The sequence below is a fragment of the Poromitra crassiceps genome (genome assembly GCF_964638095.1).
Source record: "Poromitra crassiceps genome assembly, chromosome: 1".
Classification (NCBI taxonomy): domain Eukaryota; kingdom Metazoa; phylum Chordata; class Actinopteri; order Beryciformes; family Melamphaidae; genus Poromitra; species Poromitra crassiceps.
This window is the reverse complement of record NC_139623.1, coordinates 99,095,880-99,156,827: the sequence shown is the minus strand read 5'-3', so window position 1 is coordinate 99,156,827 and position 60,948 is coordinate 99,095,880. Positions and strand designations below refer to the sequence as shown.

At 44.4% G+C, this 60,948-nt stretch overlaps 1 protein-coding gene across 2 annotated transcripts; it reads right to left on the bottom strand.

Annotated features, from left to right (window-relative positions):
• Window positions 1-1,368: 1,368 nt before the first annotated feature.
• On the bottom strand, window positions 1,369-57,295 carry LOC310785300 (prelamin-A/C-like). Of its 2 annotated transcripts, none has more exons than XM_083646320.1 (13): window positions 57,183-57,295; window positions 52,701-53,087; window positions 12,851-13,007; window positions 11,688-11,813; window positions 10,881-11,051; window positions 9,497-9,622; window positions 6,995-7,215; window positions 6,127-6,457; window positions 5,262-5,369; window positions 3,981-4,100; window positions 3,790-3,849; window positions 3,171-3,326; window positions 1,369-1,724 (listed from the first exon to the last, which is right to left on the bottom strand). In XM_083646320.1, exons 2-13 carry the CDS (start codon window positions 53,030-53,032, stop codon window positions 1,689-1,691), a joined length of 1,944 nt encoding a protein of 647 aa, XP_083502446.1. In that variant the 5' UTR covers window positions 53,033-53,087; window positions 57,183-57,295; the 3' UTR covers window positions 1,369-1,688. The 2 variants fall into 2 exon arrangements, with proteins under 2 accessions (XP_083502446.1, XP_083502447.1); XM_083646321.1 differs by lacking the exon at window positions 57,183-57,295 and adding an exon at window positions 57,011-57,090.
• Between the last annotated feature and the right edge of the window lie 3,653 nt (window positions 57,296-60,948).

Sequence of the window (60,948 nt, the reverse complement as noted above, 5' to 3'; positions counted from 1 at the left end):
CCTTATGACCAGTTTTTGGGAGCGAGACCAACCAGAGGACAACTGACATCACAAGACTGCAGAGCATGTGAGCAAAGAACCACCAGCGGCAATAATTTGAGACATTTTTCTGTCCTCTAAAGGCACATTAGTGTTACAGGAAACTGTGGGTTTTTAATGTTACTGAAAAACAAAAATCCTGTCAATAGCTGCAGACAGAGCGAATACTATAATATTGACATGATTGAACAAGTTGAGAAATCTTATAAAAAAAATGGCACAAACCTTTCTTGTTGCGACAAAATGTGTCAGTAAAGCCTCCACAGATTAATTAATTAACTAGCTATTCTTGATATTATTTTCCCAAGGTAGAAAACAAATTGTACACTTTCTGTCATCAAGACAAAACATCTTTGGAATTACTATAAAAAAAACAAGGCAACAAGGTTACTTTTAATGTACATCTAGCCAAGACTCTAGCCGAGACTTCCGTGACTCAGTTCACTGGGTACAATCAATATCTTCAGCAAACAACCACCATCCTTTATTCCCGCAGACTTTCAGAAACAAACCATTTCTCTAGTATCAAGCTGGAAATGGCAGGGAAAAAATATTCATCTGAAATAATCCTTTTCTCTGTCTGGACCTGAGGCAATACGATTTGAATCCCAATAGAAAACGTAGTCGTGTTGAACGCACTTTCTTTAAGGCAAAGGTGATAGCTGAGACTAGAAGCGCGCACACACCTGCTGAACACCCTGAGCTTACTTAACCTGACCTTACAGTACTTTTGCTTCCATCCGGTAAGTTTTACACCGGTAGGATTCATTTGCAACATTATATTTTTCCACCAAGAAAACTCGTTTACTTTCTCCATACCATAGAAAAACAGCACAAAACCAAGGCAAATAAATGTATCTATAAATTGTAAACATCATTTGATATATATATATTTTTATATATTTGATTGGCATACTCAAATTGGCATGATTAACAAACCACACGGTGATGAAACCTTCCTACCGTCTGCATGGCTTTACAATGACTTCACACCACTCTACATACAGTACATACATGCAAGCGATGCATGTCATTTCTGCCCACTAATCCATGAGGTCAGGACCGGGGTAAAGCACAGTTGATTGATGGCCTTCAGAAAAGGGTGGGGAGTGTACTCTGCATACCAGGGTATGAGCCCCTCCACCCCCAACCACCTTCTCACCCCAGACTCACTGACCGGGTCCACTAGCTGTGTGTTGACAGCCTGGCCATTAGATATGAAACCCCAGCTCACATCAAAGCAGAAGCACTGGTCAATGGAGCTGTGTCTGTGTGTCTGTACGGTGTGTGTGTGTGTGTGTGTGTGTGTGTGTGTGTGTGTGTGTGTGTGTGTGTGTGTGTGTGTGTGTGTGTGTGGCGCGCGCGTGCGCAGAGCAGAGCAGAATACAGTACAAGCAAAAGCACAGCACACATGCAATTGACATAATTGGAATATACAAACTCCCCAAAAATCGATATAAAGGAAATCCTATGCCCTTTGTCAAACCTCGAAGCACATCTAACCTGCAGATTATTTTGAATACAAAATAAGACAAGACCATATAAAACACAAATGGAAAACAAAAAAAGACGATATCCCAAATGGTAGAAAATCAGTCTCCTCTGCGTGGTGCGGGAGGCTGTGGACTCGGGTGAGGTGGCGTCTGGCTTTACATGATGGAGCAGTTCTCCGGGTTGGTGCGTGCCTGCAGGAGGGAGTGACAAAAGAGTGTTAAAGGAAGACGAGATGACAGGAAGGAGGATGTCAGGACACCTAAACAAACAAGGAAACGGGCTTAATGACGTCTGGTGTTTGGTTATCTGAGCGAGATCTAAATTAAGTAAAGAGACATCTTGACAAAAAAGATAGCCTTGGAAGACAGCGATTTAGAAAGAATGTGTCATTTTAACACATCTGTGTGTCTTCTTTGGGACAACACACACTATGTTGGGACCAGGACCACACACTACTAACCCTAACCCTATTTCTGTATGTTTTAATGTGTGCAAAAAAATCCAAAACCTAACGCACTTCTCAACACAAGATATGTTAATGAAAGTACTCCGCCCCTCCCACACCCCCTCACTCTTTTCTCCCTGATTGTACTTGGCCAATTACCCCTGCTGACCCCCTGGTCAATGCTCCAGCCCCTCTGCCGATCTGGGGAAAGTTGTAGACTAGCACATGCTTTCTCCGATATATGTGCAGTCGCCTGCTGCTTCTTCTCACCTGAGAGCGAGGAGCTTCACCGGCAGGACGTAGCGAGTGGGAGGATCATGCTATTCTCCCCAGGTCCCCTCCCCACTGAACAGGCGCCCCAACAGAGGAGGCACTAGCACAGTGACCAGGACACACCCTTAATCTGGCTTCCCACCCGCAGACACGGCCTAACGCCCGACCAAGCCGGAGGTAACACGGGGGCTCGAACCTGCAACCCTCATGCACTACCCGGGCACCCATGAAAATACATTTTAACACAAACATGTCTTGTTATTCAATTTATATCTTGTATGTGTTGTCATTACATATATGTAATAAGGGCTTCCAACTTCCAATCATGGAAGTTGGAAACCCTCATTACTGTTTTGCGTGCACCTGTGCTTATCCTGCCTTTTCGACACAAAATGGCCACTGTGAAAAGGGCCTATTGTCTTCAGTAAGTAGCCATGTCATAAGCTGGATAATGTCACTCTGCTTCATGTCATGTAACTTCTACCGCCCATATAACATAATATCCCAGTTTGTCTTTTTTGTGTGTGGCCATTTTGCCTTTATTTGATAGGATAGTATGTGCTAGACAGCAAAAGGAAAGCAGGGAGAGAGAAAAGGGGGAGGGCATGCAGGTCGGATTCGAACCCGGGTCAGCTGCGTGAAGGACGCGTTCTACCAGGTAAGTCACCGGGATGCCCCGTTTGTCTTTTATCCAATTTGGCTTCCAATCCCAATATTTTACTTGATTTTTAGTTTACTTATTTTATGTACAGTCAGTATGTGTGTATGTATGTATGTATGTACATTTTATTTCATTTTATGTTAAAGTCTGATTTCATTTTTCATTTTCTGTTTTAAAGTGCTATATAAATAAACATTATTATCATGATCATTATTAATATTTCTATTATAACCCCCTTATAACCACACCCCACATTACCTGTCTGGGCTGGTTGGAGCCAATGATGGAGGAGTGTACCCCCAGGCCCTCGAGCAGCCCGCTGCTGCAGCCGCCCGAGCGGTCTGACGGCTGGCCGCATGAGTCGCAGATCACCGTGCGGCTCCGCAGGTTGTAATCGCTCGTGCTGTGAGCTTCCTGCAGGGGGCGACACGCCACAGCATTAGTTACCTCCCACTGCTGCTCAACTAGGAAACGCTGTAACAGGGAGCTGTGAGATGTGATGTTCCCCATGTGTAATATATGCGGTTTTCCAGTGTGCTATATAATTTAGGGCAGTGGTTCTTAAAGTGGGGTCCAGGGATCCCCAAGGCTCCTTGTGGGAGTTTCCCAGCAAAACAGAGAATACTTTATTTTCACTATAAGTCCATCCATAAGTTACACAATGACAGAACAATAATGTATGACTATTTTGGTCATGGTCTTGTACACTTTCTGTAATAAATCATCGAAAAGGAAAAATTATCAGATCGGGCACCCTGGGACCACATCTTATCAAATGAGGGTCCATGGTCTAATTTGTGTCAATTTAGGGCTCCTTGATGTGAAAAAGTTTGAGAACTACTGATTTAGGGGATGTCTTAACAACAGCGCAACCTACCATGTCATCATCTTCGTCGTCAAGGAATAGAGTGCGTGTGACTTTCCTCATGGCCATTTCCTAGTGATGAGAAAAGTCAGGTTATTGTTAACAACAAACAAAAAGGGAAGATCAGCTCAAAAGAATGCGTGTCTGAAAGTTGGGCAAAGTATTAAGCAGCAAGGTGTGTGTGATGCGCGATGTCGTCACACCTCCCCGTTGGCGTTGATGAGCGTGGTCTGGAGGAGGTCACCGGTGCCCCATGAGTTCTGGGTCTTCCACACCAGGTCAGTGGGTGGGTTGTGGGTTCCACCACCAGTTGAAGACCAGATCTGGGAGGGAGGGAGGGGGAGAGATAGAGAGAGAGAGGAGAGAAAGAAAGAAAAAGAGAAAGAAAGAAAAAGAAATAAAGAATAAACAAACCAGTCTAATAACAAATAAATGGAACACACACACACACAGTACACCGATACCGCTTTTAGACAGACACGGTTCTGGTTCTGGCTCTGGCTCCATTCTGGAGTCTCAGAACCTTGGTGCTTTCTGGCGAACGAGCCCACGTTCAACTTCACACCAGTTTAAGCGGAACCAAAGTGGGAGGATGTTATTCGGTAGTCCTTCAGTTTTTTAAGAGCTCTGTGCATTTGCTGCTCGCGCATGTGTAGTTTAATTTAAAGCCAGCTAGCGCTGTGAATGGATCTGCTGCTCCTGTTTCTCCCTTCTCCCCATCCACCACCTCCTCCCTTCTCCTGTCCAAACACCACCGTTGTTTGGATATTTCCCAGAAAGCTTTGAGGCGGCATAACTTTTTACAAGAAAACCATCAAATCATCAGGCTAAAAAGTTAGATAGAAATAATATTTATTTTTAACACAACATGCAATTCTGGAATATTTGAATAGGCTATTGGACAAAATGAAATGTAAACCCTAGGAGAAACACACATACAGCGATGGGGTGTATATATACCCCTTGCAAATACAATGTGATATAGTGAAGTGGGAAGTTTGACCGTAACACGCCAACAAGACTAGCTTACTTGGCCACTTTTTCAATAAAAACACATTTATTTGGTCTGCCGTTCGAGTGAACCCAGCCTTGGCCATCTCTTCCGCAAGTTCGGCATACAACTTGCTCTTTCTTGTACTGCTTTCTAGCTTTTCTTGAAATTTGGTAGATGCCCAAATCACCACTAAACATTTGGTTTCCTCAGCAGACCACTGCAAATTCTTTTTCTACATGTTGTCGCTGCCTTCTTCTCCTTCCTGCTTGTTTCACAGCCTAGAATAAGACACGCCCACTGATGATGTCACGGTTCGCAAGGAACAAACAACTATTTTTTGGTTCCGCTGACAACCAACTTTTCAGGTTTCGAACCAATTATTTTTTCGGTCTGAACGCGCCGGCCAGTTCAAATTTGGGTTCGGGAACCAGAACCGGCACGGAGCCCTGCCGGTGTGAAAGCCCTAAGACAGAACCCGTGTGTAACTCACAGTGATGGTGCCTCCAGCCTTGAGAGTGAACTTGGGGGGGAACTTGTAGGCGATGGGGCTGCCGGTGCCGACCTGCCTCTTCACCTGCCAGTTGCCTAGCAATTGGTCCTGCATGAGGAGAGAGAGAGAGAGAGAGAGAGAGAGAAGGGGGGAGAGGGAGGGAGAAGGAGAGAGACAGAGAGAGAAGGAACATGGGACAGAGCATGGGTCACTTATTGCAGCGGCAGAATTTTACAGTATCAGATAAATGCATTGTTTTGAGGACTATGGAGACATCTTGTCTCTTCACAGGAAGTGAAGGTGTGATTTATTTTGGTGCGTTTGTTTTTAATGACATCTTTGGTCCTCAGTGTTCATTGCTGTGTTGTTTCTGCACTGTTTTTCCCTGTCACACTGTCAATCAAACAGGGTGTATTGGACACTGTTTGATTGACAGGTGAGGTGATGTGAGGAGACGTCTTTTTAAGTTTGAGTTTCTGTCAATTCTTTCTTCAGCATGGTGGCCATCACTGCTCAAGCTAACTACCCCGTTCTTCTATGTATTGATTTCAAATACAGTGCTGTTGCCTTAAACGCAAATCACATCCGATTTCTTTCCAGGAAGGACCTACCCAGTACCGGGTGTTTAGAACACCAAATGTACAGGCTTTCATGAACTGGCTATATGTTGAATCACTGTAGTGTTACAGTATATCAACCGCTGATACAGAGTAGCATAATTGACATTTATGTTTATGAAAATGTTATGAATTATTGTAACACAGTGAGAAACTGAGCCAATGAGACAACCCAATTCAGACACCCAAGTACAGCCCAGACAAACTATCCTCCCCCCAGCACATGCCCGCCCACACGGCTGCTGTACCTCGTCGGCCTTGTTGCTAAGACGGACGAATTTGCCCTCCTGGTCCACCTCGTCCACGGTGATGCGCCCGCTGGCCGAGGCCTGCTGGGCGACGCGTGTCCTGGTGACCGTGCCCCCGATGCCCCCGATGCCCGCGGCCAGGCTGGACGACTCGCTGCCGTTGTCGTTCAGACGTCGCTTCTTGGCGCTGCCGGTGCCGGAGGAGTTGCGGCTGCTGGAGGCCGCGACGACAGGGGTGGACTGCAGGAGGCGGCTGGTGTGGCTGTGAGCCGAGCCCGAGGTCCGGGTGACGGTGACCCGGGTGGGCGGGGGGCTGGGTGACAGACGCAGCCTGGGGAGAGATGGTGGAAATGGTTTACATTATAGATATGGAGTGGTACATATATTTGGTAAAAGTTTGCTGTTGTACATGTTTTTGGGGCATGGGAGAGAGCGCAGAAAAGATTTACACAGCTAATATATTTATAGAGAGATGAATGTTAAATGTATCTAGGATACATTTTGAGTAGGGCTGGGCTATATCGACCAAAAATCATATCTTGGTATTTTAAGGCTGCTTGTGCTTTCACACAACATACATAATGAGATTTTTGATAAATAATGATCAGTAATGTGGATATAATGAATAAAGTGGGTAAAGGCAAATAATAGAGCTAAAAGAGCTAGAACAGTCTGGTGTTCAGAAAATGACATCACTTTACTGTAATGGAGCCTTTAAAACCAGGAAAAGATAACACTTATAACCATATCACCATACTATATCCAAAATCTGAGACCATATCTAGTCTCATATCACGATATGGATATATTGCCCAGCCCTAATAAGTGCTGCTCTTGGGGTCTATCTGTGGTCTTGCAGCCCCCTCACCTCTCCTCCTCTCCCTCCAGCAGCTTCCTGTAGGCGCTGATCTCCATGTCCAGGGCCAGTTTGATGTCCAGCAGCTCCTGGTACTCGTCCAGCTGCTGCTGCATGCGGGCTCTCATCTCGGCCATCTCCCTCTCTTTCTCCTCCATCCTCCTCCGTGTCAGGTCCCGATCCCTGCTCAGAGACTCCTCCAACTCACGCACCTTGGCCTCCCGCGCCGCCAGCTGACAAGGGAAGACACAAAGGCGATGAGTCAATTAAGACTAACCAATTAAGCAGCCAATACACTGCTCACAGTCCAAATACCGCCAACCCTACCTTAACAACAGTGAGTGCATTTACATGCACGGAATAATCCAATAGCTGGAAATAATCAGGTAACTGGCAATAATCTGATTTACGCGTTTACATGCACTTAAGTAGTGGGAATTCACCTCAAAGTGTGACTTTGACTGACTGCACTGAATAAAATGATGATTCAGCTATGGTAAATGGTAAAATGGTAAATGGCCTGCATTTATATAGCGCTTTTATCCAAAGCGTTTTACAATCAGTAGGTACATTCACCCATTCATACACCGATGGCGGCAGGCTACCATGCAGGGTGCTGGCACACCATCAGGAGCAATTTGGGGTTCAGTATCTTGCTCAAGGACACTTCGACATGCAGACTGGAGGAGGCGGGAATCGAACCAGCGACCTCTTTTATCCAAAGCGATTAGTGGACAACCTGCTCTACCTCCTGAGCTACAGCTGCCCCAACTAGGTGTGTTTATCAGATTTCTCATCTCATAATCCAATAATGGCCTTTATCCAATAAAGCATATGGGTTTATACCGTTTACATGACCACTTAAATAAACAGGTTTATGCTGTTTACATGACCACTTAAACAGGTTTATGCTGTTTACATGACCACTGAAATAAACAGGTTTATGCTGTTTACATGACCACTGAAATAAACAGGTTTATACTGTTTACATAACCACTTAAATACAGGTTTATGCTGTTTACATGACCACTGAAATAAACAGGTTTATGCTGTTTACATGACCACTTAAATACAGGTTTATGCTGTTTACATAACCACTTAAATACAGGTTTATGCTGTTTACATGAACACTTAAATACAGGTTTATGTTGTTTACATGACCACTTAAATAAACAGGTTTATGCTGTTTACATGACCACTTAAATACAGGTTTATGCTGTTTACATGACCACTTAAATAAACAGGTTTATGCTGTTTACATGACCACTTAAATAAACAGGTTTATGCTGTTTACATGACCACTGAAATAAACAGGTTTATGCTGTTTACATGACCACTTAAATAAACAGGTTTATTCTGTTTACATGACCACTTAAATAAACAGGTTTATGCTGTTTACATGACCACTTAAATAAACAGGTTTATGCTGTTTACATGACCACTTAAATAAACAGGTTTATGCTGTTTACATGACCACTGAAATAAACAGGTTTATGCTGTTTACATGACCACTGAAATAAACAGGTTTATGCTGTTTACATGACCACATAAATACAGGTTTATGCTGTTTACATGACCACTTAAATAAACAGGTTTATGCTGTTTACATGACCACTTAAATAAACAGGTTTATGCTGTTTACATGACCACTGAAATAAACAGGTTTATGCTGTTTACATGACCACTTAAATAAACAGGTTTATGCTGTTTACATGACCACTTAAATAAACAGGTTTATGTTGTTTACATGACCACTTAAATAAACAGGTTTATGCTGTTTACATGACCACTTAAATAAACAGGTTTATGCTGTTTACATGACCACTTAAATAAACAGCTAACGATGATCGTTTATTAGTGTGCATGTAAATGCACTCTGATTGGTGTGGTTGCTGGATCCACTGAAGCTTAAAGGAACAGTTCCCCTAAAATTGAAAATTCTATCATCTACTCACCCTCATGCCAGTTGAAACGCAGGTACAGTTTCGCAGGTACAGTTTGTCCATATGACACACAGGGAGGTTTGCTAGCACACCTTCATAGCAGCCTTCTCCAAAACAACTGAAGTCAGTTCTTAAGAAATTCCCAAAATATCTATATTTACACCATAATTTAGTGCAAAACTTAACTACACAGTTCAATTGTTTGGCTGTTTTGCAATTCTAAAGAACTGGTCCCCATTGACTTCAGTTGTTTTGGAGAAGGCTGCTACCAAGTTGTGCTGCAGCCTCCCTGTGTGTCATATGGACTGACAAATTTCACCTGTGTTTCATTTGGCATGAGGGCGAGCAGATGACAGAATTTAAATTTTTGGGTGAATTGTTCCTTTAACATTATCAATAGAGCTTACATGTGGTGGAAAACATTCTAAAACAGTAACATGTTTTGGAGCAAACCTGTCAGTATCAGTCAGCCATATCACAACAAGGTGGTCAGTGAAACCACCATCAGAGAGATAACCCGACTCTGACCGTGTGTGTGTGTGTGTGTGTGTGTGTGTGTGTGTGTGTGTACCTGTTTCTGCAGCTGGGTGAGCTGGGAGGACATGGTCTCCAGTCGAACCCGGGTCTGCTGCAGCTCTTCATGGGCGGCTCCCACCAAGTGGCCATTCCTGTCCGCTGACTGACGGGCGTTCTCCAGCTTGACAGACAGAGACATGGCTGGTCAGCTAGTAGCACAGGCTGCAGCAAGCAGCTGTCTGACAGAGAGCCTGAGTACAACTGAGCGGTCTTATTTGTGAGAGAAATACAGCTTCTCAACTTAAGAGGTGTGCCTAACACCTTGGTCAAGCAGGTTCTACTGTATGGGGCTGAGTGCTGGTGAATAACCAAATGTGACATGAAGAAATTCAGCTCATCCACAATGGCTGCTTGCGAATGATCTGCGGGATATTCTGGCCCAATAAGATATCAAATAAGGAATTCTATATAAAGACTGGCTGCTGAAATGTGATCTCAGAAACTAAGACACATACTACGAATGCCCCCAGAGCAGATCCCCAAAGTGCTCCTCAGATGGACACCACCTGGGAAAAGGAAACGAGGCCGACCTAAGATTACATTACATGACATCATTTAGCAGACGCTTTTATCCAAAGCCACTTACAATTGCACATTTGTCAACAGTAGTGAAATCATCTGTGCAACACAGTCTATGTCAGCGAAGACTTTTTTTCTTTTCTTTTTTAAGGGATAGAGTAGCATTTGTAGAAAGTTGTTTTAAGAAGGTTTTTTTTTTTAGTCTCCACCGAAATATGGGCAGTGACAGAGGTGAGAGAGCTCATTCCACCATTGTGGCATCAGGGATGAGAAGAGTCGGTAGGTGGACTATCCAAATAAGTTACCGTAGTGATAATGTAATGAGTGTAGTTTTGAAGAGTCTTTGACCCGTTTTGTAATCCTTACTGTTAATTTGGAGATGTTAAGCTTTTAATGTGTTTTGACAAATGACAAGTAAACTAAACTGACATAGGATTCCTCAAGGGGCTCCAGCAAACCAGTTTTATTATAACTGTGATTTCCTTCACAAGTAAAGCACAATGACAAAACAAATCTAGTCTTTCTCCACATTCCTCATTAAGATTCCCACAGGACAATGATGCTGTCTATTGGCCTTTTTCACCTGCCACCAAATTCACCTATTTTGTGTATAAAAGGTAGGAAGTAACACAGGTGCAAGCAGAATATTAATGAGGGTTTCCAACTTCCAATCCATTTGGTGATCCAGTGCCGGGGCCCTCCGCACCTGTGTTACTTACTGCATTTTTAACACAAAATGAGTGAAATGGGTGGGAAGTGAAAAAGGCGAATTAAATTCACTTCTCACTACTCAGCTAGACTCACACTAATTGGACTCTAGGCGGCGCCACAGCAGTGTGTTCTACAGGAGCCAGGTGTACCTTGGCGTTGTAGGTCTTCTCAATCTCCTCCTTGTAGATGCGGACCTGCTCCTCATGCTGGCTTCTCAGGTCGGTCAGGGCCTCAGACAGCTTGCTCTCAAAGTCCACCTGCCGCCCGCCGTCTATCTCCACCATGCGAGACTCGTGCCGGCGCTTGGACTCGCGTAGCTCCTGCAGACCCACAGGGAGAGGAAGAACATCATAAGATGAAGTCTTGGATTTGTCTCGGTCTCGTGGCTATTTTCACACAGATTTGTCTCTAAACTACAGAAAAGGGGTAATTTTATTGATGTCTCGTTTACCACAAACCATTTACAGGATTTTAGCTGTAGAAACCAACTATAGTCCATGACCTCCTTTGCATTGATTAGTCAAGTCCTTGCTTAGTTGGATGTTGAAGGGTTTAGTGCAGAGCTCCTGCAGATACATCTACATCTGTTGAGATCCATGTCAGTACTGAGCTCCTGCAGCTAGATCTACATCTGTTTAGATCCATGTCTCCGTTTATAGATCTACATCTGTTTAGATCTATGTCTCTCTGTTTATTAATCTACATCTGTTTAGATCTCTATGTTTATTGCCTATTTCTCTCTTAGGTCTTGTATATAACTTGATTTGCTCTGATCTTGATCTTGACTTGGACTCGGCCACTGTTAGACCTGCTTTTTGTTGTTGTTTTTTGTTTTGTTTTTTGTTTTACTTGATTGCACCTAATCCACTTGGACTCGACTAAGCTGGTCGCATCTAAGAGGCAGCAATGACTGGATAGCTAAATAAATATAGAAGGGTTGAGGTGGAGAGCGGGACCTCATTGTAGATGTTCTTCTGGAACTCCAGTTCCTCCTTCATGGTCTGCAGGCGGTTCTCAGCATCCACTCTCCTCAGCATCTCATCCTGGAGCTGCCTCTTGGTATCGGCTAGGCTGACCTCCAACTGGGAGGGAGGAGGGAGAGAGAGATTGAGAGAGAGAGAGAGATGAAAAGAGAGATGGAGAGAAATGTTCTTAGGCATTTAAGCAAATACATTACAGAATAATAACACCCATGACAGACAAAAACCAAATGCACCTCAGGGCGTAGCATTTTCATTTAACTATGGCAGAGAGACTCTGCTATTGATGTAGGAGAAAAACCTGCAGTTCCCCGGTTTGACCAGTAGGTGGGGCAAGGCTATAACTGTCCACTTCAGTCATAATGGTAGAATTCATTGATAAAACAAACAGCAGATGCTGCAATCCAGTTGTCTGCCTCAGCACTTGTCCTCATTCATAATCAAGTGCCTGGAGTGTTTCTATAAGGTTACTAGTTTCTTTGAGGCATTTCAGTGTGTGCGGCACAGAAGGCACCCACAAATGTCGCTTTCACTCCTGCACTCCTACTCATCATCATCCTTCTGCCACATGAGTGGACAGCATTCCCTGCACTCCTACTACTGTTTGCTTTGGCTAGCGAGCTATGATTTTAAAGATATTCTAGTGTTGCAATAAGTTGTCCCTTAGGATAACAGGAGCAGCTAAATGTCTGAAATGCAAATCTAAATGTTAACCTTACCATATCACTCTTAATTTCTTATGTATCATTTAGAGTGATGTGTCATGGGGAAGATGTCTGCTATCAGCTGAAAGGATCCTGGTTTGAGTAAAGGTACTTGATGTGACTCAATAATATCTAAAAGTAATTTGAGCAGAAGCTTTAAAACAATAATTGTTTTTAAGCTTGTTTTAAAGCCCCACCTATTTCTGCTGTTGGATGAAAACTCTATTTTCAAAATGACAACTTGTCGGACACACAAAAAAGAGCCTTATTTAAATTTTTCAAGGTAGCCTACATGAGCATGCATTTCTGAATTTATAGCACACCACTAAGCACGTTTTGAATGGGGTTTCATAGGCCCTAGGCTACAGTGATGAAACTAACTCTGCCTATATAAATACCATGTTTGCCTTCAATTCAAGTAAAAAATAAATCTACCTTGGCCAGCTGGGCCTTGAGCTCCTTGAGCTCCGCCTCCAGCGTGCGCTTCTCGCCCAGGGCCGTGCTGAGGGAGGCATCTTTAGAGTTGAGCAGGGCCTCCAGGTCCCTCAGCCTGATCAGGGCTGCCTCCAGGTCCGACTCCTTCTTAGTGTTCCTGTGGAGACAAGAGGCGGCAGAGGCCTGCTTAGTTTACTGTTACCATATTGTATGTGACTATTGACTAAAACACATTTCAAGTGGCATGTGCTAACTTTGATAAGCTAAGTTTTAGGTTGCAATGTCTCGCTATGTAAAGTGCTAACTGTGGTTGGCCAAAACCTTTATAAATAATACAATAAAAATACGTCATACTAATTACCTGTAGGAATATATAATGTACACTGCCATACTAGGGGTGGGGGGAAAAATCGATACACCATAGTATCGCGACATTTTGCCTGACGATATTGTATCGATATTTGGACGCCAAGTATCGATATTGATTATTATTTTTTTGCAGGCCATGCCAGGCCACCGGGCATCTGCCCGAAGCGCCCGATGGTGCAGTCCGCGCCTGCAGTGGCGTATTGAGTCCAGAGAAGCTTAATAATGTAGCCTACGTGTGGGGCAAAAACAAAACAAAAAAAAACACTGCATGTTTTACTTCTGGTGAGGTCAAGGAAAAGGTAGGAAAACGAGTTAGGAGTGACAATATATCGAAATATCGCAATATTCAATATACCGCAATACTAGCATATCGCAATATCGCAATACTATCGTATCGTGACTCAAGTATCGTTTTAGTATCATATCGTGGGCATCTGGTGATTCCCACCCCTATGCCATACCAGTCAAACGTTTGGATACATATTTATTTATTTTAAGAAACACATTTCAAGGAGTTAAAGTCCCTGGAAACCAGAAATATTTCTCTATTATTTAGCATTTTGAGTTCATCACATCACAGGACCCTATGTTAATAAGCCACCAGCCAAATTTGAACGATGATGAACGTCGCAAAGTATATAAATTTAGGTTTGACAGTCTGGCAAAAGTCATGAGAATCAATTACTTTTTAGAGTGCATTTTCTCCCGCGGACTGTGTGGGCGTGTCCCGTCTGCAGCAGGGACATTTCTCTCCTCCGAAGCCGTTTTCCCACATGCGTACCGGAAAATTACCTGTAAGTCAATATCGGACATTTCCCTTCACACTTCGGCTCGCGCATGTGGGAATCTATCAGCGAATTTGCCTGTATGTTGGGGGCGGGGGGAGGGGGGAGCTTGTATGTATGTAGAGAAAGCAAATGCACGAAGCGAAATGTGGAAGTAGTTTGCTTTGATGTGCGCGAATGATTAGATGATGCACTTTGAAGAAGTTGGGATCCGTGTCTGAGAGAAATAGTTGCTGGTTCGATGTTTATCCGTTCACCTGCGTTGCGTTGAAGCACTTTTTACAGACTGGCTTCGTTTGATGTGTCCGGGCTTGCCTTGCCTTCGGAAATCAGCACGCCCACACATGAAGCTGACATAGGCTACCGCTCTTATTATCACAAGATCATTTCGCCAGTTTGCTTTAATGGGCGCGAATGATTAGATTATGCCCGCTGGAACATTAAGCAACGTGTGTGGGCTACACCTCGCCCATGAGAAGGACCGACCGCTGTCGCGGAAAATGACTGGACCCGTTTCCCACTTGGTCTCCCTTAAGAGCATACCGCTCTTCTGACTGGCTCGAAACTGGTGAAATGTCCGCCACGACGGGGTCGCGCTTATACCGGCACGACGACTTTCACACATGCAGGCATTAGACCACGTTCCGGGCATTTACCGGTACAAAGCGCATGTGGGAAAACGGCTACAGAGAGAGAGAGAGAGCGCGAGAGAGAGGGGGGGAGGGAAACGGAGAAAGAGAGATCCAGTGCGTGTGTCGAACACACACACACACACGGTGTGTCACACACACCGTCACCACACACACGAGTCACACACACACACGGTGTGTGTGTGTGTGTTCGTTGCTCGGAGAGGGAGAGATGTTGCTGCGACTGCACAGCGCAGTGTGTGTGTGTGTGTACTGTATGTGTGAGTAACCTCGCGTCACCAGGCTGTGTGTCTCTCTCTGTGCTCTCTCTCACACTAGTCCCGAGAGAGAGAGAGAGGAGAGGAGAGGAGAGGAGAGGAGAGAGAGAGAGAGGAGAGGAGAGAGAGAGAGAGCAGCATAGCGCTCGGCACAGAGTGGGAGGCAGACGGACACTGAGGGAGCGCTGTCACTGGGGGCAAAGAACGGACAAAAGGAGAAGGGCAGATTGCGCGCGTGTACAAAGGTTATATAGAGCTTATGACGTCATAAGCTCCTGCATTTTAGCACCTCGCGCTGCTGTCTTCAATGAGGAAGTACCTTGTAGAATCTTGTAGAAAAGTGTCGATTTTAAGGCTTTGGGTTGAAAGTAATGTATAATAATTTCTGAGGCACACAATTACTAACATAAGACCCTAAATAACATAGTTAGAACGTTTTTGTGGATTTTGGTTTCCAGGGACTTTAAGCATAAGCCTTTAGATTAGATTGGCTTTAAGATAATGAAAAAACAGTACATCCAATCAGGTGCGTCCAAACGCTATGGTCCAAACTTCTGACCGCTAGTGTACGTTCCCATTCATTCTGTTTAAACAAGTTGCCACTTGATCAGCAGTGGACAAATGGAAAATGCGGAGGGGATTATAAGCATTTGATTGTCTCTGCCATGATATACTGATAGAAGTAGTGGAGGACACAAATTACAGTGAGTGCAGCAGTTGTACCACACTGTTGATGTGAGCTGAACTGAGGCCAACACATCAACTTACTAGTTTTCAGTAGAAGTGCCCATTGAGATTTCTGTGTGTGTTGAATTAAGAGAATTCACGTTTGTTGTACATGGGCTCGTTTGCGAGGCCTCTCCACGGGAACCAGTTTGGACTACTGGTTTAAAAAAAAACTTGGATCTGCCCATGGAAAAACGATATAGACAGACACAGCAGAAGATGGCTGCGTGTGTGTGTGCGTGTGCGTGTGTGTGTGTGTGTGTGTGTGTGTGTGTGTGTGCGTGTGTGTGTGTGTAGGTGCGTGTGTGTGTCTGTCTGAGTGACTGGTACAGTACTGTAGGAGAGACAGTGAGAGACAGACAGAGACAGAGGGAGATTGGAGAATAGGTGGTTCATGCACAGCCAAAAAGGAAATGGGCTCCCTGTTATTCTATTTGGCCCCTGCGGTCCAGTCTTCATTGTCACTAATAATGGCCATCTGCTCGGGGAGATGGCTTCCAGGCTGCTTACACAGACCTCACAGTTCCCCGGTCACTGGCAGCCTGCTGTAGGAGAGCCAGCTTACGGACAAGCATGCAGCGTGAGCTCCAGATACGCTCTCACCCAGGCAGAGACGCACCCCAACAGAGATAACACACTCCATTTTAGATTTACTGATGATTTGGAGTTAATTCACCGGCAATTAACTCAAACCTGAAAGTACTATTTTCTACTCGGTTTCTCAGAGGCAAAAAGCTTTGGATCTTAAAGCACATCCACTTCTTGACATGTAATGGAGAGACACAATACATACAGTATTGGTGGCAGAGTAGTACTACAGTATTGCAGCATGCTTCATATCAAAGATCAAAAAGCAGAAAAAGAAGAAAAGCAATGATTTATCAGAAATTAATGAGAGTTGTATGTCCAGAAAAGAAAATCTCAATTCAAAACCCTGAAAAAGCATACTGTAATATCCCTGATGCTTTACAGATGTAAAGTCATGCAAACAAAATGACCTTGCATGGAACTGTCTGTACTAGGTAATTATGCTTTCAAAGAAAAGAAAGTCTCTCAAACCTGTCATTTATCAGATTACAAAAGAGACAGCCCCATGTTTAACTGGCTGCTACCAAATAACCCTCATCAAGGCCACCCATCTCCACACACACGTGTGCACACACACACACACACACACACACACACAGTACACACACACAGCACAGGCATGCACATAAATTAAAGATCTCACGCGCACGTAGATGTGCACACACACACAGTTGGTGAATTCATTTCGTGCAGAACAATCTGATCAGATGGGATGTCCCAATTGTTGGATTTCATATATATTGTGTGGAAACTCAATACAATTAGCCCATTTCCCAGACTTAAGACCCCTTAAAGACCATGGTGCAGGTCAAAAACAAATCTGAATTTATATTTTGTGCTCATGATTACAGTGAAAACACTCCAAAAAGACAAAGATTTCCCCCCCACAGGCCCCCAGGGTATAAATATGGAGGAAAAGGTGGCATTTTATAAATGGGCGTGTGACATAACAACAGGAGTGACATCACAAGAGGAAAATGTTTTGCTGGGACTGACACAGGGATGCAAAGTCATGGAGAGTGAAAAAAGGTGACAGATACCAGGGCAGACATAAAACCACTCAGAAATCCTCATATTTTGGGCTGAAAAATGTGACTGTCACGGTGTCACCTAAAGGTGACTAGTTTGCATCCCTGTGACATCACAAGTGTTACTTCCATGAAATGGACCAGTGCCCCCTGCTGGTTACAAAAAATCTAAATGCAGTCTAAATGCAGCTATGTGTGATTGGAAAAAAATCCCCCAAATCCCATTACTATATATACCCCTTCCACATATTAATGCAATGTGGTCTCCAACCTGCACCATGCATTTTAACCCCATTTAAAACACCAGGTGCTGGGGTCAGGGGTCAAAGGTCAAACAGGCTGCTCAACAGATTTTACCAGATTTCTTTCTACTTTTCCTTTTGCAGGAAAGGTTTGCTGAGTGTGTGCCATTTTTCAGCGATACCCTGCTTTGCATTTTTAGTCACACACCTTCATGCCCAGTAGAAGCAGTCTTCCACTGCCTTGCTCAAGGGCAGTTTGACTTGACTGTAGAGTAGCTCAGCAGAAGTTAACAGTCAATGGAGGAATGCTGAGTGGTGCACTGGGAGAGTTGGTGCGGGGGTTCCCAATGCCCATGAATGGTGTTGAGGCAAAAATATTTCTTTCCACTCAGCTTTTTTCCTGTAATGTCTTGACTCTTTACAGGCCAAAGTGCACAAGCACTTTGTTATAAATACATGACCAAACATGCATGCATGCACACACACACACACACACACACACACACACACACACACACACACACACACACACACAACAACACCTGGAAACATTCCTTGAATTCTTGAACTTAGAGACTCCAGCAGGGCAGTTACCCCACACTAACATCTGAGCCATCAATCAGGCAGATTAGTAACTTAGGTAAAATGAAATATGCCTGCTACTGTAACAATGTTGTTTTAACAGCCAGCATTTAACAATATAATGGGGTTTAACCACCTCTGAGACTTGTATAACTGTGGCTGTGATGAAAACTATTTTCCAAGTGTTGAGAGGCTACTGTTGTTATTGTGGAACATTTCAAATTTGCCACAATACTAGCCATTTATGTCATTAACATACATGGACTTGAGTAAATTCAAAAACAAGACTGAGTAAGGAGTGGGAGAGCGGGCCAATGAGCTTTTTATTGAGCTGCCCTGTGAAGTGTGAAAGCATTAGTGTTAGGGGTGGGAATCACCAGATGCCCCACGATACGATATTATCACGATACTTGAGTCATGATACGATAGTATTGCGATGTTGCAATATGCTAGTATTGCGCTATATTGAGTATTGCAATATTGCGATATATTGTGATTTATTACCTTTTTCAACTGCAAATGAGGTCCCAAAGGTAAAAACTTTGTCAACATTGTTTTATCTAATGAGTCAAAGTTTCCAGTCTGTTCATCTCACTTCAATCATTTTTATTGCACCAAAATGGGATTGTCAAGCTGACAGACTGACCAACACTGTCATAAATGTTGCATGCACTTGACATTTTGTATAATAAAATATCACGATACTTGGCATTCGATACGATATATTGCCCACAAAATATTGCGATACTATGCTGTATCGATTTCACCCCCCCACCACTAATTAGTGTGTATACATGTGCATGCGCACACATTTGCAGATTTGTTTACACCCCAACCTACTAGGCTGGGTATTGGCAAGGACCTCACGATACGATACGTATCACGATACGATTGTATCACGATACATTGCGATACAATACATATTGCGATATATTGCAATACTCTACATAATTTACTGAAAATTGAATTTGCTGTGTACCACCCAGGTAGTGTAATAATCATAATTTACTGAACATTTAATTTGCTGTGTACCACCCAGGTAGTGTAATAATATGTACATCACTTTATATTGATAACTTAGTGGACAAATTGAGTCAAAACTACAGAGGGTTGAGTGCGTTACTGAACACACTGAAATAAAAAGTATTCTTATTGTGCCACTGAACACATGGCTGTGCAGAAAATCGATATGGCGATATATCACGATAGTTTTCTGAAATATTGATACAGTATTGCGGAAAAAAAGATCACGATTTATTGCCATATCCATTTTATTGCAAAGCCCTACGACCTACACAGTGCTTGAACCTATACAGCCTATATACCTATTGTCTAGACATGAATATTGTTTGAATGAGACACTGTAGCAGTCCATTTCCCAGGGGAGATGAATGCTTCTACATGTGTGTGGGTGGCTGCTATGACGTGCATTAGGGCTAATGGGCCCAGTGGAACGGCTCCAGCAGTGAATTAATGGATGGAAATGGCTTGTGACATGCTACAATGTAGCAGCCAGCTACATGAACATTTCTCTCCATACAGAAATACAGCAGCATTGAACATAGACGGAGACTATAGCTCCTAACAGAATAGCTTGCAGTGTAAGCCCTGGCAGTGTTGATGCCAAGCCAACCCATTATGTTAAACCGGGACTACAGTAGAAGTAAGTGCCACCCTCTACCCATTTCATTCTGCTAGAATAAACGTAAAAATCAGAGTGACATTTATGGACAGAAGGATGGTGTAGAGTAGACCACCCACCAACCGCCTAGCCCTAGTTCAATCTCTTATCTGCTCCAGGGACCATTTTGTAGCTGACCTCTGACCTCACTGTTGAATGGGGCGAGCAATAAACCAATTTCCCTATGGGGACGGGACCAATAAAGTTATTTTTATTATTAGAAGTAGTCCTATCATAAAATGATCTGCATTGTTGGTTCATATGTGTGTGTGCATAATGATTTGGCAACACACAGTGCTTAGGGGAATACAGTATGCTTCTACACCAGGCAGTACGGTAGAGATCAAACAAGCATGAGCCAGCTCTAGGTTGTTGTGCAGTACATTCACATGCCAAGGAATAGCTCTGTTCAGCGATTCTCTGAGTGAAAACACAGTGCTACCAACGCACTTCAGAGTTAACAGGTAGAGTTTAACAAGGGGATAAAACGCCTGGCAGCAACAGGAACAGATGCATTTCACATTTTCATCAGCAGCAAACCGCTTGGAATACATAAAAGAAGAACTGGGTAGTTAGCATGAGCAGCGATAGCCACCATGGTTGACCAGACTAAGAAAAGGGCGCCACCTACAGACACTCAAATGTCATCAACAGAAAATCGAGGAGAAACGGTGACCAAAGATGTGACCAGTATAAAAAAGAAAAAAACATTTTCACAATTCACACAGATGATCACTTAACTTTAAAGCGATTTCAATTAAAAAAGTTAGTGTGATATGATGGACTGGACTGTACTGTACACAGAGAGATATGATGGACTGGACTGTACACAGAGTGATATGATGGACTGGACTGTACACAGTGTGATATGATGGACTGGACTGTACACAGAGTGATATGATGGACTGGACTGTACACAGTGTGATATGATGGACTGGACTGTACACAGTGTGATATGATGGACTGGACACAGTGTGATATGATGGACTGGACACAGTGTGATATGATGGACTGGACTGTACACAGAGTGATATGATGGACTGGACTGTACACAGTGTGATATGATGGACTGGACACAGTGTGATATGATGGACTGGACTGTACACAGAGTGATATGATGGACTGGACTGTACACAGTGTGATATGATGGACTGGACTGTACAGTGTGATATGACGGACTGGACTGTACACAGAGAGATATGATGGACTGGACTGTACACAGTGTGATATGATGGACTGGACTGTACACAGTGTGATATGATGGACTGGACTGTACACAGAGTGATATGATGGACTGGACTGTACACAGTGTGATATGATGGACTGGACTGTACACAGAGTGATATGACGGACTGGACTGTACACAGAGAGATATGATGGACTGGACTGTACACAGAGAGATATGATGGACTGGACTGTACACAGTGTGATATGACGGACTGGACTGTACACAGAGAGATATGATGGACTGGACACAGTGTGATATGATGGACTGGACTGTACACAGAGAGATATGATGGACTGGACTGTACACAGTGTAATGATGGACTGGACTGTACAGTGTGATATGATGGACTGGACTGTACACAGTGTGATATGACGGACTGGACTGTACACAGTGTGATATGATGGACTGGACTGTACACAGTGTGATATGACGGACTGGACTGTACACAGAGAGATATGATGGACTGGACTGTACACAGTGTAATGATGGACTGGACTGTACACAGAGAGATATGATGGACTGGACTGTACACCAGGGATGGGCAAGTTTGATGATAGAGAGGACCACAAAAAAAATCCTCGCTACCAGAGGGCCAGATTGTGACCGTGCACTTCCACCAGTAGCCTACTGTAACACCATCACTCCCAATTATCCTAACTATAATTTGACTAGCGTCTGTCTGTCTCTCTCTGTCTCTCTCTCTCTGTCCTTCGCGTATCTCTCGAACTGTTGAGTGCAGAGCACTGTTTTTGTGCAATTCGGACGCGAAACACGTTCAATATTAATACATTTGTTTTCAATTCTGCTCCACCCTCCTCACCTACGAAACAATCAAGCACTCCTTCAAGCCCCAGCTGATCTGGGCAGGTTGCTCCATGACAATAAGTGAGTAAAGTAAACGTTGCTGTGGGTAGAGTAAATGTTGAGAGGGAATGGTGAGAATGAGGGGAGGCAGCATCCCTCCTCAGGTTCCAATTGAAAAATGTCTTGCAATACAGTGGAGAGAGGGCAGCATGAAAGGAGCAGAGAATAGTAGAACATGTATTTGTAAGCTGAAGAAGCAGCGTTAATATTAATGTGTCATCAAGTCTGTCATGAATAAATTCAAGGTGAAATAATCGGTAGAGCTCATCAATGCTAGGCCTCAAGAGACACTCTTGCGACAGACCCTAGAGCCCATGTGGGTTTTAGCCTCTTCGCTAGAGCGTCTGCCTCCCATACTGGAGGTTCCGAGTTCGATCCCCAGCTGCCGGGGGACTACACAACGCGGGCTTCAACCATGCACAATCATGTTCCAAAATACTTGTTATTTACATAAATCAGAGCTGCGTGTGTGTGTGTGTGTCCTTGCATGCATGCGTTTGCCTGAGTTTGCCTTTCCAAAGCTGGCATCCACAAACCCCGCCTCCAAAGTACATATGCAACCAGTCACTCAGCAGATACTTTTCAAAGATCACACTTACATTGACAGTACAGTAAAGTGCAGTGTCATGAGAGCAACAGGTATGAGAAGGCTGACAGCAGTTGGAAGAGCAGAGTAGATTGGGGAAACGCAGTAAATAGAGTGGATAAATAGACAGCAGCCAGTTCCATCAAGATAAGGGAAATCTGTTGCATGCGAAACAAGGCTGAAGGAGCTTTTTTGAAGCCTGCAAACTGAGGAAGTTTATATTCTCCAATGATAAAGTGAATTAAAAACAGGAAAATAAGTACAAATTAAGCCTGGATCTTGTTTTTGGAGGGCAGAGCAGTTGTCTTCTTTGACTGTAATGCCTTCATAGTGTAGTCAACAGCATTACTCCCACACACCAATGTCTGCACAAAAAAGCAGCTGCGCTCTAGGCATCACTTCACTCTTTTTGGCTGCGATATCAAAGCTTTTACGGAGCAATTCGAATGAATGGCACATTTTGAGGCACGGAGACAAAATGGGAGCTATTGGACAGAAGAGTGGCAGAGGGCGGTGGGGAAGAGTGAGAGTGCGAGATGGGAATGTGAAAAGAAAGAGAGAAAGAGGAGGAATAATAGAGAGAAGAAATCCGAGGAGGAGGCGGAATGTGTCGGCTCAGCTGCCGGTCTCCAGGATGACTCACAGCTATCTTTGTCCAGCCCGCTGACCAGACATGAAGCCCGCCTCATGGAGAGAGAGAGAGAGAGAGAGAGAGAGAGAGAGAGAGAGAGAGAAACCCACAATCCCCTGTTTTGCTGTACCGTTGCCATGACAACCGAGGCCTTGTCGTCATGCCTGCTGCTTGGATGCCAGTAGTATTTCCACCACGCAGCGGACGGACGGAACAAGGAGTAGACTTTTCTCTGCAGATTTTCAAAATATCTTTCCAAGACTTAAGACTGTGTGGAAAAGCTTTCCCTTTTCTATGCTCCTAAAGGAAATCTATCCATATAATTTCTACTATATGGCAGACGCATCACTCAAGCCACAGTCAAAAAGGGCTTTGTAAAGGGAGATATATTGCTTCAACATGAGCGTTGCTGAGACGTTGTCTAGCTAGTCATACTGAAATGTCAGCTCAGCCAGGAGAGTCCCCAGCCAAAATGAGCAATTGTGTGATTTCACTATGATTTCAATGACTAGAAGTTAAGCCCAAAGAGAGAATGTAGTGCATAGTGGTCATAGTGTTCACTCTCTAGGCAGTTATGGAACTCTGGGCTAAATCATTTGGATAACAAATATCTTCTTCGATGGGGGTCCATTAGACAGTCATACCAGATGGGGATCCCTGACCTATTACGTATATTTGGGGTCCATTATTGAACAGGCTGACCGTCCAATCCCCAGACCCTATGCGGCCCAAGGCAACGGGCAATCCTGAAAGCCTCGCTGCACGAAAGCCTCACCAGCAGCTCCTTGGCCATGGTGAGGCATCGACGCCACTTTCACGTCCCGAGCATAAATTCCTAAGACCTTGGCAACACTGATGCCTAAGTACCCGGCATTTATTCACTATTGGGAGCTAAATCAAAACCTACAATTTAAACACGTTTTGGTAATTTTAGAGCAAATGAATGAATCCTCAACAAAATGAGTGCATAGAAAAGCCAAGGACAAATGCATCACATATTTCAACTACTCTGCAAGGCCTGACAAGAGTAAAAATCTGTGCACAGAATGTTTTTAGTAGCTCATGCTGCCTTACCACACATCTAACCCTAGCTCCTGAGACAAGGGCTGGGCAATAATTCAATTAACGTCTATCATGGGTGCCACGTCTGGGTAGTGTAGTGACTCTACACTGTATAGGTACAGGAATAATAAAATTATCGTCTTTCAGTGGAATAGTCTTTCAGTGGAATCATATGATGATATGAAGATATTTTAATATCGTGACACATTTCTGCTCTAAATCGAATATGACAAGCAAATTTGACTTAAAAACTTGTTTTGTTTGACATCACACCTAACATTACCATTCAGTTAAATCAAATGAGATGAACAATAATTTGATTATTTAACGTGATTTTACGTACATACACTAGGGTATCGGCCCGCTGCGCGTGCTCGCCGCACGCAGCTCGGCCGCTGCACGGCCTTGCCCGCAGCTCGGCTGCTGCGTGGCCTCGCCTGCTCTATTGGCATGCACAGCGCACAATCGCCTGGTGATTTTGGTCAATAATGTCACTGTGATGTAACAGTGACATTACAACATAGTTTAAATCACAGTAGAGTTAAGGCCTGTTTTAGGTAGCCTGGGTAAACCCAGCCCCCAGTGACCTGCTCTCAGGCTCACCCTGCTTACAGTCACAAGGCTAGTGACTGGGAACTGAGAGAGCAGGTCACGTGGGGGCTGGGTTTACCTAGGCTATGTTTTAGGCACAGCGCAGTTAAGGCATCATAGTTATTCAAACTATGATGCCTTAACTGCGCTGTGCCTAAAACAGGCCTTAACTCTACTGTGATTTAAACTATGTTGTGCCCTCTCTATGTGATTAATAGAATCATGCATTCATGACTCAATTCACTGCGTTGTGTCATTGTTCCATGCATTTTTTGGTAACTCAATGCCATTGTTTTTATTATGAAAAGTGTGACCTTGTTATGTGACCTCTTCTTGTTAAATTAGGAAAGACACCTTTTCCATATTTTTTAAATTTCCTTCTGTCTCCTATGTTGACTCTATGTAAAATCATATCATCTGGTGTCTCCTTTAAATGCCTTGTTACATCACTCCCATGGGACTCCACCACATTTAAATGCAGCACCTGTATGTGATTGTTCCCATTACCCTGATGAAGACTCTTTGAGTTGAAACGCGTTGGTATCCCTGCTAGAATAAAGGATTTTTAATATAATTCAGAGTGCCTCGGATGTCTTCTTTTGCTGCTTTCAACACCTGGGGAACTTCCTGCAACCACACTGGACAGCTACCTCTTTTTTATCTTGTATCTATATATGCCCCATCCTGGAAGAGCACCTGATTTTTACTCTGCTAACCTATATTGATGTCTTCTTGACCCAATGCAGCACTCCCATTTGTATCTTTATAATGTCATCAGTGACATCATTATTGACATCATCAGTGATGTCACAATGCCTATGACATCATCAGTGGGACAAAAATTGAAACAGACAAACATTGGCCACTTGCTCCTTTTTATATAAATATATACTAGGCACTCGATTGGGCTCGCTAATCGCCCGTACTGCAACTCGCCAAGCTGGCCCTGCACCTCGCATTCGCAGCTCGGCTACTGTGTGGCCTTGCCTGCCCTATTGGCGCGCGTCTCCCTCAGTCTCTCTCTCCCTCAGTCTCTCTCGTGAGCCTCCTCAGTCTCTCCCGTGATCCTCAGACTGATTACATCACTGATGACATCATCACTTATGACATCACTGATGAGGTCGTCAGTGGGACTGATGTCATCAGTGGTTTATGACATCACTGATAACAGTGGTTTATGGCATCACTGATGATGTCAGTGGGATTTATGACATCACTGATGATGTCATTTATGACATCACAGTGGGACAGAGAAACAAACAGAGCCCTAGCTCCCATTTATATAGGCATTTATGCATATGCCCATTTATATAGGCATCTCGCTCGCCCTGCAATTTGCGTATGAGCTCGGCTGTTGCGTGGCCTCGTCTGCCCTATTGGCGCACACGCTATGTGTCTCCCTCTCTCTCCCTCTCTCTCTCCTTCAGTCTCTCCCTCCCTCAGTCTGACATCATCAGTGATGTCACTGTATGATGATATCACATCACAGTGGGACATGGGACAGACAGAGAAACAGACAGAGCCCCTCCATTATGAAGTGTCAGCACTCAGCAGACTACTAGCCTATCCTGCATTGGCCAATGCAAAATCATATGTTTCTGAGGTGGCACTGGAACATTTGTTTTCTTAATTTTTAAGTTGACTAACATTGTCGTTCATGTCCCTCACTGAGGCTTTCCCAGCCAGCATACAAATCCAAACCAATGTGCCTCGGTCAAAAAACTTTCTTCTCCAATGTTGAGGTTACAGATAAACTGTTGGTGGGGCTGCTATGGTTGCAAACACTTCATCACCTCTTCCATTTCCTGTAGTACTACGCAAAGAATTCTTTTCAGGGGAGGTCCAACAGTTGATTGATCCATATGGTATGTTACTATACACACACACACAAACAGAGTCTGGCAGGCATGTGTGGACATGTGTGGGTGGGGTTCCTCAATGAGTCACTATTGAAACAGAGGAGTGGAAAGAAGGGGGTCCCCCGGTTCCCTATGGATTGTCTCATAAAAACGTTCCCATCTCCAATTATAGCCCAGCTTTCCTACACCCATTTCCACTAGGTTGAGTTTGGCCTTCCATAAAGCTGCTTTACACTGGCAGGAAAAAGTGACTAAGAGGAAGGCTGTGGAATAATGGGGTCTTAATAAACACAGGGGTCCAGGAATAGAGCTGGCACCTATAATAGCAGCCAGGCTACTCACTGTTTCAATGGGCATTCCAATAAAACACCAATGGAACTTAGCATGTTTGACATTATATAAACAGAAGATTGAGCACTCCTTTAGCCTCCCTCGCTGTCTCGCCCGCTGAACTGGCAGTGCTCATTTGTATCGTGGCTCGTTGGTTTGCCCTCGAGGTCTCGCCCGCTTCACGGGCTCACAGACACAGCTCCACCGCTTCATGGGCTCACAGACGCAGCTCCACCGCTTCATGGGCTCAAAGACGCAGCTCACCCGCTTCACAGGCTCAAAGATGCAGCTCGCCCGCTTCACAGGCTCACAGACGCAGCTTGCCCGCTTCACAGGCTCACAGACGCTTCACAGGCTCACAGACGCAGCTTGCCCGCTTCACAGGCTCACGCCCGCTTCACAGGCTCGCAGACGCAGCTCCGCCCGCTTCACAGGCTCGCAGAGGCAGCTCGCCCGCTTCACGGGCTCACAGACGCTTCACAGGCTCGCAGACGCAGCTCCGCCCGCTTCACAGGCTCGCAGACGCAGCTCGCCCGCTTCACAGGCTCACAGACGCTTCACAGGCTCGCAGACGCAGCTCCGCCCGCTTCACAGGCTCACAGACGCAGCTCGCCCGCTTCACAGGCTCACAGACGCTTCACAGGCTCGCAGACGCAGCTCCGCCCGCTTCACAGGCTCGCAGAGGCAGCTCGCCCGCTTCACGGGCTCACAGACGCTTCACAGGCTCGCAGACGCAGCTCGCCCACTTCACAGGCTCACAGACGCAGCTCGCCCGCTTCACAGGCTCACAGACGCTTCACAGGCTCGCAGACGCAGCTCCGCCCGCTTCACAGGCTCACAGACGCTTCACAGGCTCGCAGACGCAGCTCCGCCCGCTTCACAGGCTAGCAGACGCAGCTCCGCCCGCTTCACAGGCTAGCAGACGCAGCTCCGCCCGCTTCACAGGCTAGCAGACGCAGCTCCGCCCGCTTCACAGGCTCACAGACGCTTCACAGGCTCGCAGACGCAGCTCGCCCGCTTCACGGGCTCGCAGACGCAGCTCCGCCCGCTTCACGGGCTCGCAGATGCAGCTCGCCCGCTGCGTGACCTCGCCCGCAGCTATATTAATTGTGCGCCACGGAACTGCCGGCTGCCCTATTATAATAGTAGGATTATCCTACTATGATAGTACTGATCCAAGTAGGTTGTGCAACTCACGTAAAAAGAAAATATTACAGGCACATGACCATTTCCTATGTCTCTTCTGGGATGAAGAACACAATGCTGTTGTTAATGGTGTGTGCGTGATGATAAATCACCAGAAACGAACAACAATGCGCCCTTTGCCAGGGGCGAGCCATACCCATCCACATGTGGCGGATATGGGAACAGAGTTGTGTGTTGTTAATTGTGTGTGTGTGTGTCTGTGTATGGGAACAGAGTTATAGTGTTTCTACTCCTACAGCAGAGCAAATGCTGACCATGGCTAATGGCCTACTTAGGAGACAACCACAGAGGGAGGACAGGAGCCAAACAGTACAATGTCCTCTCATTTCAAAGTGAACGCTCTGGTCAAGTAGTCACAGGAAAACAAACATGTACTTTCCCTTTCATGCCGACTAAAACGTGTCCCCATCCAGCAATATATTTCTAAAAACTCTGTGCCAGACAAACACTGTCAGCCAACCAGGAAAGAAAAAGGTACATGTTTCACCCATTTAGCGCACTGATAAATCCTTTTATCCTGTGTGCGCGTGCGTGTGTGTGTGTGTGTGCGTGTGCGTGTGCGTGTGTGTGTGCGTGCATGTGCGTGTGTGTGTGTGTGTGTGCGCGCGTGCATGTGTGTGTGTGTGTGTGTGTGTGTGCATGTGTGTGTGTCTGCAATACAGCAAAGGCGTGTGAGACACATAACCCTTGTTCCTCCCAGCATGATTAGTTGATGAATCATTGCTGGGTGAGTCAGAAGCCCGGTGCCTGATCTTTGTGAGAGTGTGTTAGCATAAGCGCTAGCTCTCCCTAGTACAGTATTTGATTCGATTATCTGTGGTGATAAAGTCCAGTGCTAGTGCACACAGCTAGCCGTTTTGCCCTTTCATGTGCCCTTTTTACAGTGCCATTAAGGCAACCGCCATGAAAACAGGTAGGCCATAAAGGTATAAAGATAAATATTAAATTGGTAACCATGGTGACCTAGAAGTTACTTTTAACTATACATAATCTACAAACAATCTCGTCCAGAATTGAAAAAACATTCATGCCTAAAATGCCAGATTTAAGGTCATTTGAGTTCAAATTTGTTTTGCTACAAAAATAAACAATCAAATCTGAACCCGCTCTTTTTCATGCATCTCTGGAGTATGCAACCTTATGCAACCTTATGCAACCTAATGCATAACACTGTTGCTTTGAACACACAGGAACAACTTGTTGCCAGAAAAGATTTACTGTGCAGTGAAAGTTGCACCAATGCCTCCAACACAAAGTGCTGCTTTCTGTATTTATTCAATTGGAAATTTAAGTGATTTTTATTTTTGACAGTTTTTGACTCAGTGTCTCAATTTGTTGCCTGCTGCTCAGCTGGGGGAGTGTCCCAAAATTGACTGGTGAATCTTCTTTTTTTATTAACAAAAACAGTCTTACCAGTGCAATATTCAAATATGAACAAGTAGACTGGTGTATCGCCACCTCACTTCTGCTCCATGTGAGTAACAACAGATTGCATTTTGGTCCCTTCCCCTCCAGTGAGACGCACAGCCAGTGCTCTATCCAGCTGCACTGAGTTACAATGAAAGCCTCATGGGCAGATAAGGGGGAGTGGTGCTAACGTTAGCATGAAGCGAAACAAGTCATGTGTTATGAGGGCGGGCTATGGTTAGCATTCATTAGCCTGTACTAGCCTGTGGGGAAATAGGATTTGATGTATGGAGCATTAAAACTGTGGTTGTAGGACAAGCCTGGATGCTGTGCTCTCACAGTTGGCCATAACGGACTGGCATGTAGCAGGCCATAATGGACTGACATGTAGCAGGCCATAATGGACTGACATGTAGCAGGCCATAATGGACTGACATGTAGCAGGCCATAATGGACTGGCGTGCAACACAGTGATACAGGATGGAGGATTGCTGTTTGTAAAAAACGGAAACGGGGCACAGACCAGGGCAAGATAATTTCCAATAATTTACCAATGATTCTTGGCATTTGTCCCCACGCCGCCCATCCAGGATACTGCATCAGGAGGACCATTCAGGTAGTCAGGTAAGTTGTAAAACACTAGCCCTGTTCAGAATCAATCCCTATGACAGAAATAGTGGAGTATTTAGTGTGTTCACCATTTTTTTTTATAGAGTCCGAATTCTCAACTGTTAATTTGATTCACTATTTAGTCCACTATAGTCAAGTTTATTTATATAGCCCTAATTCACAAGCATGTCTCAGAGGGCTTCACAGAAAGTATGCACTATAAAATACCCACAATGCACAGCGATTTCTAGTGAACAGCGAATGTACCCTACATTTTCACCGATATACCACAATGCAATGCGGTCATCTTTACCGAATGAAAAGAAGAAAGTTTTTAAGCAAGATGGCGGGAGCAGGAGAAGTAAAGCGCCTGGCATGGTTTTGCGCAGCCACGACTTGGAGCCTTGCCGCCACCGAGCGGCGACAGCGATACTGTGCATACTCGAACGTAACTAGTCCAAAACACGTTATCGTGTCGTTTACCAACAACTTGCAATCATGTCGGTGGTTGAACATTTTATTGTCCCTCCATTTCAAAACTCATTCCGGTGAGCCTGCAGAAGGCTTTGCTAGATGAGGGACAAGCACGTTAAATGAGGAAATGGCATTTCCTCATTGCTCACAACAAGGAGTCGATGGGGCAGAGTCACATTTTCGAGTAGCTGCACGCCCCCTACGCCGAGCTGCGCCGATAGGACGCCCAGCTGCGGCGACCCCCTCGGCGCAGTCAGCGCCGGCGATTTCGCTCAAGCATAATTTGCGCTTAAGGGCTGCCAGCCCTAATTTAGTTTATAAATGTAAGTAATAGCTGCCTTTTCTGTATTCAACACATTAGTAGCCTAGCTTGTGTATGTTTTTTGTAAAGCCCAGTAAGTGCCATTACGTGATAGTGGGCGCGGATTGCTTGCGTCACATGAATACCCGGCGCATCTTGTGACGCAATGATGTTCAGAAAAAAAATCTGTGTAGTGTCCAAAAGTCATTTGATCGTCCCCCATATAGTTCACTATATGATCAACACTACATGGGGAATAGTGAGTGAACCATATAGTTCACTATATGATCAACACTACATGGGGAATAGTGAGTGAGTGTATGAGTGAACCATATAGTTCACTATATGATCAACACTACATGGGGAATAGTGAGTGAACCATATAGTTCACTATATGATCAACACTACATGGGGAATAGTGAGTGAGTGTATGAGTGAACCATATAGTTCACTATATGATCAACACTACATGGGGAATAGTGAGTGAACCATATAGTTCACTATATGATCAACACTACATGGGGAATAGTGAGTGAGTGTATGAGTGAACCATATAGTTCACTATATGATCAACACTACATGGGGAATAGTGAGTGAACCATATAGTTCACTATATGATCAACACTACATGGGGAATAGTGAGTGAGTGTATGAGTGAACTATATAGTTCACTATATGATCAACACTACATGGGGAATAGTGAGTGAGTGTGTGAGTGAACCATTCCGAACACAGCGACAGAAAGGTATGCAAGAGTGACATTCACACGCTTTCCTGTGATTGTCTGGACTTTCTGGCACTCTTGTTTGACATGAGAAACCCGCCCATCTGGCAACAAGACAAGCTAACAAAAACCATTCCAAGTATCTTCCAAATTCCAGTTGCAACTCGAACAACGTTTGAGTCTGCCTTCCTCCAACGCACCTGCCACACATTCAGGTGTGCAGACTGGAGATTTTCTTTTCAAAACAAATTCTAGTTGCGCCAGAAGAGTCAATGTGGGAATATGCCACCGGTTAAAAGGAAGAATATCTGACATTCACAGAGTCAAAGTGTAAGTAGAACAGTACAGTAAAATACAATACAGACACATTCAAATAGAGCTGGTGGAGGATGAAAATGTTTGTTTGCAGAAACGAACCAGCGTCTCCCATCTTTTCCAGGAATATAACAAAAGATTGCCCAACTGCAACCACATCAGGCTTTTAAAACGTGGCTCCTAATCACACATCCTCAGCTCAAATAAACAAGAACAGTGTTAAGGCAAAACATCTGGGAAGTCTCCCATTGATTGAAAGGGCTGCCATACAAACCCACTGCCCTGTTTGGATTCAATGGAAATGTTCCCAACATCCTGTATTTACCTCACATTATTGGAGAGTAAATTAACATTATGGTATGGACTCAAACTGCTGTTACACAACTAACCAGATGGGAATGGTCGGGGTTACACCCACCTTGCCAATGTGCCGATCTGAACGTCCTTGTTTAGAGTGTGTGTGTGTATTACTGTGGAGTCCCATCATCTTAAAGTGATTTACTGTGTTCGTGAGCAAAGTGACTCATACAGCTTGGCTGGATGCTGGAGAGAACCCTGAACTATGGAAACTCTGATCTATAAACCACACACACACACACACACACACACGGTACAAAGTAAGTTCTGGTCCGCTGAAGTTCTAGCCCGACTCTCTCATTACTCACACAACACTGAGCCCAACAGAGACGGCTCTATGTTGCAGCCATCCAACACTTTTACAGGGTTGCCACATCTGTTTTCCATTGCAGAGTGCTCTGTTATTGTTAAGCCCCAGACAAACTGGCCAACTAGCGGCAACGGCCGACTGTTGCATCGCCTCGCGTTGCCTGTGTCAGGGCCAAAAAGTTGCATTTGAACACACTGCAAAGACTACAGCCGACGGTCAACTAGCACGTACGTTCTGCGCCAGTGTGAGACCTGGACTGCAGACATACAAAACGGATACATGAAACAAAGCAGCATTTGCCTACCATTTTCACACCACTCTCACTCACCACTTAAACCTTTTCATAATTTAGATACTTCTAATGGAGAATATGTCTGATCAAAAGTTGCAAATGGCACTGGCGTTGTCAGCCGTTGCCTGGTCTTTTGCTTGTGGAAGAGGAAGAAAGGGAGATGCAGAAAGCTAAATGGGTGATAACATACAGCGACAGGCTCAAGGGGCTTTCCCGAAGGCGATCGAGACGGTCTGTGTCTCGTCATAGACGCTGGGGTAGCTGGCTGGGGGCGTGGTCAGGGTGGGGTATATACCCTGGCCATTCTATCCATTCAGCATAGTTAGCATTTAGCTGCTAGCCCAGCCCAGGCAGACAATATCGTGGATTTAAGTCCCGCAGTAAATGAGTAAATAAGTAATGTACCTGCTTTAGAATCCCCAATCCTGTAGTGTAGAGCAGCAGCACCGTCCTTTGGTGAGTCAGTCCATTGAGATATGGTTTTTTTTACCCCACTCGCGTGCCAGCTGTAGTAACATTTTGTGGGCGTTTCCACACAGACCGACTGTCTCTATGTCATCGTGAAATTTGTTCATCCATCCATCTTCAACTGCTTATCCAGGATCAGGTCGCAGAGGTAGCAGTTCCAGCACTGCTGGACCAGCAGGGAACCCAAACTTTCCTTTCCCTGACCACATTAGCCAGCTCTGACTGGAGGATCCCGAGGCATTCCCAGGCCAGCGTGGAGATATAACCTCTCCACCTAGCCCTTGGTCTGCCCCGCGGTCTCCTCCCAGCTGGACGTGCATGGAACACCTCGCTAAGGAGGCGACCAGGTGGCATCCTTACCAGATGCCCGAACCACCTCAACTGGCTCCTTTCTTAGCGAAGGAACAGCGGCTCTACGCCCCTTGTACCTGCTATCTTGTTCTTTATCAGATGATATGAAGTTGAAAAATGAGAATGTTTTGTGCATGCCCTCTCTTCTCGTGCACCGTTTCTTCACTTGACCCGCTGACCAGCCAATCGGACTGCGACGCCGATTCAACGAGCCGCCGACAAGGCCAACTAGTGCCAACGGTGCAGGACACGTCGGCCCGGTGTGTCTGAATGGGCTCTAATGCCTCATTTACACCACATATAACAGCACAGTGTGGCTCTACTCTTACTGCCCTTACTCTTCTCGCCCTGATAGACTCTGATTCCACCGCAAGTTTAGTTGCCTCCGTCCACAACTGGTCGTCATAGCGACCACATATCTTCCCTCCGCTGTGTATTCACCTTATGTTCCAACACAGGTGTCAGCCAGTTACTTCCTATTGTGTTTACACTTCCTGTGACAGTACAGTACTAGTGAGCAGGTAAAACAGACTGTTTTGAACAGGAAGTCATAACACAACTGGGTCAAGTGGGCGGGGCTACATAAGGTGAATAACGTTAAGTGAACACACGGACATCTTAACAAACTGTAGATGGAAAATGAATGGCGGATGAAATCCCTTGGTTGTATGTTGAATGCAGGAGAGGACGTGACTTTAGCCGGCGTGACTTTGGTGTTCAGTCAGTAGTCACTGTAGAACAAGTAGCCACAAGACTGGAGCAGCCACACTCCCACTTGGCCTAATGGCACCCATTGACCATATCTGCAGGATACCAGGTCAAAGAGGGACACAGATTTCCAAGAAATACTATAAATTATAGAGCTGCTGTGAATAGACTTGCAAGCACACCATGCTGTGCACAGAGCCCTCAATCAACAGTGTGCTCTTAAGCTATCTTGGTATTAGAGACTGACCGATATATCAATATTGATATGGCCTCATTTGGCCCTCAAACGTCATATCTGTATCGGCTCAAATGTTTGCCGATATGCGGCAATATAAAAAAAAAAAAGTTATACACAAAGCACACGTCGTTGGTGTGGTTTAAACCTAGTGTAACGATTAATCACATAGGAGTTTTACACAAAGCACACGTCGTTGGTGTGGTTTAAACCTAGTGTAACGATTAATCACATAGGAGTTTTACACAAAGCACACGTCGTTGGTGTGGTTTAAACCTAGTGTAACGATTAATCACATAGGCTACTTTGTCCAGCAGAGCGGGCGCCAATAGCTCACGGCCCTTCTGCAGCCTGATCACCCTCATCTCATCAGTCTCAGATATCAGTCCTCTAGTCTGCACTCCCTCAGACAGCAGTTGCAGGCAGCCTGCTGCTTTCCTCCTCCTTGGTCTCTCGCACTCACCAAAGCAGCATCGATCAGCAGAGTTTTTGTCCACATGTCACGGTGTGTGAGGTAAGCTCAAGCTGCTGCTAACTAGTTCATGAAATAAATAACTTAACGTTACTGCGACTGGAAAGTGGAAATGTTAATAAACAATCGCCGGGCGCATCTCATTGCCCCTTTCAGTTTCAACTCAAAAAGTTCCCCCCGTGCCTCTGACTAAACGAGTCGCCTTTTTAATGCTTCACTTCACTAATCACCACAATCGCCAATTTTGTCTCAGTAACACATTACAACATGAGTGACTAGCAGAATGAAGGGCACAGTTCATGTTTTAAGCAACAGCTCAACAAGATTCAAGATTTTTATTGTCACTCCATGGTACAAGTATCACGTGTGAAATTCTTGTGCTGTGGACTCCGTTTACAACATAGTACAAATATAACAAATATAACAGGGCATATGAGTGCAAAAACAACAAGAGACACAACAAGCAATAAGGCAGTATAGTGATAAGACAAGTCAGAGACAGTGGCATATTCACTGCACATAGGTGCACATGTCGTGTGCATACTTTAGACGTGCTTAAACATTTTAAATTCGGCGTATTTGACATACAGGTGCAAATAGCATATTCCTTATTAAACATACAATTAAACTCAGCGTTTTAAATTCGGCGTATTTGACATACAGGTGCAAATAGCATATTCCTTATTAAACATACAATTAAACATTAGACATACGTAATGGTAGCAGCTACAGTACGGTACAGTACGGCTACTACACTATTTGTGTATGTTAAGGAGTCTCGTGGCCTGCGGGAAGAAACTGTTCCTCAAGCGATTTGTGCGTGCTTTCGGAACCCTGTATCTTCTCCCTGAGGGTAACAGGGAGAACAGGCTGTTGTGGGGATGGTTTGTGTCTTTGATGATCTTCAGGGACCTCCTGAGGCACCGCTGTTTATACAGTTCATGCAGATCTGGCAACTCACATCCTGTTACGTGCTGGGCTGCGCGCCTCACTCTCCGTAGCGCCCTGCGGTCCATGGTGGTACAGTTCCCGTACCAGGTGGTGAAGCCGCCAGTCAGCAGGCTTTCAATGGTGCCTCTGTAGAAGTCCCTGTGGATTTCTTTCCTTAGCCCAAATTTCTTCAGGCGCTTGAGTCCGTGTATTCGCTGTTGGGCCTTTTTGACAACAGTGGCGATGTGGCCGGCCCAAGTCAGGTCCTGGTGGATATTGACTCCCAGGTACTTGAAGCTGTCCACCCTTTCCACCACTGTGCCGTTGATGGTGATTGGGGGGTGTGCGCCCCCCCCCCCTCCTGTAGTCTACAATGATCTCCTTGGTCTTGGAGACGTTCAGAGAGAGGTGGTTGTCCTGGCACCATTGTTCCAGGGCCCCCACCTCCTCTCTGTAGGCCGTCTCGTCGCTCCCCGAGATCAGCCCCACGACTGCTGTGTCATCTGCAAACTTCACGATGGTGTTAGAGGTTTGAGTCGCCACGCAGTCGTGGGTGTAGAGGTCGTACCAGAAGGGGCTGGAGACGCACTCCTGGGGCGCTCCTATGCTGATGGTCAGTGGGGAGGAGGTGAGGTTGCCCACCCTCACCACCTGGCGGCGCTCTGTCAGGAAATCCAGGATCCAGTCGCACATTGCTGTGTTAAGTCCCAGGTCCTTGAGCTTGCATACCAGCCTGGAGGGTACTATGGTGTTGAATGCTGAGCTGTAGTCCACGAACAGCATTCTTACGTAGGTGAGAATGCCAACCCATGCCAGTATAATGGTGGATTGAGACTGTATGCATGTTCAGTTTCACGCTGTGTGTGAGACAGCGTGCTGGAATGCAACGCCCCTACCTTTCGTCTCCCTACTCTCGCTTGCTATCCGTGAATATTATTATTTTACAGTCTATGTCCGTGACACACATGTCGGCGTGCCATAGTATCTCATGCAGTCTCCCTGACAGCAGGCTACTCGCTTCTATTTCATAGGCTGCTTCACCTTTTTGGCGAAGTTTGTTACGCCTCAAACAGCATGCAGTGCAACACCACCGCTGTAGTGTTCATTTGGCTGGCTGCAGCGACCATAACATTGCCATTAACGTTACATTAACCGCAAAATATTGGTAAATATGCCATGTTTGATAATCAAGAAAAGTACGTTTCTCATTGACGTTCAATCTATTGAAATATGATAGCCCCTGGAGTAGACAATAGTAGGAGGGAAATACAGCTCGCAGCTGGTTAGCAGTGGTGGAATATAACGTAACGTTACATTTACTCAGCTACTGTTGTGTTCTACTTTACATGTTAGAGGGACATATTCTAGCCTACTTTCTAGTAGGGCTGTGCAATAAAATCGATACGGCAATATATCACGATACTTTTTTCCGCAATACTGTATCGATATTTCAGAAAAATATCGTGATATATCGCCATATCGATTTTTTTCCACACAGCCATGTGTTCAGTGACACAATAAGAATACTTTTAATTTCAGTGCGTTCAGTAAGACACTCAACACTGTAGTTTTGACTCAATTTGTCAACTAAGTTATCAATATAAAGTGATGTACATATTATTACACTACCTGGGTGGTGCACAGCGTTTTGTATTTTTAGCTCTATTTTTTAATTTTCAGTAAATTATGTGTAGAGTATTGCAATATATTGCAATATGCATTGTATCGCAATGTATCGTGATACAATCGTATCGCGACCCATGTATCGTGATACGTATCGTATCGTGAGGTCCTTGCCAATACCCAGCCCTACTTTCTAGTCTACTTCACTGCCTGCATTGCAACTGTAGTTCATTACTTTTCAGATTAATATTTGTTTAGCATGTAAGATATGAGCAGTTAAAATTAACCATTATCTCTACGTTAAAAAAAAGCCATATAAAAAAATGCCCAGCTTACACAAAAGTGTCTTGTTTCCTTTATCACACAGATGGCTGAAAAAAGGAGAATGGTCACTAAAGTCTGGGAGTAGCCTACTTCACCAAAGACAATGACATAGTGACCTGCAATACCTGCAAATCAGAGATACGCCAGGGATGTACCAAATCTAGTCAAAAGAATACAAGCAATATGTTAAAAATTATTTAATAAAGTAATGTGTTTAAGAAAGCAGCTGTCTGTACTGTTACTGTACCTTCAATCCACATAGAAAAAGGTCCGTTTTCATTCCAGCTAAAAAAAATCACTATATCGGCCGCCATATCGGTTATCGGTGATTTTCCTCCTCTCTAAAATCGGTAATCGGTATCGGTCAGAAAAATCCTTATCGGTCGGTCTCTACTTGGTATAATGGGTCAATAAAGTTATAACCCTTCTGTAAATAAGTATAAGTAAGTATAAATAATACTTTGACATTAACACAAATTCGTTTTTTGTCCTCCAGACATTTGTCCCATTGCGGAAAAAAAGAATCCTTCCATTTCCATAAAATTAGTTGTTAGCTTGCCAGCATTGAAACCAAAGGACAGGTCTGACTGTGCCCCATAGCTTCAATAAAGAATGCTAACAAAGCTACAAGCCATTCTAGGGAGACTGAAAGAGAAAACCTGAGGACAAATACAAAAAGTGAACATATCTATATATCTATAATCTAGGCATCAATGAAGCGTCATCACCCTCTCTTATATGCAAAGCATTACACCCGTTTTTTGTGTGTCTTCATTAACAAATTATTCAACATGAAAGTCTCTTAGAACTATGCCGTGACACCATTATGAAAAGCAAAATGATCTCATTCACCTCACTGTTGGGCGACATCCAAAACCAGGCAGTCGTCTGAGAGCTCCGGTCCACCCTGGCACGACTCAATGTGACAGAGACTTGTCTGCTGTCACATAATACATGCTGAGGTCATCATAGAGGAATACAGGGTTTCCCCCGGAGGCAGTCAGGAGAACAGAGGGGAATGTGATCAAACCAAACCACATGGGAAAAGATGCAGCACAATGAAATCTGATGGTGGAGGTTTGCAGCACTGTGCTAACTTTAAATCCATTTTCACAGATTAGCAAGTGCCAATATTCGCCCTCCATTCATCTACAACACATACGAAAGAATAGGTTGAAGTGGCTGTGACATTGTAGTGAATAGTTTGAGGATCAATGCAGGATGGGAGTTTTCTAATGGCTACCACACAGGCGATGCAGTCAATTGTGGAAAAAGTGGTCAGATGTCATCATGACTGCACAAGTGGGTGTTAAAGCATGTGTATACACACTTTCCCAGATACCTTAGATTGTCAAAACCTAAATGATTCCCAGGGTCCAGGGATTTTTTTTATTATTTTTTTCACCTTTATTTATACAGGGGGAGTCTCACTGAGAGCAATGCTCTCTTTTTCAGGAGTGCCCCGTTCACATTCACACACGCATTCACACCTGGAAGCTAGCTGACCAGCACAACCACAGTCTGATCTGCTGGCCACTGATCAGCTCCACTGGAGCAGTTGGGGTTAAGGGCCTTGCTCAAGGGCCCCTCAGTGGTGGTAATGAGGGAGGGGCAAGCACTGCCTTTTCACTTTCCCCAGCCAGATTTATCCTGCCGGGCCCGGGGATTGAACCGACGACCTTCCGTTCACAAGGTTCTCTAACCACTGCCCAATGTTATTTTTTATCCAAGAGTTCTATACTATAATGCTCACATCCGGATTTCATTAAGCATATTTAAGAGCTTTATAATTAGGCTGTTTAAAAAGGGTCATTGAGGGAACGCAAAATGATTAATGGATAATTTACAGTGGAATAAAAGCTGACTAGGAGAGAGTTTAAGCTTACCGCACTTGACCCTTAAGGAAATAGATATTACACAACTTGAATAGACATATTTTCTTTAACCAGTTAATAATCGATAACATTGGCCTAATAATAGCTTGTTACAAGTACGGTAATTACTTCACTAATTAACTAAGAATTTTTACATTTTGGGTGGAAATATTTTTGCCTACTTCAACGTGACGTCACAGGCTATGCCTGTAGCGTAAGTTTCTTCGCGACTGATAGCACATAGAGGTCACGTGGAGGCTGGGTTTACCCAGGCTAGAAAATTTTATGTTTTATGATATTGCCATCACTTTGATTTTGATGCAAAAGGCTGCAGAATTTCTCTTTCTTTTTATACTTTAGGAAAGGAACTGGGTTTCTATCACTTTGACGCAGTGGTCGCATTATTAACAGAATATTGTTTGTCAGTCAGATTCTTTTTAACAATTACAGACACATCTGGAGGCCATCTGTCATTTTAACACAGATAATAATAGATTATGACGGAATTTTTACGACCCTGTCAAAATGACAATAGGAGAAAGTCTAACAACCACTGCTTTGATGGTTTCCTAAACCTTCCTTCCTGATGATTTCTTGCCTAATAATATTTTTTAAATTCTGTCTCTTTGTGCTTCAAACTGATTTCTTATCCAACAGAATGTCATGGCCTCTTGGCACAGCTGCTGATCCAGTGAGTATAGTAGGGTTGTCAAAAGTATCGATGGTATCGATAAAAGTCAATACTAAAAATTTGAAACGGATACAATACTCATTTGCAACAGGTATCGATAGTATCGATAAGTATCAATACTAAAAAAATTAACTGATACAATACTCATTTGCAACTGTATCACTACCAGCAGTGCTTTCTCTTAATGAAAAATTAAACATACCACTGATTTGTCCCTCCCTGTCATTGGTGGGTATCTTTTGCTTCAACAAGTTCAAAGAATTCTGATCTTAATCTGTAATCTGTTGTGTAAAGTAAAAGTTTTTAATGAGTTTTATCAGGCCTAGATTATGGAGAAGCGTGCATCTGTCTGTCCATCTTTCTTTGTTTATTTTTTATGCCTCTTGATGTGTTGTCATCCTGCCGCGTGGTATTGAAAATGGTATCGAGTCGATATTTTCCTGGGTATCGGTATCGAAGTAGAAATTCTAGTATCGTGACATCCCTAGAGTATAGTGAAATACTGCTGGCCATCAGACTGTTATACTGTGAATATAGTGAAATACTGTTTAGACCTTTGGGGGGCTCAGCCCCCAAACAGAATATCCTGGGCCGCAGACCCCCTAGGGGGTTCCGGGGGCATGCCCCCCCGGGAGAAGATTTTGTACATTTTAAAGTAAAAATGAATCAATCTGGTGCACTTTGAGAGCAAAATGAAGAGGCTAAATCTCTGAACAACTACACACATCACATTAATATCCTCTTTACTGTTCTATTGCTTTATAATGATGAAAAAATAATAGTCTCACTATATATATACAGTATATATATACACCGTAAAACTGCCAATAAGGGCAGTTTATTATGCTAAATCGAGTCTGACCCCAGGCGGTTAAAGGAGACCAGGCGGCAATTGGAGTCAGGCGGTTATTTCTTTATTGTACGAAATTGACCCAGGCGATTATTAGTTTTTGCACAGAATTTCTGGTCAGCAAAAACGGAAAGTATCAAATTGCTTATTTAAACCAGTGAGATAGTACTTAGTACACACAAGAGGGTAGGTACAGGCAGTTTTGATTTTTGAACATGCCTAGTATTGTACTGCCAAGTATTGCCTTCATCACCATCATCATCATCCAACTACCAGTACGTTACAGTATCAATTCATTGCTCTCCTCTTAATCCCTCTGCCAAACAGCCATACTGTAGTAATCCAGGGAATATAAAGTCAAATCCAGCAGCAGGAATAAAGAGGGAAGCGCTTGGTTCGGATGCAAGTAAAAACCGAGTGCTTTATTGCACACTCTGCACTCACTCTGACAACACAACATTCATTCCAACTTCCCGGTTTAAATACCGGTAACAACGTCCCCCCTGACGTCACCGCGTCGGCGCGCGGGCCGTCTGGGTAGTGTAGTGAATTAGATTGTCAATCTCCTTAGTGTGCGCAGTCACCACAATACCATATTTTAAACAAGTAACATTAGCCTACCGCTCACACATTCAGTTGTTTGTGTTTCATTAGTCTCGCTGGCCAGCCCATGGCCAGCCTCCTCTCCCTTCCGTGAGTAGGGAGGGGACGCTGACCAGCGAGACTAGTGTTTCATTGGAAAGTCATAGCAACGTCATTGTAGAACGCACGCTAACGTTAGCTACCAAACTAACGCTAACGAAACAGCACTGCAGCACTACTAGACAAACAAGCAGACTTACCAAATACGTAGACGCCAAGACAAGTTTCCAATACATGTCCGAATAAAATATAAAACTGGGGGAGAAAGAGCAGGACTGACTTCCGCCAGACTTCCTCCACAACACACGTCATTACCGTAAGTGACTGAATTCAGTCAACACAAAAACATACCGTAGGCCTAATGGGGGAGAAAAAACATTTATTCTAATAACCGCTCCCGGCTGTTAATGGAAGACCGGCGCTTATGTGCAAAATTGAGTTTGACCCCCTGCAGTTATTGGAGACTCGGCGGCAATTGGGGAGAGGGCCCCTATTAGAAGTTTTACGGTATATATATATTCGGCATACAGGTGGAATGGTAGGTAGTAGAATACTGCTTGCTTAAATACAATGGTGCAATTATACAATTATACAATCCCATGACTGTTTTGGCACCACAGTGTGCAGAAATAGGGAAACAAAAAAGGCAAGAATGATATTTCCCCCCCTGGCATGCAGAACACTGTCTTTAGGACCCTGGAGCTCATATACCCTAGCTGACACATGTCAGACATGGCTGTAAAGCTAAGACTCATGTGGGTCTAATTAGCCCAATTTCATTCAGATAGCTTGATGTGAGAGGTCAAGGGACCCACTTGAGTAGTCATGCCCAGCATTTACATTTGTCTAAAACTTTGCCGACTTTGGAGCTATGTTACACTCGCTTGCCAGCAAGCTAGCATAACATGGCTGGTACCTACGGATTCGTCTGGATGTCTAGTATTTTAGGGGTGGGCTCAGATGATTTGGGGGGGGCTTAAGCCCCCCCAAAAGGGTCTAAAACCACCTATGACTGAGTATAGTGAAATACTGCTGGCCACCAGACTGTTATACTGTGAGTAATGAGTATAGTGAAATACTGCTGGCCACCAGACTGTTATACTGTGAGTATAGTGAAATACTGCTGGCCACCAGACTGTTGTACTGTGAGTATAGTGAAATACTGCTGGCCACCAGACTGTTATAGTGTGAGTATAGTGAAATACTGCTGGCCACCAGACTGTTATTCTGTGAGTATAGTGAAATACTGCTGGCCACCAGACTGTTATTCTGTGAGTATAGTGAAATACTGCTGGCCACCAGACTGTTATTCTGTGAGTATAGTGAAATACTGCTGGCCACCAGACTGTTATTCTGTGAGTATAGTGAAATACTGCTGGCCACCAGACTGTTATTCTGTGAGTATAGTGAAATACTGCTGCCCACCAGACTGTTATAGTGTGAGTATAGTGAAATACTGATGGCCACCAGACTGTTATTCTGTGAGTATAGTGAAATACTGCTGGCCACCAGACTGTTGTACTGTGAGTATAGTGAAATACTGCTGGCCACCAGACTGTTATTCTGTGAGTATAGTGAAATACTGCTGCCCACCAGACTGTTGTACTGTGAGTATAGTGAAATACTGCTGGCCACCAGACTGTTATTCTGTGAGTATAGTGAAATACTGCTGCCCACCAGACTGTTATAGTGTGAGTATAGTGAAATATTGCTGGCCACCAGACTGTTATAGTGTGAGTATAGTGAAATATTGCTGGCCACCTGTTGAATGGAGGCTTACCTATTAAAAAAAAGAGGAAAAAAAGAGCAAAGGCATTTGTAAGGCTGAATCACGTGGAAGTGGGGTGCAGGCTTGCTCTTGTCCATTTTAAGGAGAGACGTTTAAGACAATTTTATCTACACAAAATTAACATTTTGAATGAGTGCTCCTGTTACGCGTTACCTCGGAGATGTGTTTAAATTTTCCATAGGCTAAAATTAGGGATTTACACACTGAAACTATGGTTATCACAAATATGTATACCGTAACTAATAATAGACCACTTGACTTTGTGTGTGATAATGATGCCCCTCTTTTCATTCTCTCCATCATGCTGTCCTTTTTTCTTTCCCCTTTTCCTCACAGGAAGGTTGGCTATACAATGAAAAGCTCCAATCTATTACTGTGCATCTTGTATACAGTATGTGAGGCCTGTTTCCCTTCTACTATAAGTGGCAGTATGTGCTGTGAATATGTTGTCAATATGTCTTTGTTTCAATGCCACTAAGACAGATACATCTGTACATCTGTTGTACTTGGCATATGAAGTCATTCTCCACATATGGTAACAAGTAAAGCTCTACATCTATACATTGGAGGATAATTAGGAAATGTAGTTTATGGGAAAGACACACGAGCAAATGAAATGGCATTGAGGTCGATCATAAACAAGCAAAATAAAGAAAAACTGTTTGTGGACTGTGTACCATTTAAACTGCATTTACAAATGGGCCATATTGTATAAAGGCTATTCCAGGGTGAAACGAAATGGTAAAGGCAAGTATTCTAAATAAAGGAAATAGTTTGTGCTGTATGATAAGTGCACTTCCTGCTGTGTTCTCTTGATAGTTGCGAATGTCATAAGTTTGGATGGCCTCCAAATGACATATCAGCCCATAGTTTTAATTTACGAGGAGTATTGGATCTTTGCTTTGTGAGTTTCATTCTGTGCTCTACGTACCGGGACATGTCGCGCCAAGTTATGTAATTCATTTGTGAAGCACTGTCCAAACGTGAACATCTGGTGAAACTGATTGCAATTGTCTAAAAGCTTTGTCAAGCTGCTGCCACACCCTGAAGCAGTGTGCCAAGGGGTGTGGCACACAAAGCCTGGCTAAAGCTTCTGGCATACTCTTCGCGCACGCGCTGGAGGCGGGGCTCCACGGAGGGCGCGCGCACTCTGCACGGGCCAAAACAGAACATAGTGAGTGCTCCAGAAATGGCGCGATCAGTGAAAGGCAGTCTGAATGAAATTGAATGTAACGTTCCCAATTCTATATATTAAATTCTAAAAAACGACCCTCAACATTTGGGAAGGCTAAGCCACACAACTAGTTTGTTATAATCGAACATTATGCTTTTGAAGGCGACTGTACGACGGTGAGGACTCAATCACAGCAGATATCCGCTGATAGCCTACCACGGATCTCACAGGCACAGGCAGCAAAACCCGACGCGCTGATAGAAAAATCTCCATGGACGCGCCGCGCTGCGCTCAGGCCTCGCCCCCCCGACACGCCCCGTGCGATGACGGAGATAGTGAAGTACAGCATTGGTCACACATAAAAACACAGAAGCATCCAACATAAAGATTATTCACAACAACAACCATACAGGTAACTAATGTAATACAACCTCATGAAATGTGCTACATACCATCCTGCATACACAAATAGCTTTACAGTGGAGCGCTACCTAGAAGCCATTGTTTCAGTTTAGCCTTGAACATGACTGTTAGTAGTCTGTTTAATGCTGTTGGGAACCTTATTCCAATCATGGACCCCCGAGCATCTGAAAGAACTTTTGCCCATCTGACTACTGATCTTTACCAGCGTCCGATTTGCTACGCTAGACCTGGTGTTGTGCCTGTGGGCCTCTCTGGCCTGTGGGAAGTAATTGGGTGCAGTACCATTTACAATTTTATGAACCTGACAGAGTTTTAGCTGTGTCACTCTGGACTCCACTGGTAGCCAGTTTAGCTGTGTAAACTGGTTCCTCCCTATATAATATGTTCTCAGGGCCCAAGATGTAGGACTACTCTAATCAATTTGTTTTGAGAGACCTGGAGCTTTGTCTTCCACAGCTTGGGAAGACTGCTGAACCAGGCTGTGCTCGCATAGTCAAAGTGGTATTGAATTAAGCTGGATGCCACAAATTTCTGACTTTCCCTGTCCAGGAAGTCTGACTTTCTGGCCAGGAACTTAGTTCTAGCGTTCACTTTTACACTTATCATTACAGTATTTATTTATTTATTTAGCCTTTATTTAAACAGGTAAAATCACATTGAGACCGAAGTCTTATTTACAAGTGCGACCTGTTCATACAGCAGCTCATACAACAGTTACACATGTAAAGACAGCAACAGTACAATCAACCGTCAAACCATAATAAGTTAAAAACAACATAAAACATAAAGTGCTGAGGAGGGGGGGCGGAGGGTAGAGACAAAAATGTTGCCTTGAGAGCAGGAGCAGATCGAGGAATCTCTGTCCAAATTACTCAACGATCATTTAAAACTTGCCAGGGGGATCAAACTGGACAGCTTCACTCTGCTGTAGCGTGTTCCAGGTGGAGGGGGATCAAACTGGACAGCTTCAGACTCTGCTGTAGCGTGTTCCAGGTGGAGGGGGATCAAACTGGACAGCTTCAGACTCTGCTGTAGCGTGTTCCAGGCGGAGGGGGATCAGACTGGACAGCTTCAGACTCTGCTGTAGCGTGTTCCAGGTGGAGGGGGATCAGACTGGACAGCTTCAGACTCTGCTGTAGCGTGTTCCAGGTGGAGGGGGATCAGACTGGACAGCTTCAGACTCTGCTGTAGCGTGTTCCAGGTGGAGGGGGATCAGACTGGACAGCTTCAGACTCTGCTGTAGCGTGTTCCAGGCGGAGGGGGATCAGACTGGACAGCTTCAGACGCTGCTGTAGCGTGTTCCAGGTGGAGGGGGATCAGACTGGACAGCTTCAGACTCTGCTGTAGCGTGTTCCAGGTGGAGGGGGATCAAACTGGACAGCTTCAGACTCTGCTGTAGCGTGTTCCAGGCGGAGGGGGATCAGACTGGACAGCTTCAGACTCTGCTGTAGCGTGTTCCAGGTGGAGGGGGATCAAACTGGACAGCTTCAGACTCTGCTGTAGCGTGTTCCAGGTGGAGGGGGATCAGACTGGACAGCTTCAGACTCTGCTGTAGCGTGTTCCAGGCGGAGGGGGATCAAACTGGACAGCTTCAGACTCTGCTGTAGCGTGTTCCAGGCGGAGGGGGATCAAACTGGACAGCTTCAGACTCTGCTGTAGCGTGTTCCAGGCGGAGGGGGATCAGACTGGACAGCTTCAGACTCTGCTGTAGCGTGTTCCAGGTGGAGGGGGATCAAACTGGACAGCTTCAGACTCTGCTGTAGCGTGTTCCAGGTGGAGGGGGATCAGACTGGACAGCTTCAGACTCTGCTGTAGCGTGTTCCAGGTGGAGGGGGATCAAACTGGACAGCTTCAGACTCTGCTGTAGCGTGTTCCAGGTGGAGGGGGATCAAACTGGACAGCTTCAGACTCTGCTGTAGCGTGTTCCAGGCGGAGGAGGATCAGACTGGACAGCTTCAGACTCTGCTGTAGCGTGTTCCAGGTGGAGGGGGATCAAACTGGACAGCTTCAGACTCTGCTGTAGCGTGTTCCAGGCGGAGGAGGATCAGACTGGACAGCTTCAGACTCTGCTGTAGCGTGTTCCAGGTGGAGGAGGATCAGACTGGACAGCTTCAGACTCTGCTGTAGCGTGTTCCAGGCGGAGGAGGATCAGACTGGACAGCTTCAGACTCTGCTGTAGCGTGTTCCAGGTGGAGGAGGATCAGACTGGACAGCTTCAGACTCTGCTGTAGCGTGTTCCAGGTGGAGGAGGATCAGACTGGACAGCTTCAGACTCTGCTGTAGCGTGTTCCAGGTGGAGGAGGATCAGACTGGACAGCTTCAGACTCTGCTGTAGCGTGTTCCAGGCGGAAGGGGCAGAGTAAGAGAATGCCTTTTTTCCACGCTCAGTACGAACTGAGGGGATGGAATAGTATGTCTGCAGCTCAGTTGGGCTCTGGTCAGCAGTCGGGTGCGGGGTTGTTTAAGCAGTGCTGTGTGGTTGTGTGAACTGGGACAAGCATGATTAAATAAATAGTAAATACACTTCCATGTGTTTCTGCAAAATGTTTTTCCAAAAAGCACTCATTAAAAATGTTTATATTATCTATAACTGGGGATGCATGCGAGCACAGGAAACGTTATCTAGCAACAGGAAACTAGCAAGCTAACAGATACTGGCTAGTCACAATTCGCTCGCAATTTCCTCCGCAACACTTTTGAAAGCAGCGTAACTTGTCCATGCTTGTCCATGCATGTTTCACTAACATCGTGGCGTTTTTAGAGATCGTTGGTTCCGTGAATAGCCACAACTATGTGCAGCTGGGGATTTGTCATACCACTGGAGTTGCTTTTATTCATGTGGATTGGTTAGAATATCCATTAGATAAGGGCATGAGCTTCTGAATTCAGATCATCTAGTGTGCCTCTGCAGATTTGGGGTGGGTTTTATAGTCTCATCACAGTGAATAATATCTATTCATGTGTCTGGGTGGAGTGTTGAGGAAGGATTTGGCGAGTGAGTCTTGTAAGTGACACTGAGGAACCAGTTCCCCGACATGGGCTCATGGTTCACAGCCAGCGGCGCAGCTGGAGGTTAGGCTGGGCTCCTGTCCTTCTTCACTGTTAGAGGGAAGATGATTCTACAGGACTTTGACAGTTGTGAACATGAACCTGCTGTCGCTCGGGGCCTGATATTTCACCAATGTTGTTTTCACCAATGTTTTTACGCTTCAGGTTTAGGCTTCCTTTTATACGTTAAAATTCCATCCACACCTGCTGGAGCCAAGTAGTCTTTTACACACAGTTGTAAATTATTTACAAGACAAACAGTGTTTTAGGGAGAGCGGTTGGTATTTGAGCACAACAGCTTGGGGTCTTGCCTCAGGGGGGAAGAGCATGTGTTCCTTGCAGTATTTCTGCATACAAAGACGTCTAAGTGAAGAGACGCATCGTGGCTGTGTGGGCTAAACAGGTGTGTCCAGTCAACAGAGTGCACTGCTGATAGCCACACCTGTTGCTGTGCGTTCTGCGTGTCAAACTTGGGGAGGAATAGACCCTTTTCGCAGCAACCGTTTTGAGGCGGTAAAGCAGGAAGCAAACCAGGTGTAACCAATGCCATGCAATGATGGTTCCATTCCATTTAGGTGTTCCAGTACCAGGGCCCTCTTTAAAGTCCCTGGAAACCAAAATCCACAAAAACGTTCTAACTATGTTATTTAGGGTCTTATGTTAGTAATTTTGTGCCTCCGAAATTATTATACATTACTTTCAACCCAAAGCCTTAAAATCGCCACTTTTCTACAAGATTCTACAAAGTACTTCCTCATTGAAGACAGCAGTGCGCGAGGTGCTAAAACGCAGGAGCTTATGACGTCATAAGCGTCATAAGCCTCTCTCTCCGTTTCCCTCCCCCCTCTCTCTCGCGCTCTCCGAGAGACAGAAATTTCCCTGCTGTAGATGGGACACGCCCACACATTCCGCGGGAGAAAGTACACTCTAAAAAATAATGAAATCTCATGAGTTTTGCCATGGCTGTCAAACCTAAATTTATATACTTTGCGACGTTCATCATCGTTCAAATTCGGCTGGTGGCTTATTAACATAGGATCCTGTGATGTGATGAACTCAAAATGCTAAATAATAAAGAAATATTTCTGGTTTCCAGGGACTTTAATGTAATTGGTTACACTGGCTTTACTTCCTGCTTTACCACCTCAAAATGGTTGCTGTGAAAAGGGCCTATAACCAAGGACACCACGTCAAAATGTTGAATAATAAAAAGTCATCTTATTGTTGTGAGACATGGCTGTCACAGTCCAGGATGTGTTGTGCCGGCGTCTGCTGCCCGGCTTGGGGCGGTTTCAGAATAGCCCTTCAGAGCGTATTAATAAACCTGATCACACAAACTCCTGACTTCCCGTTTCAGAGCGATACAGTAAGTCTACAGTCAGCCCATTCCAGATGCCACGGAGCCATGAAGCCCCTCTGAGTCACCACCCCGTCACACGGCCATGCCAAGACTCCCAGGGCGCCATGGCAACCAAACACTGAGAAAACACGCTGGCTGCGGCGTAACAGACACAGCCGGCACAGGCCGGACTGAGTGAGTTCTCTCCACCACACGTGCGTCAAGTGATCTGCTTACTTTGGCCAGTAAGAGAGCTGTGGGAGCTGTTGCTGTGTTTCTAGCCATGTAGCTGGGGAATTAGAAAGAGCACAATGAAATGGGGAATATTTGGGAAGGGACTACAATTTTGAATAGTGCTATTCTCTCAGCACTTGCATGTTAAAGTACACGGTGCCAAAGTCAACAATCTCAAACACCTGCATAGCAGTGCATGTACTGTATCAAACCTCCACTGTCATACACCACAATGAAGGTGCACGCCCAAACAGAGCTGCAGGATAGGAGTAAATCAGCTTCCCAGACTGACCACACCCTCACCTGCAGCACTTAGCACACATGATAGGCTATGCTTCATAGTTCCAATTCAATGGCAATGTCAGCTTAGTGAAAACACAGTAGTGCCAATTGTGGAAGAGCATTGCTTGTCTGACCTGAGGCTGAGGTGCTCTTTGCCAGGACTCTGACACATTCCTGGGAAGTCGCTACAGCAGGAGGACATTCACCCACATAGATGTAGTCAACACTGAGGCTAACAGTATCAACAAAGTCTGTGTTTCTAAAGAACATGTTGTAAGCTAGCCGGTGAGACTGGCATATTGATAACCCTTCCTCTGGTGAAATACATACATGTGTAAGAAGAAAACACTCACACAGTGAGCAGTTGCCCTAAACTATAAAATCCACAATACTGGAGTCTGTCAGCGAACCACCCCAAACCTAACCACCCCACCCCCAGGGTTGCTTGCACAGCAACAGTCACCTTTGTGTAATATACGACAATGGAGGAGAATATGTCATTAGGCCGGTAACTCTTAACTTGACAGAGCGAGTTATGCGTTTAAAGCTGGATCCGCCCAGGGGTTTACATTTGCATGACTGTACTTACTACCTGGCATGCAGGAATGTGATGTCTTAATGGTCAGGTATGACAAACTACACACTTCAGTCAAAGGAATTTCTGAAGAACCAAAGAATGTTTTACGGTTGGGGGTATGCATTCTAGGCAGAAATTGAAGGTGTTGCACCACTTTGACTGTATTGCAAAACAGGTGTGGACTGTTAAAGAGAACACCACAAAAGGTGAAATTATAGCAATCACTTTCATGTTGTTACACATTGTTTCATGTGTTGTTATGACTGATGTACTGCCTAGAAGATGCTTTGGAACAATGATAAGGGTGAAATGGATACCGAGCTGACAAGCTGAGGAGATGGGTCATGATATGATAAGGGGGACGCAGTAATATAAGAAACCAGTGCAAGAACAAACATGCACTGCTTGATGCATCACAGCAAGTATGAGGATATAATGTCACAAAATATGTCTCATAAAATAAAATGGGTGCTCTGATTTCATCCCCTACGGTGCACTAACCCTTCTGACTTAACTTTGTTCCCCTAATGAACGAAACATTGTTTATGTACTCAGTCATGAAGCAAACATCATTAGCCTAAAATGTGAAAAGCATACAAACAATATTCATGCATTTTAAAAGCTAGGACCACAGGAATTTTCCGAGGTTAATGTAGGATCGCCCGCCAAAAACGTAGGGAATTCCCGCACAAAGGATTGAGGCAAGCAAAGAGATGAATGTTATGTCATCAAGACTGCAACACAAGTTGAAACACTTATGGATAGAGATACTGGTGGAGATACTGAGATGCAAGTGTGACCGCACGAAGGTCCAATTTACGTAAAGTTTAAATTTGATAATGTAAATAATAATGCATAAGAACTGATATATTGCAAACAGAAGAAGATGCAAGAAGACTAACTATGTGCAACCCTTGCCCTTAGACCACATCCAATTCATGGCATCAGCATAGTGTGCCAAAGTCATGCCCTCTTCTGCGTTAGGCATAGAGAAACTGCGGAGCGTGTCACCATTCAGAAACCACACCCAAAACGGGGGGAAACAGAAACCCCCCTCCAATCCTGGTGTTATCCTATGTCGCGTGCATGGTCACGTGTTACACAGAAAGATCGTATATACGGACATTGAACACTCCAACTTACTTCCTTGACAGCTAGATCCACATTTTTCTTCTCGCCAATTCTCAATGGCTTCCTTGTTTTGCTCAGGAGTACAAAAGAACTTTAACTGGCAATTTTTTACATTTGTTGTCTGCACAGCCCACCACACAACAGTTTTTAGCTATGTTTCATTGAAGGAAAATGACGCTGGTGTATGGGAGTGAACGGAGCGATTTCCCCTGTGATGGGCGTGGCCTATTTCATGCAGTGTGTATATACAAAGCAAGGGATTTCATCCGCCATTTACTTTTCCATACATTTTGTAAAATGCTTATACAAATAGGTTTACTTGGTCAAACCAAGCGATTCAGCTATTCAGAATGAGGAGGGACCATAGAACAGTTTACTCAGGCCAAAAATCCGCTATTTTTTAAGTTTTGGTCTTAGTGAAATGTTACATGTTCTCTCCTGATTCTAAATACAGTATAGCTGAATTGCTTGGTTTGATCAAGTAAAACTTTTTTGTAAGCATTGTACGAAACATCTATGGGAAAATAAATGGTGAATGAAATCCCTTGGTTCGTATGCATGACCTGGAAGAGTACCAAAGTCCCTCACATTCTTAGCTCCACCTCCCCGTTCCCCGGCACCCTCCTCCTACCTGGCTTTGAGCTCTTTGTACTCCTCCCTGATCTTGCCCAGCTCCAGCTGGAGGCGCGCCCGCTCCTTTGCCACCTGGTCCAGGGTCTTGCGGGCGTCGGCCAGCTCCGTCTCGTAGGCAGCCTTCATGCCCGACAGCTCGTGGCTGATCTCTGTGTCCGACTCCGTGATGCGCAGCCGCAGGCCGGCATTCTCCACCTCCAGAGAGCGCACCTTGTCGATGTAGACGGCCAGCCGGTCGTTGAGGTTGCACAGGTCCTCCTTCTCCTGCAGCCGGGTGATGCGGGCCGGGGAGAGGGGCGTGCTGGCGCTTTTTTGGCGTGGAGTTTCCATGGTTACTGACAGAGGCGGCTCAGCAAGAGGTGCAGGCAAAGAGGTGAGTCACTGGCTGTGGAGACGGAGGAAGGAGAAAGAGTTGGTTAGAACCGAAGAGGCGGAAGTACCAAAAACTGCAGTTCCTTGAATGGCCACTTGAAGCTGGCTCCAAAAGTGAGTCAATCCCCATTCACCTCCATGTTAAAATGCCTGAATTCACAGCATAAACAAACGTTTACAGGCTGGTTCAAAAAATGGTTTGGATCTCTATGGCTAATATCAGCTCTCATGACAACTCTACGGGGGGTGAATTTTTATATAACTCACCTGTTTAGAGTAAAATATAAGATAAAGAAAATACTGTTTTGAGGGTGATTGACAGGTCACCTGTCCAGTGATTGAGTGGGCGTGTCCGTTGAAGGTGCTGAATGAACTGCAGCTCTCCTTGCTCCAGCACATGGCTAACAACAGACTGCCAGCTTCTTTATGATTGGTTTGCAGAATTTCTTAGTGATCAATTTTGAGTGTAATGAGCCCTAAGGCCCGCCCACTTCAACCCCAACCTCAGAAAACAGCAAAAACAGCAAAATGGCAATATTTAGGATTTGGATTTAAACTAATGTCTACACCTTTTATATGCTTACTATTATGCACATAAGACCCTAAATTACAAACTGCAGTTAGAACGTTTTGTACATTTTGGTTGTCAGGGTCTTTAATGGAGATCTATTGAAAAAGATTACAGTCTTGCTTTGATCCTCGTCTGGGCAGTCCACCCTTCGTGCTAGGCCTGCTTACAGTTATGCATGACCATTTACTATAGGATCATTTTCCCATGGTGAGTCAGAGCAATTATAAAACTATGTGTATTGTGTAGGAGTAGTACAAGTAATTTGCAGAGGCAGAGTCATTTCTGTCATTTGCTGTTCAAGACTTCAGGTTTATAACCCCTATTTATTTCTAATGGAAGGTTTGAGTTTTCCTGCTTTTTTCTTGTTTTTCTTGTTCCTGATCACATCTCTTATTCAGATTAGTAGTTGGACACCAAAATGTAACACACAGTCAAATAAATGCATTGCTAAAGCAGTGGCGCACCTCTCCTCTGGCTTCATTAAATTGTTGCTAGAGAGTATATGCCACTTTAGCCGGCTCGTTCCTGAACAAGCATATTTCCCACGGACATACACCCCCTCCCACAACTCACCCACAAGGTAATTACACACATTTAATAACGGCTATAAAAAACATATGCAACCGCATGCCAGCAACTCCAAAATAAATCCACAACATTTTCCTCCTTCATCTCGGTTGTCAAATATCCGCAGTAAACTGGAGGCACAGAGCGATGAGCAGGCTGCTAATTGCTTCCACTCATTAACTGTGATCGATGTGTTTTGCTGTGGTCTCCACCCACATACAGTACACTCGCATCAGCCCCATTCATAATACCACAATGTTACAGTGTTACATACAGTACACTCGCATCAGCCCCATTCATAATATAATACCACAGTGTTACATACAGTACACTCACATCAGCCCCATTCATAATACCACAATGTTACAGTGTTACATACAGTACACTCGCATCAGCCCCATTCATAATATAATACCACAGTGTTACATACAGTACACTCACATCAGCCCCATTCATAATACCACAATGTTAGTGTTACATACAGTACACTCGCATCAGCCCCATTCATAATATAATACCACAGTGTTACATACAGTACACTCGCATCAGCCCCATTCATAATACCACAGTGTTACAGTGTTACATACAGCACTGGCATCAGCCCCATTCATAATATAATACCACAGTGTTACATACAGTACACTCGCATCAGCCCCATTCATAATACCACAGTGTTACAGTGTTACATACAGCACTCGCATCAGCCCCATTCATAATACCACAATGTTACAGTGTTACATACAGTACACTCGCATCAGCCCCATTCATAATATAATACCACAGTGTTACATACAGTACACTCACATCAGCCCCATTCATAATACCACAATGTTAGTGTTACATACAGTACACTCGCATCAGCCCCATTCATAATATAATACCACAGTGTTACATACAGTACACTCGCATCAGCCCCATTCATAATACCACAGTGTTACAGTGTTACATACAGCACTGGCATCAGCCCCATTCATAATATAATACCCAAGTGTTACATACAGTACACTCACATCAGCCCCATTCATAATACCACAGTGTTAGTGTTACGTACAGTACACTCATATCAGCCCCATTCATAATACAACAGTGTTACATACAGTACACTCACATCAGCCCCATTCATAATACCACAGTGATACAGTGTTACATACAGTACACTCACATCAGCCCCATTCATAATACCACAGTGATACAGTGTTACATACAGTACACTCACATCAGCCCCATTCGTAATACCAGTGATACAGTGTTACATACAGTACACTCACATCAGCCCCATTCATAATACCAGTGATACAGTGTTACATACAGTATACTCACATCAGCCCCATTCATAATACCACAGTGTTACATAGAGTACACTCACATCAGCCCCATTCATAATACCACAGTGTTACAGTGTTACAGTACACTCACATCAGCCCCATTCATAATACCACAGTGTTACATACAGTACACTCACATCAGCCCCATTCATAATACCACAGTGTTACAGTGTTACAGTACACTCACATCAGCCCCATTCATAATACCACAGTGTTACATAGAGTACACTCACATCAGCCCCATTCATAATACCACAGTGTTTCAGTGTTACAGTACACTCACATCAGCCCCATTCATAATACCACAGTGTTACATACAGTACACTCACATCAGCTCCATTCATAGTGTTACAGTGTTACAGTACACTCACATCAGCCCCATTCATAATACCACAGTGTTGACTCATTATATAAACAAACAGCAAGATGCCCCAATAAGGACATGAATCGGCTCTCTTTGTAGATGGGCGGTAACAGTGAAATGAATGAGAAAGCCTTGTTTCAAACACTTTGACACTAAAGACACAATGCAACATTTTAATTTGGGGGTATATTCACATTATGGTCTCCATATTGCCTTGCAGATGGAAATTGAGCTTCTTGGAACTTTTGTAATGCAAAAGTATTTCAAACTATAAAACCTAACATTCATATTTATCTCATATTTGTCACATGTGGGCCACAAGGCTCAGACAATGAATTTCAAAGTGACAAAATGGCTTCAATCCTATAAATAAATCCAACAAATTACTAAAGAATCGGTGGGAATACATTTTTTCATCAGAGTGGGCTACACCACAATTCTAGATAAGGCATTTAACACCATCAATAAAGTTAGGAGTTTTATCATTATCCAAATCACAGTAAAAATGACAATCCAAACAACATATGGATTTAGGACTTAGGATTTATCTCCAAGCAGGTGCTCCACTCACAGTTTGATAACCCTTGCCCGCCATTCGATAAAGGGCAAAGCTTAGCTCACTCAATCTGGTGGCAGTGGGTTGATCCACCAAACTTTGCCATCCATCCCATCACCGCCCATTACTACAAGTGCATGTGGGGACATGCACGTCCATGTGGGTGGGCAGTTTGGGCACACACATACACGCACATGCTCCGTGCACACGCCCACACGAGCAAACACACGCTATCACCTTCAAAACTCTCTCAGCTAACTTTGAATAAAACTTCCATTTTAGCTCCCATGATTAACAAGCACAGTCTATCATTCCACTCGCAAATAATAGCCATAATGTAACTTATAACCTTTAGAATGACTCAAGAGTTCAGTTATTACATACCACTCCCTGCCAAATAGAAAATGAAAACAGTTTTGCACTAGGTTGAGAATGCCATTACAAACAATATATTTATGTAGCAAGCACCTTTATCACGTCAATATAACCTGTGTTTATGACTGCTCCATAAAAATGCTGGCAAAAAAATCAGAGTTAACTTTCTTAACCTTACCTCCTCAACTGCAGCCCTGCTGGAAGGAATGGGATTGAGTGTGTGCAGCCGGACTTCTGCCCAGAAGTTTAGCTACTGGTGTGACTGTTTGTCTCCCTGTGTATGTGCGTGTGTTTGTGCGTGTGTATGTGCGTGTGTTTGAGTGTGTGTATTGTGTGTGTGTGCGTCGTACCCCTGTGGAGCGTAGAGAAGAGGATCCGTTGAGTAATGCAGCCGTTCTCTCTCGGCGGGTGGGTGTGTGTGCCTTTGGCTCGCGCCCTGAACTGGCTCCCTAGTAGTCGCTCCCTGCACATGTACCTACTGCTGGAGAGGGGGAGAAAGGAGGCGGGAGCAGCACAGAGGGGAGGGGAGAGGGACGCTCCCTGCACATGTACGTACCTACTGCTGGAGGAGGGGAGAGAGGAGGCGGGAGCAGCACAGAGGGGAGGGAAGGAGAGAGGGAGGGGAGGGGCAGTAAGGAGGAGTCAGGCTAGACAGAGGGCGCGCACACACACGCGCACACACACACACACACACACACACAAACAGAAAGCAGTTGCTGTGCCTTATCTCTCTCTACCTTGTCCTTATCTCTCCCTCTCCTCTTGCTCAGACAGAGGTTTCGCAGACAGATTGACCTCAGCCACTGCCAGTGCAAGTGGTCTGTCAACTGTGTTGCCAGATTTCAGGGGAGAAACAAGCAACCAGGGCTTCAAGCAGCTCCAGCCTGGGATCTCAGGCCCTTCTCCTCACCACCTCCTCCCCGCCTCTCAGACCCCGGCCACTGGCGCCGGAACAAGGGGGACATGGGGACATTTTGTCCCCCTTAAAATTTGGTCCCCCTAAAAAAAAAAAAAAAAAAAAAAAAATTTTTTTTTTTTTTTTTTTAAATCTGAGGGGGCAACTGCCCCTGACGCTTAGAGCCCACTTTACACTGTTTACACAGCCTGTGATGCTTGTTAAAGCCGTGATCATTGTGGGATTATTACACCTGAGACAGACAGACCCAGGGATCAAGTTACAGAGAGCCCACTTTACACTGTTTACACAGCCTGTGACACTTGTTAAAGCCATGATCATTGTGGGATTATTACACCTGAGAGACAGACAGACCTGGACTCTGTACTGCACTCACTGTCATTGGCTGCTGCTATAATCGTATACGGTTATTGTTATTTTATTTTTGTGTTGAGATGACAAGTTTTGCACTGTGTTTCGAAGTGATAATAATAATAATAAGTTCAGTGTTTCTGCCTGTGTTGCTGTCTGTTGTAGTGTAATTATAAAATTACCTAAAGGGAGAGCAGGTCACCAAGTGAGTGAGAAAAGGAAAAATACTGAATAATTACATTACTACAGTATAATCCTAATGTTAATTTAAAATTAGATATTCATCTAAATATGGCTAAAAATCATCCAAACGTCCATAAAAACGTAAATTTTTCATCGGCGCCCTAACGGGCGCCAAAGAAAAAAAAAAAAAAAAAAAAAAAAAAAAATTAGAAAGAAATTTTTTTTTTTTTTTTTTTTTTTTGTGTCCCCCTTATTGCAAACTCGTTCCGGCGCCACTGACCCCGGCCTGGAGCTTAAGACCTGGTTGCTTGATTCTCTCATGAGATCTGGCAACACTGTCAGCAAAAGTGCCGACTGATGACACTCAGCAGCTTCCAGGTGTGGGAAACTGTGTGAAAGATGTGGACCCCCCTACCCCCTCCCTCCTCTTGCAACTACAGCCCCAGCATTTGCTATAAAGAAAAATGTATTCATAGTCTGCTCTCCTGGTTAAGCAATGTTTAAAGAGTCTTCTGCTTTAAATGCAGCAGAGAGGAAACAATTGTGAGGCCCACTTCCTTAGAAGCCAACAAAGATCATCTTGGCACCGGCACATCAAGTAAACAGTAATGAAGAAAGTCCAAAGTACATGCAAAGCCTTCGTCACCTTGTAATAGGGCTCTGGTGTTCTCCATTGAAGGTAATCCACTGAATCCACCTGACAGCAAGGTAATCCACTGAATCCACCTGACAGCAAGGTAATCCACTGAATCCCAGGAGAATAAAATCCATAAGTGTTTGCCATCATATTCCCACTGAATATGATAATCCCCACCACAGGTCATCTTCAAATTGTAAAGGTCCAACACTCAACACAAAGTTGGTTCTGGTCTCGTATTTATTGCCTCGGGCGGGGTGGAGTTAATGGAATCACAGGTCCAATCAAGTTCTGGTGCAGGGAAAGGACAGTTTGACTGTGTTACTGTGTCAAGAGTGTTGTGTCTCCGCACCATGGAAATGAATGTTAAGTCTATTTGACTGTGTGTGTCTGTGTGTGTTTGTACGTGCACGTGTGGTTAAACAAGGGGCTAGCCGGCATCTCTGTTTTTGGGCATGGGTCAGGCCTGGTGGCTAAGGGAGTATCCTCCTGGCTAAGGCCTTTCAGTGGAAAAAAGCCGTCAGCCTCTGGCCTTGCCTCTCTGACTCACACACCGCTCCCTCTCCTTTCAGTGGAGTCTCTCTCTCTCTCTCCTTTCAGTAGTCTCTCTCTCTCCTTTCAGTAGTCTCTCTCTCTCTCCTTTCAGTGGAGAATCTATCTCTCTCTCTCTCCTTTCAGTGGAGAATCTCTCTCTCCTTTTAGTGGAGTCTCTCTCTCTAAATAAAGGCATGGGAAGAATACTAAAACATCCTACTTTAAGTACTGTTATCTTGCTAGCAAAGTAAATTTCAGACTTAAAAGCAGTGTCCTGGGGCGTCCTGGTGGCTCACCTCACGCAGTGACCCAGGTTTGAATCTGCCCTGCGGTCATTTGCTGCATGTCCTCCCCTCTCTCTCCCTGCTTTCCTGTCTACATACTGCCCTATCAAATAAAAGCAAAAATGCCCCAAAAATAATCTTAATAATCTGTCTTGTCTGAGGTGAAATGCAAATGAACTATAAGTCACATGATCAAATGTCTCATGTTCTCTTTACTCTTAGAAAAGAGGACCGTTACATGTGATCTTTCCCATGCAATTATAAGATGATGAGAGTACAGAGGTCAAACTAGATTTTTAATGGAACATTTTGAAATTAAGAAATAAAGTGAAAGTACAAAGTAAAGCTGAATTACTCTTCTCTACTTTGCTTGGTGATCATTCACTGTGAATGGCTCCACAAACCACAACTGACCAATGTACGATGGTCCACTTTCTCTTGACAGCCTACAAAAGTTGGACTCTGCAATGTGATTTTAAATGTAGCTATAAACAATACCTCAGCAAAAACATACTTGAGTAAAAGTAAAACTACTGACTTTTTAGAAAATACCCCCCAAAAGGTACAAGTACACAAAAAATGCTACTCCATTACAGCCAATAACATAAGTAAATGTAATTAGTTACTTCAACTTGTGGCTAAATCCTTAAAGCTAGTTTAAAGGGGCAATAAGTAAGATCTTTGCAGCCTTTAGAACAAATTAAACTAATGACTAAATTATTACTTTGCCTGGTGCGGAGATTTCTGCCTTTCAAAACTCTTTTTCCACTCCATACTCGTGTTTGGGGACAAAAGCACTGCGCCCATTTTGGATTTCAAGTCACTCCTATTTGTACTTTCAACAGCTCAACGATGGAGGTGGGAGCAAGGGACTGGCATCGCACCACATTTCAGATACCAAAACTTGCTCTCAAGCCCACAAAACAGATGACAAAGATTATTCCTCCAGTACTTTGCATTGTGATATATTACCTCTTCCCTAGACATATCTGTCTGCTCTCATTAGCAAGCTCTATTCATGAAAATGTGACAGTTTGTGTCAATAGAATACAGCAGGGGTGACGTATTTTTGTAGTCGCAACGCGGAAGTCCCGGACTTCCGGGTTCTTCATTGTTTCTGCCTATGGGATTTTTTAATGGGTTTTTGGCATGATGCTTAAAATAAGGTCTGTGGTTAACGCAAGCTTATTCAAACACGAACCAGTGTTCAG

Excerpts from the sequence above, each read along its gene's own strand:
- LOC310785300 (XM_083646320.1), bottom strand. The coding sequence starts at position 53,032 with ATGGAAACTCCACGCCAAAAAAGCGCCAGCACGCCCCTCTCCCCGGCC. Across the intron at positions 9,623-10,880 it reads AGAAGACCTACAACGCCAAG|CTGGAGAACGCCCGTCAGTC; the intron begins GTACACCTGGCT and ends CTGTCTGTCAAG. Across the intron at positions 4,101-5,261 it reads AGGCTGGAGGCACCATCACT|ATCTGGTCTTCAACTGGTGG; the intron begins GTGAGTTACACA and ends CCTCCCTCCCAG.